The following is a 72,089-nucleotide window of genomic DNA, read 5'->3' as shown; positions in this document are numbered from 1 at the left end:
GTGTCCCCTGCATCGGCAGGCGGACTCTCAACCACTGCGCCACCAGGGATGCCCAACATCCATCATCTTATACAGATACAACATTAAAGAAATAGAAAAAAGATATTTTGATGAGAACTCTTAGGATTTACTCTCTTAACAACTTTCATATATAACATACAGCTGTGTTAATCATATTTATCACGTTCTACGGTACATCCCTAGTACTTATTTATCTTATAACTGGAATTTTGTAACTTTTGACTACCTTCATCCAATGCCTCCTTCCCTCCACACCCCCTGACTATGGTAACCATGTATCTGACCTCTTTTTCTATGAGTTTGTTTGTTTTTGAAGTGTTAGTTGATCTACAACATTATGTTAGTTTCTGGTACATAATATACTGATTCCATATTTCTGTACATTTCAAAATGATCACTGTGTTAAGTCTAGCTGTCATCTGTCACTGTACAAAGATATATAATTATTGACTATATTTCCCATACTCTACGTTTCACATATGTGACTCATTTATTTTGTAGCTGAAAGTTTGTACCTCTTAATCTCCCTCACCTATTTCTCTCCTCTCTCCACCCTCTCCCCTCTGGTAACTACCTGTTTGTTCTCTATATCTATGTCTCTGTTTCTGTTTAGTTATGTTTGTTCATTTGTTTTTAAATGAGGTTTCCTTTATTTATTTTCACAATATATTTCTTCAAGGATAATCATATCTTAAAAATTGATCTATTATGTGTAATTTAGTACGATTCTAGCCCAGTATAACATTTCCATTTATAGAGATGTTATATGTGTTCAAAAATGCCTTTTGTTTTTGTTGTAAATCTGAAGCTCGAAAGTTGGAATGAACTCTGTGTTCCCTTTATGCATGGCTATTTGGTTTATATCAAGAGACAACTTGAGTAGTTTCTTAATGTTTTGCTTTTTCTTCTATATTACCACTCTAAGTGGAGCTTATGCATGATGGTGAATACACACATTCCCTTGCTCACATATTCAAGACAAGACAGTTTCTAATCCTCAATCTTGGTGCACAATGCCACAGATAAAGGATTATTTGCACAGTGCATCTTTTTCTGTCTTAGCATGTTATTTAATTACTTTTTCTACATTTTTGATTTTTAAAAATTATTTTCAGTGAAATTCTTAAGTTGTTTTGGACGAGTAATTCATTGCCAACAGAACTGATCCTGAGATTGAGCAAGAAAATAGAAAGAACAGAGGCAATATATTTTTAAATTAAAAAAGGAAAAATTTCATGTAAAATAAAACTGATTGGAAGAAAGTCTCTACTGAAGAACCATTACAGTCACTGACCCAGCCTCCTTCTCTTACAGTCACTGCCAAATCTAGCATCTCATTTATTCCTCTTTATTCTCATTGCTGATGAAATGCAGAAAGTCTCCAGAGACAAGAACAGGAAAACACATTGTCCCCGGTAAAAGAGTTGCATCAATGAAAGAAATGCTTTGTATCAAAGAGGGATGCTATACTTTTCCCCTCTCTCTATCTCTAAAATGTTAAAAAATATGTCAGAGAATTATCTTAACTTTTGATTATTTGGTTATCTTATATTGAGAAACTCTAAGAGCTGTAAAATTCAGCTAGCCATTTAGATGCTTCGATTTATTCCAGATTTTGATGTTCAGTAACTGTTTGTTTTATTTCTGTTAGAATTCTGGCCTTTTGTAGAGACTGTTTATTTTTATGATGCATGATAAGATTTACCTTGCAGTTAGTTATGGTGATCAGTTTATTAGCATCTATACACTCATACAAACATACCCATTTTAAACACATAGGTATACTACCAAAGGGGTTCAGTATGCATTTATTCATTCACTCATTCATTTAGTCAACAAAGTATTCCTTCATATGTGTTACATGCCAATTACAATAAATATAACGATTCTTAAGATCTTGAGACCTTAGATTGTTTTTCACAGTTGAACTTTTTTCCTTTTGAAATTGAAATTTTACATATAATCTTTCTATTCAGGGATGAAGACAATTGCATTCCCTAAGGTAGGGTACTGGAGAATTTCTGGGGAATCATGGAGAAATTGTAGCTCTAGGGCATTTGGAAATGTGTCCATAGGAAAGGTCAAAGCTTTGATCTTTCTTCATGTTTAACAGTGGAAGAGGCACAGACCATAAATATGGTTTAACATATTCCTATATACTCTTACCCACAACACCACAAACATTTTCTCTAAGTTGCAAACACCATTTGGTGTTATGTATTTTAGGATCTATGTAAAACATATAATTCTAGTTTTCTCTGCTATCCTAGTCTAATTTCAGCTTCTCATGGTAAAATATGAAGCTTTTGTGTTTAGTACATGTTTGTCTCAGTGAAGTAAGAAAATACACTTTAATAAAATTCTCTGTGCTCTTACATTAAACTTGGGTATAGATAGAATCTACAGAAATTTATGCTACCATTACTTAGGTATTCTCTAGTCATACCCAAGTTAATTAACTTGTATTCAAAGACCATCTTAAGTGAAGACCGCTGAAACTCTAATATAGCAGGGATGTAAGTTATGTTAAAAGTATCCTCACTATACCTTCACGTCATTCCTTTTGCTTACCAGATTTACTCTCCTGGTTAATACAGAAGCTGACTGACTCGATTGGAATCCCAGCCCTACCTATGTGAATTTGCACAAGTGAATGTCTATGTGCTTCACTCATTTATAGAATGAAGGATTTCCTCGAGGATTACAGGGGTTGACACATGTACAGAACTTAGAACCGTGCTTGTTATGTAGTAAGAGCTTTCAATATGTGTTGACTATTATGATGATGAAGACTGATTGCACTGAAGGAAATTGCTATCACCATTCAACAAGTCATTCTGTATTCTCTACACTAGTATCACGTTTTCTTGAAAGTCATTACAATGATAGAATATAGGTTTATTTGGAAATGTTGAACTGAATGTCCAAAAGCATAAGTTTGAGCAAAGCCAGGAGTTAAACTCCTTTGTATTTATATGTCCTGAAAACGAGTTATAATAAAGTGCCCTCCAACCAGGGTTGGTCTCCCACTACCCACTACTCTGGCTTTCTGAGCCTGTGAAATCACACACCCAACATTCTTGAATCTTTATTCAGACTACTTTTTCCTAGCACTTATTCACAGGTTATGGTTTCTTATTCTTGACCATTCTGCCTAATGAATATTATATACAAGCTACCTAAGATGGACTGAATGTATTTTGTGTTATTAACCATAGTCACCCAAAAATGGAAGTAACAACACAAAGCATGAATACAAGTGACAAGAATAATACAGCCAGGGAGCTTGAGTTCTGAAGTAGAAAGGGGAATGTAATAATAAGGATAATCAGGGGTCTCCTCTTATAACTCAGAGAGTAACTGAACATGTACTATCTTTTTGCAACACCAGCCTCCTACTGGGATACCTGGATACTATGTATTTCTGCTCTTAAATGTTCTACTCTCCATCCTGCTTTCCTTTCAGAAGTACCAGAGGAAGTGGGGTTTCAACTCACTTGCCCCTTTACTTGTAAATTTGTGTAATACATTTTGGAGGTCTTACTGTATCATTACTTAGATAGTCTAACAAAGGACATTGCCTAAATAAACCTAGACTTCCTTTCTAAAATTCTAATGGTTACCATATGAATAAATATATTATAAGACAGCTGACAGATCCGTGGTTACAAATTAAGGTGTCTCTTGGAACGCTTTACAAGAGCGGAAATTTTTCTCCTTCAAGGTTAAAATGGACTAAACAATAAAAGAACAAATGAGTACTGCCAAGAAGTTGATTTGCATCAGAAACCTTACCTTGTTTTCTCATTTAAAGTTACTAGGAGCCATGGAATATCCCATTAGGAAACAAACAAATTTGGTCAGACAGCATGTGATGAGATATTACCAAAATGACCATGTGTGGAAAGTAACTATTGTATGAGTCATTTAGATCCATAAAAATAAGAATTTATTAAGTCTTAGAAAATTGACTTTAATGGGGTTTATCATAGAGATATGGTTGCCTTTTCACTTAAATAATGAGGACAAAAGTGATTTTTTTCTCAGCAAATACTAATGAAACTAGCAATGGCATTAGCAAGGTGTACTATTGATTTAATAAATCTATTATTAAAAGTTGGTGATACTAAAATTTTTATGAATTGACATGGTTTTTTCATTGATTAGATTAAATTTGGAGCTGTTTCAAACCACAAAAAATCTTACTCTTAAGCTTTATTGGAACTCAGTAATGCTTGTGATATATTTGGCTAGGTAGAGAGAAATAGATATATATAGCTGGAAAATAAGATATTAAAATAAACTTGTAAAAGGATGTAGAAAAATACCCTATACTGTACCTCTTCCTAGGTATACTTCTTAAGTTATTAATGTAAGTAATGATATATAGTTTATTTTATTTAGAGCATGAATGCAGCCATAATTCCATCAAGTTTTTAAAATTATGAAGTCAGGAGTTTCAACATTTAGGTCAAAACTTTAACATTTTGGAAACCAATAATACAATCATAGCTGTCATCTGCCTTCTACTCAACCCAACAGATTCCAGACTGGCTATGTGTTTTTCTTCTAAAGAGGCTTCCATTAATTCCCTTTCAGTCTTCAGATTAGAAGGTATACATGCTGAGGAACTTTTGCATTTTGTTCTCCTGAGACTTGTATTTAATGTTTGGAAACATTCGCCTTTCCTACAGAGAGATTAAGGAGATTATTCAGATTCTGAAGGGGTGTTTTCTTCTGAAGGGATAATGTGAGGAGGGATCATAGCATCTCTTGACCAGAGCACAGTTTAACCACCAACATTGGCCTGGTGGGGTGGGGTTTAGGATAAATAGATAAAACAAGAGAGCAAAACAAAACAAAGACATTTGGTTACTTCACATTTTAATCAGAGTATAGAAGATCTATCACTGTCTTGCACAGACCTTCAATATTGTTTTGGGCTTAGAGTTCAAAGTCTGTAGATTCAATTTAGGTTCCTAAATTATTTCTTTTTTGTCTGATCTTTCTAGACTCACATTCTTCTGCTCCTCCGCATAAAACTGTCGCTCAATAATACTACACATCTTGCTTACTAACATTTCTATTCCTTCTCTTTCTTGATCCAGGAACACCTTTCCCTCCTTCAGTGATCTGGACTTTGATTCAAGTGAACCTTCCCTGTCCTCCTGAGTTAGGCCTCTTTCTGTGCTTCTATAGGCACACGGTGTTTCTCAAACACACTTATACCTTTACAATAAGTATTATTTTACCCATCTCACTTGTTTAGCACTTCAGTCTCTTTGAGGTAGAGAATATATCATATACATCTTTGTGGTATCAGTATCTCATATCTAATGTTTGCAAAAATGTAGGTCTATAATTAATGTTTATGAAATGAATAAGAGCTGAGCGAGGCTCAGTTCTTAGACCAGGCGGATACTTTTGAACTTGAAAGTGGTCTCCAAGATCATATCCAAATCCTGAGTTACACACAGGACCCAAGAGGTCAGGACTTCAGTGACAGACTGAGACCAAAACTCTAAATGAGGCTGAAACTAAAAGTGTTAATGCAGTTATTGCCTTGAGGCAACTTGATTTGATGTTAATTTCCAGAAGGGCAAGGAAAGCAGAACTGGTGAAGTAGTAGCAACTTCATAAAGATTTGGGTATCAGAGAGAGCATTCTAGAGAGAGAAACCAGGCTATGTATGACTCTCCCCTCTTCCCCTCCTCCCTGTCGTTGGCCTCAAATCTGTCTGTGGGACCGCTCTACACTTTCTACCCTGGAAGCTGGCCACTGATGAGTTTTGCAGAATTTCAACAGTGACTTTACGCAAATGGCAAAAGGAACATCCGTGAGCCAGCTTTGGTTAGCCTCCCTTTCCCAGCTTGCTGATTCCCTACTTAATTTCTCTTATAACTAATAAAGTAACAGATTTTCTTTTTTATTTAAATAGATTCTTATGACAATCCTAAAACCAAACCACTATCTTCAACTCTAAATCTATTTTTCTGTTGGCTGTTATTTTTTATGAGCCACCTTTCCTCTCAAAATGCTTACAATTTCAATAGGCAGACAAAAAATAAAAGTGCTACTATATGTGAAATTGACGTAGGGAAAAGTCACTTGTCCAGAATGTTTAGGAAGAACTACAATACAAAATGGCAACTTTAATTAGGTTAAGTACCTCTAGTTTTATTTGGATTTATTGAGTTAAAGATCATCAGTTGAGAGGCATAGCAACATCTTAAGGATGATTACTACCTAGATCTAGGTAGCCTGTAAATTTATATGATCTCTGGAATTTTAAATCATTTCCATGGTTTATTTAATAGAGGCATTCGAAAGTCATCTATTTCTGTATTTATGGAATTTTGTATTCTTCCTTCTCTAAAGAGATATCTTAGTTGTATATAGTTTATATGAATGATTCACAGTCTCCTAAATTTAGGTGCAGCATTTCTAATTGTGCATTAAGCAAAGAAACAAACAAAATACTCAAAGTAAGATCATTTGTACCTACTTGAAACTAATGTAATATTACATGTATAGAGGGAAAAAAAAAAAAGAAATGAGCCTGGACTCAAGCAGGTTAGATCAGACTTGTTTTTCTTCAACATAAACGTCATTTTTGTAATGAGGGATGTATTTCTATTCCTTTGAATGGGCACCATTCTGCCCACATCAGTAGAAACTGTCTTATCGAAAGATCCTAAATCCCCTAATAGTCTACAAGTTATATTTATTTGACAGTTTTGACAGATTTGTGTTTTAAAATCATGTCAGATCAAAGCCATTTCAAGATCTTTGGTTCAAAACCCTTTACTGAAATAGCATTAAAGGTCTGATTGAAACTGACAAGCAAAAGAAAATTGCAAGTTAAAGTTGTCATTCCCAGGCATCCAGCAAGTTCCAGAGAAATTTTTGTGTTCTATAAAAGAGTTCCTGAAATGCTAATCATAAAATGACCTTTTGTATATAGGACTTACTTGATTTTTCTATTGGTTTTCCCTTTTAAATATCCTGATGTTTCATACCTTTGGGTTTCCCAGATGTTATCCATTTTTAAAACTTCAGCTATGTGGGGAGATTAAGCATCTTAACGGATACACTTAATAGGACTTCCTGAAGGACCTCAAGAAGGATCTTCTTGAAGGATATATTTCTGAAGTATTTTTTTGTAATTATAGAAGAATAAATTTCTTTCCTTTTTACCATTATTTGGTTTTATTTCCATAAATATCAGTTTGAATCATCTATGTTGAATCTATTTACCAGTGATTAGCATAATTTTAAACCTTAATTGAATCAAATTAGATATCACATTGTCTTGCCACAGTGCCCACAAATGTCAAGGTCACTTTAATTCTTCTCCCTTTTGATGACATGATGTCTAGTAACAGCTATGAACAGTTAGGTAACAGGGGCATCAACAGAAAGACAAAGAGAGCAATATGCAACTTCACAACCAGCTCCATGACATATTAATTCTATATCAGCTATGTTACATATATCAAGTTGACATTATTTTAAGGAATACCCCTACTGAGCTTTCATTTGAAAGAGATTTATATAAACAAAATCTCTGTATCTGGCATTCTGTTAACCAGCACCTTAGCTAACTCTCACTTGGATAGAGGGTTAATTGTTTTCATGATGACAGCCCTGAGGAATTATCAATAGAGTATTCTTAAGTGTCTGCTGAAGGACAAAAGAGGTTTATCTGGTGGAGTACACTTTTAGTAGGAAGCATAGTTCATTGTTTTCTAATTCTTTGAGGCACATATGTGCATGAGGCACATAGGATAACTTCCAATAAGAATAAGTTATGAACCTAACCATTTAAGATAACAAAGAATGTGTTGGGTTTCCTTTTGAAGTGTTTATATTAAAAACATAAATTTTTAAAAAGTGTACCAATATTTTTAGCATACTTCTTTATTCATAAACCTGGTGTGTCTAAGAAGAAGAGGGGAATGAAACATAATATTTATTAAGTACCTCCTTAGTAAATGTTAAGGACTCTGATTTAGGTTTTGCAGGTTGTGCTGCATGTAATGGCTCCTGTCATGGGGTATAAGTGGGGATCTGAAATCCCTTCTCTCAGTTCCTTAAACCATGAGACTTTGGTGAAGCACGGAAGCATTTTTAGAAATTAGTCTGCCCAGAGCCAATGTTTATTTAAATTGCTTTCAAGACATCTTATGCTAGCAGAGACCCTGGCATTATGCAGTGCCTTTTACATAGATCAGATTATTTTGAAGCTCAAATAGTAACTATATAAAGAGTTTATTATCTCTCTTCTTCAAGTGGGACACTAATGGCCAGATTTACACAGATAGTAAATGGTGAAGATATGATTCTACTCCAGTCCTATAAAATTTATTTTCTATTATACCATGAAAGTGTGGTTAGGTACAGGAAAACCATGAGAAAGATGAAAATAAAGAACTTAGCAAAATAAATATAAGAATTAATTTGAAAAATACATCTGTTGCTAATAAAATAGACTATTAATTTTAAAGCTTGTATTTTTAAAATTTAATTTTCTCCCTACATTTTTATGTCCTATGAGTACATTTTAGCACCTTAGTCTGAAAAATAAGTTTTTCAGAATACTTGTACTCTCTATTTATTTCCCACAAATGCTGTTTTAATCAGTATTTATAATTTATAAAGTCATTTTCTTTTTTTGTTTTCTTTTTTTTTTTGCGGTACGCGGGTCTCTCACTGTTGTGGCCTCTCCCATTGCGGAGCACAGGCTCCGGACGCGCAGGCTCAGCGGCCATGGCTCACGGGCCCAGCCGCTCTGCGGCATGTGGGATCTTCCCGGACCGGGGCACGAACCCGTGTCCCCTGCATCGACAGGTGGACTGTCAACCACTGCGCCACCAGGGAAGCCCTCATTTTCTTTTAAACTAAATTAATACACAGACATCTTATAAAGGGTACATATAAATTAAATGTATTATAAATGCATTTACACATTTGTATATTATCATTTTATAATTCTGTATTTAAGAATATGTAAAGGATTTTTTTAAGTCCTATTTGTGAATATCACCTTGAGGATTGAGATAAAATGGCAATGTAGGTATCAGACTGTGTGGGAATTTTTCTCTGAAAATATTTAATTCTCCTTGAAAGAATTTGCCTTTGCAATTTTTAATATTATGCAAGTTAAAGAGTGACTGTTCTTTGTCTAAAAATGTATCATAAAATATTTCTTATACTAGGAAGAAGAATAATCTTATTTATTAATATTCTTTTATTGATTAAGTGCATTTTCTTAAGTTAGCTCATAGAGCTTAGCTAATGATTGTTAACAACCACATTTCTATACATGAATAAAGGAGCCAGAGAGAGAAGTCTCCCACTCGTGAAATTTGTTGCAGAGGAGTCACTTAGATCCTGTTTATTGTTTTCTTGATGTATAGTGGGGGCTACTGAAGTTGACTTTACAGCCTCAAAAATTGATCCTCTGAGGCCCACCTGTACTCTTCTGGGTCTCCCTGAAATAGGAAAGATGCAGACAGTTTAGTTGAGGCATAGAGAAGATAACTGCTTATGGTCTTGAAGCTTCATTTAACCCCTAGGTCTGCAAGAAGCTTCTACCCAGAGGCTGAAGGTGGAAAGGAATGCTTTCCTTTTCTTGTTATACCCAATAAAGGGACTTCCTTTCCTCTTTTTCAGTATTTGGTAATAAAGAATGGTTAATTAAGCCCAGTTATGATCAGATTGGAAGAACAGAAATAAGATGTTTGTAAACCACTGAAATTTGTCCACAGTAGTCATTGTGCAACAGCCATATTGTATAGTGAAATTTTGGCCCACTGGAATCATTCAACAGCAACAGTACACTAAGGCTGAGATGAAAATTGTTTTGATTTTCAGATTATATAAAAGTGAAGCTATGTTTTAGTTCTTTTGACATGTTTCAATGGTCCTTTATTTTAATTCTTGAAGATATTTTTACAGAGAAGTGTGCTTACTCCTGTATATTCAAGCTCTTCCTTTCCACTGATTTCTTTCTTTCTGCCTGTTTTAAGTATTCATACTCAAAATGTCTTCTAAAAGAAGAGCAAAAACCAAGCAAAGACAAACAGACCTTGCTTTAACTCTTCCTCCCCTTCAGCGTTTTGCTTTCCTGTTATGGTGAGTTTTGTGAAGAAGAGTTAGCCCTTCTTTCTTCTATGCCAGTCTTTCCTAAACCTAGTTTGCTTCTGGGCCCAATACTCCCTTGAAAAGATTCCCATTCTGGTCACTGATTACCTCCCATTGGGGAAGTCCAAAGACCCATCTTAAGTTTTCTTTTATTTCTCCCTGATATTTGTAACTGTTAATAACACTCTACTCCTCAAATTTTGTTCCTCCTTTGGGTTTTTGAAAATTAAACTTATCAGTACAAATATAATCATTCTGTCAGTAGACAATTCCCATAGGAGTAAAGCACACTTAATTTGTCTGGATAGCTTCACCTCTTATAATTTCTAACTTCTGCTTTCTACAAATTGACCTCATTAAATAATTCCTAACAAAATATATCTGTACATTTTGTTTGTTTCACCTCAGAAATATATCTTGAACCTATTTACTTACTCCATCCTGATGGCTGCTGCCATGGCTTTAACCCATGCCCTTGTCTTCTCTTGCTTAGTTGTTTAGAATATGCTCTATTTAGTTTTTTTTCTCCAAATTCCTTCCTTCTTATTAATTAAAATTTATTAAAAAATAAAGATTGAATATGTCACTACCGTGCTTAAAACTTTCCTTGGATACCTGTGGTGAACAGAAAAACACACAATGTTTATTATGGCATCTAAGACCATTCCCTATTTAGATCCAACTCATCACCCATCATTTACTTCACAAGTAACATGCCCCCACTTTCCATACCATGGTTTACCCCTCCAAGTATGCATAATTGACTAAACTCTACCTCAGACTTAGTAGAGTCTTTTAAAACTCTGTACCTCTTCCACTTTTTTTCCTTCCCTGGGAAGTCATTTTCCAGCTTCTTTGCTTAAGAGGTAAACACTGTGATCATCCCATTAGACCCAGTTTACTTTAGTTTAACAGAAGTTTTGTAGGGGCTCTCTATGTGCATAAGACTGAGAATATAAAGAAAAAATGATTTTCTCTGCTCCGAAAGAGTTCACAGTCTGTAAGGAGAATGTGAGAGATATTGACTAATTGATAGAATATCATGGAAACCCAGGAAGGGAGTAGCTAATCAATGACACAGGGAGTTACAGTGATAGTAGCTACTACTTTTGAATATATTCTCCATAGTGATGCTTTTTCAGATCTTTATATATTTAGAGCAGGTAGCTAAAGATTAGAATCTATTTTCAGTGCTGCCATAGGATTTGGGGTATGATTCTTCTTCTAACACAACTAGCCATGCAGAAGAGAGTCAGGGAAAGCTTTTTAAAGGAGTAGGTGGAGTCTAATATTTTCTCCACAGTGAAGCCTTTCCATATTCCCCCAGGAAGAATTCACCTTTTCTGTCTCTCCATTCCCATAGAACTCCATTTATATCTGTCATGTTATATCATGTTATATCTGATCATGTTATATCTGATCTATCATGGGTCTTACCTATTGTAGGTGTTCAACAAGTGTTGGTTAAATGCACATATAATGAATTTCTCAAATAGGACATAATATACTACATTGTTTTAGAATTTATCTGTTTACTTGTGTGTAAAATTTTAAAAATAACTGTATGTAAATACCTTGGTGAGTTAGAGACTTTGCCATAAACTATCTAGGTGACTCTGGACATGAGACCTAACTTCTTAGGCTTTTTTCATCCATAAATTGAAGAGGTTAGACAAAAAGCTTTTAAAGTTTTTTTAAAGTCTAAAATTTCCTTTTCTATCAATTTGTAACAGATAAAAACTAATTGGAATATATTTCCTTGGTATATTTAAGGTAACAATATCACTTTTAAACCACATCTTGTTAAATTTGGAAATCTTTATTTTCAATTAACTAGTAAGAACAAGAATACATAGGCCAATTCCAGGTCCCAAATATGTTAGATTTATTGAAATTAATATTTTAAGCTTATTTATTAAATGGTGAACGATTACTTAAGGAGAAAGAACACATGGCTTAAAATCAGGTCCATTTAATATAACTACATCATTCAAGTAGTAACAGAGTGCTGTTTATTTCAGTAACATTAATTGAAGTTAAGTGAGTTATTTGATTTGGATATTATCCAAATCTTTCATTTTTATATGCAAATGAATTATTTCAACTGAGTAGCATTATAGTCCATAGGCTTAAATTATCTAGGAAATTTTAATTTAGACAAAGGTTGTGGCATTCGTATAATCCAACTTATAAGTGATCTTGCTCTGTTGGAAAAAAAAAATTACTATTTCTTCCAATGGTGTGAGGAGCACATTATAGTTTAAGCTTTGTCTTGTAGGAAAATATTAATCTTTACTGTATTAGACATCATATAAAAACAAAATTTATAACATAACCTAAGGTAAACTATACATTTTATTGTGACACATTAGACATTGGCTAACTATAAAAAATAGTGCCAAATAAATGGTAAAGAAATCAAAAAGTGATAAAGATGGCTGAAAAGAAAATATTACTATAAAGTTAGGTCTTCTTGAATTATTCTTATATTTCTATAAAAGAGAATAATGTCTTATTTTTAATAGATATTTGATATTGTGTTTTAAGATAAGATTTTGATAATATATTTCACATTTTTAAAAAATTGGTGCAAATGGGATCAATAGCAAATTGAAAACATGAATATGATTTTACTTAAGAAAGTCACGAGAAGCCTGATCAAATGCTGTTTTTGAGCAGTTATAAAAATAAAATTTAGAGAAAATGAATAACTGGCAATATCATACATATTTATAATATTATAAAATTTATAAAAACTATAAATAATTAAATTTAAGTAAAATCACATGGTTATCAATTTCTAAAAAGTTAGAATTAGGTCAAACTGGGGCTTCACCTGAGGCATACCAACACACTGAATGACTACGTTTGCACTGCTGTTGGGGTCCTTTGAAGAAACTGAGCCAAAAAATATTGATTGTTACTGTTTGCATCCCTACTAGGGATTCTTTGAATACCAGTGATTCAGTCTTGCGTTACCACTGAAATCCATTTTTCAAGTACTGATAATTATATTTAATTTTGTATTTTATAATGTAAATGCTAGCTAATAAGAAAATCAAATTAGTGAATAAAGATTATTAGATGTTCAGATGGTGAAGAAATTCACTGATATTAGTTTCTCTTTTCCACCTATCTAGTTGCCTATGTTATTTGGGGAAATATACACACAATTTCATAAGTTTTATATAACTTTTGTATGATATTTGTTGGTCCTATGCTACACACACATGTATATATAATGGAGTGTATACACTCACAATCTAAATAATGCATACCAAAAAGTTTTGCCTGGTGTAAAAGTTGTAAATGGCATACTTCAATGGAGGGTTAAGTCTGCAAAATTCAAGCATGCAACTTCAAAATTTAAGACAAGAGAACATTTTCTGATTGGTTAAATTCAAAGTTAAAAGGCTATACACCCTGTCATAAGAAACAAACTTGGAAATGACATTTTTGAGCATAATTTCTATTGTCATTTCTAAGTCCACTTTTCAAAACATCTACCTTATTGAAAAACAATTGCCACTGCTGACAACAGCGAGCAAAAATTCAATGGAAAGAAATTGTAATCTAATAACCACAGTAACAAAAAATTAGGCATCATTTCTTTATCTTCTCTATAATGCATACAATTTAGAGAAATATTTATTGTCTTCCTAATACAATTATGTGAAACACTTAATATATACTTCTTGATCAGAAGAATTTAGTGTACTCAAGTTTTTTTCCAGGAAATGAAAAGTTATAATTATTTCAGGAAAAATTGGGACACCTTATTAAAATAGTCACAGCCATAACATGGAGCTGCATCGTGAAAGATAAAGGTGTTATGGGGAGGTGATATTGCTTATCTAATGTGGCTTTTTTGGCTTTACAATCTTTTAGAATCCAAAAAGAGACATTGCATATAGCACCTTAGAGTAGTAACGTAATGGAATAAAGGAACAAAGGAGCTACTGAAATTATTCCAAAATGGAATTTAAGAGAGATTAAGGGACATACATATCAATTTTTGCTTCTCAGTATTTATCTATCTTGGAATCAGTCTAGTTTTAATAATTTAATAAAAGTTTCAAACATGATGGGAAGATTTTTTATTATATCCCCATGTTAGGAATTTATAATCAGGAAATCACTTTTATAACACCAAGAAAGTGAAAATTATGTAATTTTTGTTGTAGTGTTTCAAAGTTCATCCAAATTATTATGAATCATTTGTTGGGAAAAATAATAATTGACTGTGAAAATTAATACATTGGCAAGCTAAGGAAGTGTAGACATACTTGATTAGTCTTGCCTCTGCATCTAATTTTTCTCATCCAGCTTCTCACATGCCTGAACATGTTTATCATAAATTGTGAAAGGATTTGTCCTGTCTCTGGTCCATATGCATGTTCTGCCAAAATGTATAAAAAGAAACTTAAGGATCTCAAACATTTTCTTGAATTTACCACCAGTGATTCAATGATTGTTTATTGAATGAAGTATTTGAGGTGATTTAGTTCATGACATGACAAGTTACGGCTTATTCAGCTCTGCTCGCCCTTCCACCCTCAACCTGTTGCTAACACACTCCTATCAAGTTCCTCCTTCTTTCATTCTGGGTTTTGAAAATCATTTTTGTGTGCAGAATAATCGCCCTTCCAGGATCAGAGAAGGCAGGTGGGTGCTCTGAGAAGGCTAATAATTTGGCACCAATTCAAGCCAAATTTCTAATATATAAATTGAACATTGAATAACTTCTAATTTCCAACTTCTCATAATACTCACTTAATACGGAGTTTTCTCCATCTCATTGTACTGCCTGCAATTTTATCTTGCTTCGAGACCAACACCCCACTATTCCTCAGTTACCCCCCACTCCTGAATCTGACTCTGCGTCCCTGCTTTCAGATCTCCTTCCCCATTGTGTGTTTCCACCTTCTTAACATCTATTCTGACTCCTTCCTGTGCCTACAGCAACCTGGACCATGATGTTCTTCTCTTCTTTCACCTGGTCCCAAGAAACCCACAGTCCATTTTGAGTATGAATTAACTAATTCAGTATTACGGACTGAATTGTGTCTCTTGCTCACCCTGCAAATTCATATGTTGAAGTCCTAACTGTCAATGTGACTGTATTTGGTGACGCAGCCTTTAATGGAGTAATTAAGGTTAAATGAGGCCATAAGGGTGGGGCCCTAGTCCAATAAGACTGATACCTTATTATAAGAAGAGGAAGAGATACCAGGAATGAGCACACGTAAAAGAAAGACCACGTAAGGACACAGGGAGAAGGTAGCTATCTACAAGCCAGGAAGAGTGATCTTACCAGAAACAACCTGCCTTAATCTTGGACTTCTAGCCTCCAGAACTGCAAGGAAATAAATTTCTGTTATTTTATTTAAGTCAGTGGTCCCCAGCCTTTTTGGCACCAGGGACCGGTTTCGTGGAAGACAATTTTTCCAGGGACTGGGTCGGGGGATGGGGGGGGTGGGACGCTTCAGGCGGTAATGAGAACGATGTAGGGGATGGTTCAGGTAGTAATGTGAGCAATGGGGAGCAGCAGAAGAAGCTTTGCTTGTTGGCCTGCTGCTCACCTCCTGCTGTGTGGCCCGGTTCTTAACAGGCTGCTGAGTGGTACCGGTCTGCAGCCCGTGGGTTGGGGGCCCCTGGTTTAAGTTACCTAGCCTGTGGTATTCTGTTATGGCAGCTAGACCAGACTAATAAACCCAGATTATAGTTCATTTTCCTGTCATTCTTCCACCTCCTTGCCTAAGTGAAACCTAACTTTTCCTGAGATTGCTTTTAATTAGCAGTGCCTGCTTTTGCCATGCCTTGAGAAGAAGTACTTTTCACTTTCCTCCCTGCTGCCAAGTTCATACCATGTTTTGAAGCTTTCCTCATTTGAAGTAAAGTTGGCCCCTGTAGTTTATGCATTTAGGCCATCCCTTTTCACTGAAATTACCCACAGAATTTTTGAACCTCTTCCAATCCCTCTTGTCAACATTAGACTTTTTCACCTAGATTTCTTTTAGTAAATGCTATTCTCTGAATCAATATATGCAGAAACTCACAGTTCTTGAATTAATCATTTTCAGAACCCTTTAATTCCACTCTCCATATGTTATTTGATGGCCTTGGAGCTGTTTTATGTAAAGGCCCTGCACTCTGGGCAAAGGAAGGCTGTGGTACTTTTAAAATATTCCCCTAATTCTTGATATTTCTCCCTTCAAAAAGCAGTGTTTGATTTCTCCCTTTTGAATGTGGGCTGGATTTAGTGAGTTGTTTCTGACAAATAGAATGTGGAGAAAGTGATGGTACATAAAGTAACTTCTGAGACTAGGTCATAAAAGACATCACCTTTCCTTCCTTGTCCTTTCTGTCTCTTGGATTCCTCACTCTGGTGTGGGCAGCTGACATGTTGTGATGTTATGAAGGCACTCAAGGAGCCCTATGGAAAGGCCCACACGGTAAGAAACTGGGGCCTTCTCTCAACAGACAGTAGGAACTTAGGTCTTCTACCAACAGACTGAGTGTGCTACCTTAGAAATAGATCTGCCAGCCCCAGTTAAACCTTAGGTGACCACAGCTGCTGGCTGAAATCTTGACTACAACCTCATGAGAGGCTCTGAGCCAGAACCCACCCAGACCCACCCTGACTGATATGAAATTGGGATAATAAATATCTGTTGTTTTAAGTTGCTGAGTTTTGGGGTAATATTCGCATAGCAGTAGATAATTACAACTTTCATGTCTGGAAGCATGGGAGCAAGGAGATTAATTAGAAGACTGTAGTGATTTCTCAAAGAGATGATTGTCACTTGGATTTCAGTGAGTTAGTGAATTAGACTCTGAAGTGAGGAGGAAAGGGAGGCGCCAAGATGACCTCTCAGTTTTGACTTGTGTTCCATCTACTGAGATAAAGAAGAAGAAGGGAAGAACAGATTTGAGGGGAAAGAAATTTAAAAATTTGGTGAACCTACTTGACACCATGTCCAGTGACAATGACAAGAAAGCAACTGAGCAAGAATGCAGTCTAGAGCTCACCGAGGTCAGGGCTGGGGATATAAATTTGGAATCAGAAGCAAATGGATGTAGGTTTTAATCATTGGACCATATCAGGTCGCCTAAATATAGAAAGGGATCTGGAGCCAAGTTGTATGTTGTTCCATCATTTGGAGATCAAGTGGAAGAGAGGAAGTAGCAAAGAAAACTGAGAGTATTGTCCAGAGAAGTAGGGTGAAAATCAGAAGAATGTGGAAAATCATTTAGTGAGAGTGTCTCAAAGGGAGAGGACCTTTAGCGTTTACTGCTTCCGAGAGGAAAACATAAAAATATCCGTTGGAATTGGCCACTGACTTGCAACTGATGACCTCTACAAGAGCCGGCTGCTCTAATTGGAGAAATATGAATGGAAGACAGACTGAAGTGAGTGGATGGCTGACTTTTAAACATTTTGTCTCTTTCTTATTGAATGAACAATTTCTACCTTTATTTGAGGGATTTGTTTCTTTTTATGTTTCCCCCCAAATAGATTACATGCTTTTTGTACATAAGAACTTGTCGTGGTTTCTCAAGAATCTTAGGGCAGAGAGCCTTCAACTTAATAGTTGAACAAGAAATATTTATTGAATTGAATTAGACTCTTGCACAACCAACAAAATTATAGAACAGAGAAGAAAGAAAACTGTAGGTCATTAAAAACATCCCATGAAGGATTACTATAACCATTTGAGAAGGACTTTTAGGTGCGGGGGTTCCTTCTCCAGTCCTAGTTCTTTCAAAAGCTTACCCTGTCCTAAAGAAATTTTCACATTTGCAAAATCAAAATCAACAAAGCCTGTTGGATATGCAAAAACTGTTAAATGGCATTAGGTGGCTGATTTGCTTAGTACTCCTAAAATGTGTCCCTGATGCAAACAAAACAAAACAAAAATGACAAAGCAGAACAAAATAAAACAAAACCTAGATAAAATTTGGGCTGTTGCCAAATGGTTGAAGTTCTAAAAAGAAGAAATAAGGTAATAAAAAATGAGATGTTAACGAAAACCTAAAGCACAGTCACAGTTCTCTTTTCCTGATTGACTAAAACTTTTAGCACATATTTTAAAAGAAATGTTTTACCTTTAAGAGTGAAAGCAATTCAAGTTGTGAGTGTCATTTTAGAGCTTACAGCATTTTTAAGATTCTACAGTGTGGAAAAGAGATACTTTGGGTTTCTTTCTAAGTCAGCATTGTGCAAGCTCAAGAGAATATTAACTGTAGGATTTTCTAGCTCTATTAAATATTCAGAAGCTTCCCTTCTGTTGTCTCTGTATCAAGGGCAAATCCCGTAAACCTTGCTTTGGAAGCTCTGAAATGAGCTAAATAATCTGTGAAAACCACCATTTCTTTCTCTAGCTAGAAGATATATTTTTAAAAAGTATGTAAAGGAGGGCTTCCCTGGTGGCGCAGTGGTTGAGAGTCCGCCTGCCGATGCAGGGGACGTGGGTTCGTAACCCGGTCTGGGAAGATCCCACATGCCGTGGAGCAGCTGGGCCTGTGAGCCACGGCCACTGAGCCTGCGCGTCTGGAGTCTTTGCTTCGCAGCAGGAGAGGCCACAACAGTGAGAGTCCCTCGTACCGCAAAAAAAAAAGTATGTAAAGGAGGAGAACCCAGCTCATACATGTCCATTCATGCAAGTTTCAGACTTTTTCAGATACTTTAGGAACAAAATGTATAGCTGACTTTGTCCAAGTAATGAACACACAATTGCTTTCTATCCTGACACCTGTTTGGTTAGTTATTTTTGCTTATGTAGAGTCAGCATTTGGTTATTATATCAGTTATTTTATAAGGACCTTGAAAAAGTACTATATATAAAGATCCATAAGATAAATCAGGAATAAAGCTTAGGAATTTCATTTTCCTGGCTTTGCTGCTTTTGTACTATTGTTGAAAAAAGTTTAGCATGTGTGCGTGCATGAGTGTTTGCATGCATATATGTGTATAAAATGCTATTTATTGGAATACTGTAATATTTATTTTCTAAATATTTGTGTTCAGTAGGGTTTAAGATTCTTGTGTTGAAAAAAAGGTGAATTCAGAGAAGCAATATATGTTACAAAACAGAGAGCTTTGACCTTAGTCTCTACACCTCGGTTCACTTTTCTTTAAAATGGAATAGTGGAATCTACTGTGCAATATGTTTGCAGGATCAGAAGAGATGCAAATTATTTTTTTAGGACAGATGCCCTCACTGAATTTTACCTGTTAAAATTATTATAGCTCTTGGTTTTAGATTGTTATTTTTATTATTTTTTGGTTGCTATTTTTAAATGACAAAGGCAGTGTTGCTCTTGGCATCTTAAAACTATCCCTAGTTTTTTAAAGTATCACTTATTAATCATATAAACTGTCATTGGTGGCATAGCCTGGAATTTCTTAGTTTTCTGATGTCTCTGAGGACAATGGACACTGAATTAGATTTGGGAGGTAGAATTAGTTAAAAACAGTATAAAACAATTGTGTAGTTACCATATTTTGCTGATTAGTTATGGATAGAAAACATCTATGATTTAGACAGTTTTATAGTACTTGGGAATGTTTGGTATTAGCTTTCATTACTAAGCTCTTATCTTCACAATTTCAGAATTATGGTCTGGTGCTGTATTAGCTGAATAACTTTTTATATTTTCTAGAATTGGCCCATTTTGTTTATTCTTATAGCAAGTAGAGCCAAAAAATTAAAAATTGGTAATGATCTCTATGAATAAAACTGGCTTACCCTTGTGAATGCAGTAATGCGTGTGTGTGTGTGTGTGTGTGTGACTCGTACTTTTCAGCACCCACTAGTCTGTTAATCCCTTGCAATCTGGATTCTCTCCTATTTCTTCACTAAAAGTGCTTAATCGAGGGAAACTAAGGATGGCCTAATTATCTCATTCAAAAGTCCTTTCTCCATTTTTATCTTCTTTGAACTCTGCAGAAATTGGCATTGTTAATCCCTCTTCCTTGAAGCATTATCTTTCTTTTCTTATCTCTGACATTGTCCTGCTCTTGTCACTCAAACTGACAATCTGTTCCCTTATTAGTTCCCTTATTAGTCCCTTATTAGTCTTAGTTTATACTTTTCTTCCTAATCTATTATGTTTGTTGTTTTCATAAGCCTTCTTAAACATCCATTTGGGGGGAGTGGTTGGTTGTAAATAAGTGAACCAAAGTTGTGTTAAACTTTAAGTTTGGCGTGGCCATAGTCTTTGCTATTGTCAATATTTATTAAGCACTACTCAGTACCATTGACATAAAATAGGAATAAAAATTCCTGCTGTCACAAGCTTGTGTTCAACCAAAGGAGAAAAAATAAAACATTACAGAAATGAGGGAAGTGCTATAGTAGAGATATGAATAGGAACCTAACAAGAAAGTGCTTCATTTTGCCTTAGATTTTAGGGATTACTTTCAAAGACTAAGTGATCCCTGAGTTGAGTCTTGAATATTAAGTAGTTCTTTGCCAGTCACACAAAGCAAAGAGGTGTATTTCAGACAGAAGAACTGCATGTACAAAGGCATCATACATCATAGAATATGGTGAGGTTCACAGCAGAAAGGTGTGTAAGGTCCACATAAAGAAATTTCTTGAATGACATATTAAGAACATTGTGTGTTATCCTGTAATTGGAAGCGATTAAACTATTTTAAGCAGATGGGTGACATAATCACATTTGTTCCCTTAAAGGAGTGCTTATTCCTAGTAATCCAAGACAAGCTAATTAAAGGAAAATTAAAAGATAAGCCACTGACTTTGGGAATGGAGAGAAGGGAGAAGAATACTATCTAGAGGTATTTGAAGTCTGAGAATCTACACAATTCATTGATTCAACAGCCAAAGGTGTTGGGAAAATAAATAAGGAATCTAGGTACCAAGCTGGTTAATGGGTAAATGATGGTCAAAATAACAGAAAATAGGGCTTCCCTGGTGGTGCAGTGGTTGAGAGTCCGCCTGCCAATGCAGGGGACGCGGGTTCATGCCCCGGTCCGGGAAGATCCCACATGCTGCGAAGCCATGGCCACTGAGCCTGCGCGTCCGGAGCCTGTGCTCTGCAACGGGAGAGGCCACAACAGTGAGAGGCCCGCGTACCGCAAAAAAAAAAAAATAACAGGAAATATAATGGAACAGGAAGATCAGATTTGAGCAGTATATTAGGCAGGTAGAGTTTGAAGTTCCTTTAAAATCTTCAATAATAAAAGGTATAATAGTGTGATGGTTAATTTCATGTGTCAGTTTGACTGGGCTAGGGATGCCCTGATAACTGGTAAAACATTATTTCTGGATGTGTCTATGAGGGTTTCTGGAAGAGATTAGCATTTGAGTCCGTCCACTTGAGTAAAGAAGATCCCCTCACCAGTGTGGGTGGGCATCGTCCACTCTGCTGAGGGCCAAAAAAACAGAAGGGTGAATTAGTTCTCTCTGCTTGAGCAGGGGCATTTATCTTCTCCTGCCCCCGAACATTGGCACTCCTGGTTCTTGGACCATCAGACTCAGACTGGGACTTACATCATTGGCTGCCCTGGTTCTGAGGCCATCAAGCTTGGACTGGGACTACACCACTGGCTTTTCTAAGCCTTCAGGAGGCAGACAGCAGATCATGGGACTTCTCAACCTCTGTAATCTTGTGAGCCAATCCCTCATAATAAATCCCTTTTTATATACTATAAATATCCTATTGATTCTGTTTCTCTGGAGAACCTGGACTAATAGAGCCATTGTTTTGATTACCTCCATATTATTTGTTAATTTACTGAGACTGAAGAACTGTATGGATTTGGAGATTATGATTATAAATCACAAAGAAAAGGTATAACCTGAAGATTGACATTTCATGCATTGATGGCAGTTGGAATTGTGGAAGTAGATGAGATTACTAGATTTCCAGAGATTTCAATATTTAAACTGGACGCAGATATTTCTGATTATTCCAGATTTCTGTAAATACCGAGAATTCCTTTGGTTAGAGTTCAGTTCATTCATGACAGCTTTAAAAGTGTCAATATGACAAATGCATGGTTTTTTATCTAGTAAAGCAGCTAATTGTATTGAAAATCACATTGGAGACCTTGTGATCTTGTATAGAGTCACTGTTGGGTCCTATTAGCTATATATAGAAGGGCCAGGAGATACCTATTTTCCTGGATTAGGATGTAACTCAGTGATGTGAGCAAATGTATTTTTAATAAAAAATAAATTTTTAAAAAGAATAGCATCTCTGAAAGAGAAAAAATAAAGTGAGAAGAGTGGCATTGTTTTACATTTTTGCAAATCTCTTTCATGTCTGACTTAATAGAAGATGGCTGGATTCTCATATCTCCTTGTGCATTCAGTCTGTTGTAATACTACATGTCATGTAGCTTCTGGAAAACTTCCCTGTAAACTGGTGTGACAATGAGAAAGGCAAAAATCATTTTAATATCATTACAAAGCTAATTTTGATTTTGTAGACCCAAACAAGGTTCTGAGGACAACTAGAAGTCCCCAGGCCACACTTTGATAGCTGTTGATATAGTTAAATCGCTAAGGCAAGCAGCATTAAGGTCGACCCTACTGGGTTTCCAATTACACAGCCAATCAATCCCCTCCCGATTTTAAATATGGCTTTTCTGCGTCTCCTAACGAAATTACAAGTTACACACAGGCTTTTGTTTTGTGGAATATAGAAAATTTGCCTCTGCCCTCTGGGAAGAATTTGAACTATTTGCAAGATGCCCAAGATCTTCAGGTAGGGGAGGAATTGAAACTCTAGTTTCCTCTATCCACATAAGGATACCTGTGGAGGTAGACTAGAGTGGACTGGAAGGTCCTGACACAGGCTTTGTAGCAAGGAAGAGCAGATGTCCACTAAAAAAAATCATCTTGAGGAGGAGGGAATACTAAAGCCCTAACAAATATGTTAATCTGTTTGGGGAAGGGCCAGATCCATTGGAGCTATGCCTGGGCTTGGAGGACTCTCAGGACCCAGTTACCTTGGCACAGGTCCTCTTTATAGAAAGGATTACTGAGCAAGCATATATGGCAAAAAGAGAACAATATATTTGAGACCGAAGCTTGGGACACTCTGTGGTGTACAGCAGAGGTGACACTGCAGGGTAGACAGCCATTCATGTCACTGGGTAGAGTGTGTTTTAACCACAGCACCATAGTGTTGAAAGAAACAGATTTATGAGTCAGTGAATCTTTGGCAGGTGTTTGAAAGCTAGTCACCTCCCTTCACCTTCAACTAATCCTCCCTTAATCTCTCTCACTTTCAACTGAGTAAAATCAAGGATCCTTAAATAATTCATTTTGGAAAGTAATTGTTAGTCTAAAGAAAGATATACTGGGGTACATAGGGCTTAAAATGTGCCCCCCTATGTAAAATCCTAGATCATGGTGGTGTACATAATATCATTTCAAGACAAACTGAATCATTTAAAAAATAAATTTAAGACAAATTATTATATGCTAACGTTGGAAAATTTGGCTTGGGGAGAGTTTTCAATAATTGGAATTTAGGGTATACAATTCATGTTTATGTTGTGAAATGACTATATATAATCTGTTATTCTTATGACTCAAAAGGTATAGAATTTTTCTTCAGTCTAATGAAACAGTTATAAAAATTATTTTCATGAAGTATGTTAATTGTACACTTTACATTTCATTGTGAGACTTAGAGAAGTAAAATGATATTGTATATTCATATTTGATGACTTTTAATTCTAGTTCCCTAACTTTGAATACAACAATCCATTATGATAAAACTAATATTATGTACAGGACTCTCTTGCCTGTATCCTGCAAAATTATACTTGGGTGTGAGTGGATAGGCCTTGACTGTAAACAAACAACTAAAATTTCAATGAAATCAGTCTGTGGCATAGAAAAAAAAATGTAGAGAGAATGGTATATATATTGGATAAAGGTACCAAAAAACATGATTGAAGATATTTATTAGGGGCCACATAAGTCTCAGTAGCCAAAAGAAATATTGGGGTATATTTTCTTGATTTACAGAATCTAAATCTTATATTGTTCTATGTCTTTTGGGCTTTTTGTCTGTTTCTATGCCTATCTATATAATATATTTGTGTCTATATTTAATCTATACCTACTGTGTATAATACACATATATCCATACATATAACACATTTTATATGTAGATATAGACATAAAACATATAACTTGTTATAAACACACACATGATTATATACAGTTACCTGTAGCTTAATCTTCTTCACTGATTTCTGAGTTTAGTAACCATGTATGTGATCAGCTTTCTTCAATCTAATTCAGTACGATAAATGCAGTTAAGTTTGTGGAACTGCTTTTAAATGGTGAAACTTGGATGAAGAGAAGTTGATTTTACCAGCTTCAGAAGAAGTCAAAGTAATTGTCAATTCTGCATGGAACCAGCAGACACTGGTCTCTAGTTTTCCCTGTTTGGTTGGCCTTTGAGGATAGACTTACTAATGAAAGAGACTTTTTCTCTCTCTAGAGACCACATTTCTGTAAACACCACCACACTTGTTAATTATGGCAAAAGTAGTACAAGGGACTTGAATACGTACATAATTAAGAGCATCTGCTGAGTTTCAGGTGCTGTAGAAAAGAAGAAAATTTGCAAATGTATAATTTCTATGGACAAATAAAATCAGCTTAATGGTCATTGAGAATGAAGATCCAGGTTTAATCCTCTCTTGGTCATTACTTTCTTTGAATTTTGTTTTAAAATTAAACTTAAAATACATGATAAAAATTTTGTGAAAAATGGAAACTTTGCAGGCATTTATAAAATCAGTTATGATCCTCCATTAGCAACACACTCACCTGAGGCCACTCTTATACCCAGACATCACCACTGCTGAGAATATAGTGTTTCTATTTATTTGCATACACTAGTTGTACATAAAGAAAGAAATGGGATTGGACTCTGTGTATTGTTGTGCCACAGCCATTTAGAATAGAATCAGATACTTAGTATTTACTATGAGTCACTTGTTGTTGTTTAATATGTTTCAGTAGTGATCATTCTGTGTCAGTATGTATTGAACTACATCATTCTTTGTGATGCGATTTTATGACAATACCATGACTATGAATATTTACATTTTTCTGGGTCTTTTCGGGTACAAGTAATGCTTAAATTAATGCCCTACATATATCCTTGTACTTTTATATACATATTTTACCCGAGTAAATTTCTAAAAGTGGAGGTTTTGGATCAGGAGGCACTATGCGCTCTGATACTTCATCATTGGAAGTCCTTGCTCTTCTCGTGTATTGATTTCATTTAAGCTCTCGAAATACAAACTAAAAACAGGTGTACCTCATGTGGGATTGTGAAAACAAATTCCTTAGCATATATTTAAGTAACTTGTCTTAAAAATCTTCTCATAGTTTATTTCCAAGTGTTAAATTATCTCATTGACTTTCATTAAAAAATAGAGGTGAATTTAATTTTTCTTCAGATTTTTTCTCCCTTTAAGTTTTACAATGAAGGTCCATATTTCTGACTGTGAATTAATAAGAAGTGACTTTTAAAGACAGATTCTGTGTTGTGGCCAACAGAATTTTTACGTAACAAATAAATATTTTTAAAAGTGCTGCTTTACTAATTTCATAAGAACTGAGCACCTACTTCTTGTCATGGGTTAGGCCTTGTCCTTGGCTCTAAGGATAGATATTAAATCCTTCTCTTTGAAGAACTTGTGGGCATGTAGAATCAGTAACAAAAGTGTGTGAAAATTGCTACAATATCATCAGTGATCCTGGGCTAGGGAAGCATGGAGAAGGGTCACTTAATGAGTCTTGTTCTCATTATGTTTGTAAGCTCTGGAGCTTTTGAATTAGTTATTGAGTTCAATTTTATTTATTTATTTATTTAGCTAGCTAGCTATTTATTATCGAAGTATAGTTGCTGTACAATATTATATAAGTTACAGGTGTACAATATAGTGATTCACACTTTTTTAAGTTTATACCCATTTACAATTATTATAAAATATTGCCTATATTCCCTGTATTATACAGTATATCTTTGTTGCTTATTTTATACCTAATAGTTTGTAGTTCTTGATCCCTACCCCTATATATTGCCCCTCCCCCCTTCCTCTCCCCACTGGTAACCACTAGTCTGTTCTTTATATCTGTGAGTCTGCTTCTGTTTTTTTATATTCACTAGTTGCATTTTTTAGATTTGACATATAAGTGGTATCATATAGTATTTGTCTTTCTCTATTTTACTTATTTCACTTAGCATAATGCCCTATAAGACCATCCATGTTGTTGCAAATGGCAAAATTTTATTCTTTTTTATGGCTGAGTAGTATTCTACTGTGTGTGTGTGTGTGTGTGTGTGTGTGTGTGTGTATCTCTACACCACATCTTCTTTATCCATTCACCTGTTGATGGACACTTAGGTTGCTTCCATATCTTGGCAATGGTAAATAATGCTGCTATGAACATTGGGGTGCATGTATCTTTTTGAATTAATGTTTTGGGTTTTCTTTTTTTTGGATATATATCCAGGAATGGAATTGCTGAGGCATATGATAGTCCTATTTTTAGTGTCTTGAGACACCTCCACTGTTTTCCACTGCAGCTGCACCCATTTACATTCCCACCAACAATATACAAGGGTTCCCTTTTCTCTACATCCTTGCCAACACTTGTTATTTGTGGTTTGATGGTAGCCATTCTGACAGGTGTGAGGTGATATTTCATGTGGTTTTGATTTGCATTTCCCTGATGATTAGTGATGTTGATCATCTTTTCATGTGCCTGTTACCCATCTGCATTTCCTCTTTGGAAAAATGTCTCTTCGGTTTTTCTGCCCATTTTTTAATTGAGTTGTTTGTTTTTTCTATGTTGAGTTGTAGGAGTTGTTTATATATGTAAGATATTAATCCTTTATTGTTCATATCATTTGTAAGTACTTTCTCCCATTCATTAGGTCATCTTTTCGTTTTGTCAATGGTTTCCTTTGCTGTGCAAAAGCTTTTAAGTTTAATTAGGTCCCATTTGTTTATTTATGCTTTTATTTCCTTTACATTAGCATATGGATCCAAAAAAATATTGCAGTGATTTATGTCAAAGAGTGTTCTTCAATTATATCTCAATAAAACTAGAAGAAAAAAAGAATAGTTCTAATAAAAAAATAAAATGTTCTGCCTATGTTTTCCTCTAGGAGTTTCATAGTATCTGGCCTTACATTTAGGTTTTTAATCCATTTTGAGTTTATTTTTGTGTATGGTGTTAGAGAATGTTAGTTGTTGAGTTCAGTTACATATATTTTAATGCTAACCTGAAAGAGAAAATGATGAAACATAAAAATATACCACACTTTCCCCCTGTTTCTCTCAGCCTATTATATATACCTGGAGATTCTACTTGAATGTTTGCTTCGAGGTTGATTGACCTAATACCTTCTATGTAGAATCTGGACTCTGAGGACTTCTACTCCATAATTGCTAATTGGAAAAAAAAAGGGAGAGAGAGAGAGTCTGGGGCACTCTATGTTGCTAAGCATGGGCACTGAGCTTATGGAGAAAAAGTAACTACTCACTGGACGCACAAGCCAATATTTTAGTAGGATATTCCCAGCCTGAAACTGCCTTGGGTGAAATATCAGTTCTGTGAATTCAGTCAACATGCTACATTTTGTCTGGAAAGCTTTCTAACATTTTAATTAGTATTTAACATGCCTCTTTTTATTTTCATTTAATGCTTGTAGGAGTCTGTGGTCTTATCACAGGGGAAAAGGAAGAGAAAGATGGCAGTATAAGTTTCTTCCCCAACTCCCTGGTAAGATACAAACTTCATTAACAGAATGAATGGAAGCTAACATTGGCAACATTTGGACCTGTGAGCCAATTCAGTTTGCTTCAGCTGTAAATTTGGCTTTTTTGCTTCAATATGCGGACTTTCATTTTTCATTTCTGTTATTTCCTTTTTTCACATCATTTTTATCCTCACTAGAATATAGTCTACCTTATTTTGTTAATTTATTCATTCTTTTATTAATTTTTCCATCCTTCTATTCATCCATCCAGCCATACTAAATACTAACTACTGTGACAGAAGCAGGAGGTACAGAAATGAATATGACATCATTCCAGTCCTTAAACAGTTCCCAGTTCAGTGAAGAGGAAAAACAAATAAAACCTTCTTTTTCCCCATTTATTTCCTTTTTAATTTTTTAAAAATATTATTCAATCTAACCTCATATTTACCCATCTCGGCTTAACTCAGTGAATCAGGAACAAAAGAAGACATTTTCTATATCCAAGACTCTTAGATTTAAGTTCAGGTAAAGTGCACAAGTTCCTTGCTAAAGGAATCCAAATGTGGCCTCTGGATAATTCTAGATCTTCAAGGTTTCTGGAGTCACCCTTTCATTTGATACTCAAACTAAGTTCCTAATAAACTGAGACCCTATTCTTCATTCCATGGGAAGCTCTGTCTCCCAATATCTCCAAGGACTTTATTGGGAGCTGCATTTCTCCTTATTACATTTTACTTTTATTTGTTACTCTCTTATGGTTTCGAATCTCAGTACGTATTTTGCCTCTCGTGGTTGACTGATGTCCCCTTTTTGTTCTCCCATGGTCCAATGCCTTCATTACTCAAAGCACCTTCAACACCAAGCTGTTTTGTACAACCACCTTTTGCTGAAGGCCTAACAGAGCAAGCATCATCTTAGAATTTAATATTCTCCATTGGTCGCCCAAAGTTCTGCTGCTGTACCTGTGGGGGGATTTCTCAATTGTTTGTGCTCATATTATGGGCCTCTCCTCCTTCACTTTAGAGACATTTTCCACTTCCTTCTCTTCAGAATTCAACTTCCTTCCAAGGTCCTCACTTGCAGGCTGATAGAGGCCAACTTCCAATTTCCTACCATGTTATTATGAAGCATACTTTGGTTCTCAGTTACAACTCTTGTTCTAGACCATACCTAGTGTCCTTAGCCTTTATAAATAAAAAATGACCTATCTAGCTGATTTTTAAGCAAAATAATGAGGTACTTCTAAGATGAATGTTGTATATTTCCAGGAGTATCAAAGTTTGTTTCCATTCTTTATACTCTTTTTAGTTTCCGATTATAGTACTATCACACTCCAGCAGATTTACAAAGTCTTTAAAAGCTAAAGATATACTGAGTTATAAAGATTACAATGAAGAATAATACAAATACAAAAATCATCATGTAGTTCTTTAAATTATGCTAATAAAAATATTTATAGATGCAAGTTCCAATGACATAAAAACAGACAATTTTTGGTTTCTAAAGTTTTGTGTCTTAGAATTGTGTATATTTAGAAACTATTCCGTTGCTTTGTTTATTCACAGGTATTTGTGTAGTTCTTTAAAGCAGATAATCTCAGGCCAAAGTTTTTTTTTTTTTTAGTCTTTTTGTGTATCTCTTATGTATTTGGCGAGATCTGTATATCTCATCCATTGAAGATCAACCAGGGGCCAAAAAAGAGGTGGTTTCAATCTCTTCTTGAAACTTAGATCTTTTCAGTGTCATGGTTGAGATGCAGGATATTAGGGAAGAGCTTTGGGTTTGGGATATACCCTATTATTTCTAAATAATGGCCTCCCTCCACTTGACTGATGACCTCCTCCTGCTGAATAATTCATTTGTTTAGACATTCAAGGAATAGTCTCTTGGTATTCATTAAGCATGCTCAATCTAAGAGCGTTATCAGAGAGCACCAGAAATCTGCCAGCTTCTTTGAAAGCCTCTGGTGCTGACAGATGGCAACAGTGCCATTTACTAAAACAACTGGGTTTCAAGTTTTCAGATCTTTAATATTAAGAAGTATGTGATCCCAAGATAAATAAAGGTTTCAACATATTTGTATTCTACATTTGAGAGTTTGGTAGTTATGGGAACAGAATCGGGGGCAAAACTTACCAAGTTAGTGTCTCAGGTCTATCACTTTGTAATCTTATGACTTTGGAGAAGTGACAAACTCTGTGACTGTAAAAGGTGATGGTGTAGTGTTGTTATGAGTGTTGACGTGAGTTAATTACGTAAATTGCTTTGAAGAGTGTCTGGCGCTAGTAAGAACTATATAAGTGAGAGCTTTTATTATTATTCTGTATTAGTAGGTGTGTATTCATATATTATTGACCAAAGAAATGTTGAATTTAAAAAAAATCCTGCAACTTTATAACATATTACTTTAACATTTGGAGTTCTTTTTCAGGACAGGAAGAAGACTGCCTTTTAATTTGTTCCTTAACTCTTTCTCTCTCTTCAGTCTTGATGCCTCCTCTTCCTAGATTTGCTTTTTTGGACAAGACTCTGCCTTAAGTTGATATAATATAAATGGTAACATAGCTCAAAAATTTTTTTTTTCATGTTCATACCTCATGACAATCTGAACATTATAGAAGAAACCTACAGTTAAATATGGGTGGCTACCAAATTTCTGTCAGTGTGGACTGCACCTTTTATTTATGGTTGTAAATCTTGATCTAATATGTGAAGATCTCTAGGATGGTAAAAAATATCTGGAGCCATTGTCTACATTTATTTTTTTTTCAGCCTGTTGCCCTTTAACATTCTTTTGCAAGGATTTTTATGCTCTTTTCACAGGTATAGTGTCTTACATAAAAGAGTCAAATTATTTTCCAACATAAATCAAAACTTTTTACCTATATAAGCTGAAAACAGAACTTGAAACATATCATCAGTGCAACTCTAATGAATGTTCCCTACACATGTCTTCTTACACTTGAGAAACATGCCAAGTGAAATCTTCAAATATATGTTTATACTTTTTCTACTACAGGGATTGATACATTTAGATTTGGATTGAAATATATTATGTTTAGATCACTCTGTGTTTCTTCTTTTATTTCTTTTTTTTTTTCTCTACAGTTTATTGCTTTTGCTTCTTTATTCTTCATCCTGGTTTCAATCACAACTTTTTGCCTGGAGACACATGAAGCTTTCAATATTGTTAAAAACAAGACAGAACCAGTCATCAATGGCACAAGTGTCGTTCTACAGTATGAAATCGAAACAGATCCTGCCTTGACGTATGTAGAAGGAGTGTGCGTGGTATGGTTTACTTTTGAATTTTTAGTCCGTATTGTTTTTTCCCCCAATAAACTTGAATTCATCAAAAACCTCTTGAATATCATTGACTTTGTGGCCATCCTACCCTTCTACTTAGAGGTGGGACTCAGTGGGCTGTCATCCAAAGCTGCTAAAGATGTACTTGGCTTCCTCAGGGTGGTCAGGTTTGTCAGGATCCTGAGAATCTTCAAGCTCACCCGCCATTTTGTAGGTCTGAGGGTGCTTGGACACACGCTTCGAGCAAGTACTAATGAATTTTTGCTGCTGATCATCTTCCTGGCTCTAGGAGTTTTGATATTTGCTACTATGATCTACTATGCGGAGAGAGTAGGAGCTCAACCCAATGACCCTTCAGCTAGTGAGCACACGCAGTTCAAAAACATTCCTATTGGGTTCTGGTGGGCTGTAGTGACAATGACTACCTTGGGCTATGGAGATATGTACCCCCAAACGTGGTCAGGGATGCTTGTGGGAGCCCTGTGTGCTCTGGCTGGAGTACTGACAATAGCCATGCCGGTGCCTGTCATTGTCAACAATTTTGGAATGTACTACTCCTTGGCAATGGCGAAGCAGAAACTTCCAAGAAAAAGAAAGAAGCACATCCCTCCTGCCCCTCAGGCAACCTCGCCTACATTTTGCAAGACAGAATTAAATATGGCCTGTAATAGCACACAGGGTGACACATGTCTGGGCAAAGACAATCGGCTTCCGGAACATAACAGATCAGGTAAGGCACGATTTCAAATGCATGCCATTAAATACTTTATAGACCAGTATGTCCCTGAAATAGAAGGCAAGCATTCTCATTTTCCGCAAATTTTCATGAGTTTTCCGTTCTACCCCTTCACAAAAAATTTGTTTGTGTCAGCCTTGTAGATAGCTAGATTATAGCTTTTCTAAATGAATCCTAAGTAGAAGTCTGCACAGCTGGCTATAGAGCTCTCCTGCTTTAGTGGGAATGCCCTTTGCTGATGGTACCAATATTTTCTTTTGCCTGTTTGTTGCTTTTGTGCCAATGTTTCTTTGTTTCCCTGCACGATGTGATGGTACGATACTGGACATTTTCCATCCTTCATTCTCAAAATGTTGATCTCCATATCATTTGGCTTGGCGTGTTTGTCTCAGTTTTATCTCTGCCACATGGGGCCATGCATTTTAACCTAATTCACAAGAAGAAGATATGTAAGAAGAATGGACGTTTACATTTCAAAGGCCTAAACACCAAAGAGGTGATATGTAAGATGTCCCTTTTCAAAGTAAATAGCTTCCTCAGTAATATTACGGAGGGTTCATTAAGTTTTCATTATTCTTAAATTAGGATATTTCAATATAATCCCTTTGGATTGGGTAAGGTGCTATGTAATATAATCAGCCCAACATTATTCAGGGGCTAGATGATCTGCTTTGGCTAATCAATGGCAAGGTTGAATTTCTCTGTGGATTTCCTTTTTTATGCACTCTGCATTGGGCTTTGTTCCCTCCCAGAACTCAGTTTTGGATGATTTACTGCTTGAATTGCTACTCCTCTCTATTGTCATAAATAATCTAGGGTTGATTGTAAGCTGACATGCAGTTTGCCAAAGTGATAGTCAATAGTGTCATCTCTAGTCTATTATGTCTACTACAGATGAAATATTTTGTAGTTTACACAATTTAGATTTTGTCCGCTATGAAAAGTTAAGGTATATGCATTCCCTATAACTTAGATAGGTTTGATCTTTTTCTTGTAGAAAAATGACTTACTAGAATCCCATGTGAATAATTTTGCATTATTTAGAAATAACACCAATTAAACAAAGCAAGCAAGCAAACAAACAAACAGAAAAGGCAAGTGACATTTTCACAGATTCCCTCCTTAGCTTCCAAAAGTTATTACGGGGTACATGGGGAAAAAAAAAAAAACTGGCTGGAACTGAACTGCTTTTTCAAAGATTTTATTCGCAGTCCTTATGTTTATTTAGTAGATTGTTTTGCAAATTCTGTCAACATGTATCTGAGAATTGTTATGCCAGGAATGTCTTTATGAAAGGTGAAATTTAGTTGGTGTTATTGCTCTCATTAGACTGCTCTCACGTACTTGCGCAGAGCCCATATGAAGGGCATGGAAATGAGGACACACTCTCAGCCTGGGCAAACATTGTTATAAGTTAGTATCTAGGCTGATAGGATGTGAAAGTCTTTGGCAAAAGCATATAGAAGTAAACAGTTGTTTCAAGGGCATTTGAGAAGTTGAACTTTTTCCACTGGTATGCTCAAAAATATTATGTCACCTCAAAATAGAGAACCTGGACATGAAGTTTGTGAACTTCAGGATTATTTTCATTACAATTTATTGGGGAAAATTACTTTCAGAAAATAATAAAAGCATGCGTCTTAAAGCACTGCAAAGACAAATATTTACTTAGGAGTTTTTCCTTCAGTAGGCTCCACTTTCAAAGATGTCTATTTGCATTAACTAGATAACATGTCAAAAATGGAAAGATATTAACTTGTGTGCTACTTCATTATCACACTTATTTTGAATTCACATTAATTTTGTAAAAGTTATTGTCCTATTAGATAAAATCCAAAATGAAGTTAAAATTTCCCAAACAACATTTCTCTCCTTTTCAGTACATTTCCATTTTGCTCCACATAAATTTTTGTAATGAGTGATGAAAATTCTTTTTCTTATCATGATGTGATTATTGTGTTTTGTATATCGAGTGACTGTACTATGGACATTCGGCGTAAACTCTTTGTACTGTCTCATTTCCTCATCCATCACTGTCTGTCAATGGGCATGGTGCTGTGACCAGTGCTATCAGGTGACGACAGTACAGGAAGTGAGCCGCCATTATCACCCCCAGAAAGGCTCCCCATCAGACGCTCTAGTACCAGAGACAAACACAGAAGAGGGGAAACATGTTTCCTACTGACGACAGGTGATTACACGTGTGCTTCTGATGGAGGGATCAGGAAAGGTAGGCATGCATTTAATCAGATCCTAACAGGTGACTTAGCAATTAAATGCTGCAAATATATGGAGTGCTGTAAAATGCTCTTTCATCATTTTCTAGGAGCAACTGTGCAATCATGGTGCTCTTTTCCTCATCATATCTTCTCTCTTTATAAACATTTAAAAATACATATCATAACAGCCGACTTGATTGTCATATCTAAAAGGCATTTCACCCTTCTTTTTTTTTTTTTTACATTTTGGTTTTTCATTTGTCTATGGGCAGAATTGTAATGAAGTATTTAAAAATTAAGTCACTCGTCTAATTACTTTAATACAATGGATTCAGCAGCCTTTAAAAGTTATCTTTTTTCCTACAATGAATTAAACTCACTAATTGACACTATGCATATATTTGATAAGTAATTAATAATTTAAAACAATAATAAAGCTTTTTTCAAAGTAAAACATTAAACGTACTCTAGTTGTCTCTTATCCAGTATTTGGGCAACTTTTCCTAGTGGTTTACCTGAATGTCAGAAGGTTGCTAAGGTACAAGATCCTCAGCCATATAGAACAATATACCCAATCACTGGAAAGGCTACTTGTGTACTTACAAAATGTATTGATGGAATTTTTCTTCAGGGCAGTAATAATTCTAAGTTTATTATTTTTTTCATTGACACTGAACAGTGCGTGGCACATAGAAGATACTTAATAAATATTTGTTGAATGAATACATTGTATCGGACAGACATCTTTGTTAAGGAATATAACAGGATACTGAAGCTCCACTCCAGCACAGTTTCATTTCCCTAGATTGTGCCAGGTGTCTATGACTATTCCTTAGGTGCTAGTTTTTGTCTTTGTTTTTGTTTTAGTAAATTTTACAAACCAACAGTTGGACCCTTTTCTTCTCCTTAAGAAATAGTTTTGTGACAATTATAACCCACCATTGTCAAAGTGCTGGTATGCTCTTAGATTACCTCCTACTTTGAGAATTCCAGTGGCTTTAGTGTCATGGTTATTTTTCTCTGTTTATTGACAGAATAGAGAAAGAACTATTAATTTCTTATGAAGAAATAATAATTTCTTATGCAGTTGACTGAATTTGAATGAAAAGCCACTCCAAAACTTTCACGTTAGTGCAAGTGCATTTTTAAAATATTGTGCTTATTTGCTATTCATTGCAGTTTCTTCCTATTGAATACTTTACCATTTTAAGCCTAAAATATTTATTTTGTGATGACTACTTTCTTTGAAATAGCTCATTACCCATGTTGTGCTTCTCCTTCATTTCTTCTGAGCACTTTACATTGTTCTTTCTGTCTCCACACCTGTGAGTCGCGAAAGAGAAGACAAAGGACTCTTCTTTTGTTTCTTTAATATGTAATATTTTAAATATTTTAAATCCTTCTTTCAATCTCTACATCTATCCCTTGCACCAAAATGTATTTCAATCATCTTAAGAGATTTATTTGATTTTTTTGCTATTTTACATTTAAATATCATGTTACAACAATTTTTAAATATTTTATAAAGATAGTTAATATTCTGTCATAGTATTTGAGCAAAATATATGTACATATATTAAATAATAATATCTAACTAATAATATAGAACATAGTATTTTAAGTGCATTGTAATCTTAAATCACTATACATGTATATACATATATACTTATACATGTATATATGTATTTTTATGTAATATGTGGTTAGATTTATGTGCATTTTGAGCATCATTCAATAGAGGATCACATGCAATATTTATACTAGGGTTACATGTTTAAGGATCTAGATAGAATTTTTTTTTCTAGGTTAGAAAATATTTTGAATTTTAAATTGTCAAAGGGGATCACATTTGAAAAAAGACTACAAATTATAAAGCACTATATAAATATAGTTTTTCCATAAAATAGCAAACTTTCATGAGCAAAGCAATTCATAAGATATTCAGTTTATATGAGAAAACTATACATTCAATCTTATTTCACAAATACAAATTCTATCAGTGAGAACATCTTTGAAAACTCATCTATGAGCTTTTTATTCTTTGTCATTTCTCACCATAATCAACTTCGTTTTCATTCTTGCCCAATTCTTTTGCAGATTTGTGTTCTTTTCCTAGGTCTGATAACATTTCTGGCTAATTTCACTTAATCTTCTCAGTGTCTTATTTTGTCATGTCTATTAGAAATCCATTCATTTCTTCTCCTTTTTCCTTTATGTAGATTAGAGATGTCTCCTATTACTCCTACTCAGATATTTATTTCCTATATGATTTCTTCCTTGCCTTTCAAATTGGTTTCTACCTTAACCTGATTTTAGAGTTATGAAAATTCTCCCCTATGTACATGAGATAAATGACTGGATTCCCACTGTATTATTTTTCTATCAACAAATGTAAATGTAGTTGGGCATACATTAAGAAAACATGTGGATTCCCTAAAAGAGTAAACTCCCAAAACTTAGAACCTGTGTTTTCATTTATATAGTAGTTTTATGAAATCATTTTACATGAACACAAACATACCCACTGATAGTACATGAATAGGAAGTTTCAATACTGTCCCAAACTAATATGTGCTCTTAAAAGCTGTATAAAGTGTATACCATGTATTGGGTTCAACATTGTTTATTCTCATGAATTATATTTTTAGTCATTCCATTCAGTAGCAGTTTGATAAGGCAAAATTTTATCAAATTTTCTGTTCATAAATGAACCTCCAGAATAAAGGAACAATATATTTATATGAATAACTTATAATTTTAGTAATTAAATACTTGTTACTAAATTTTAAGGGAAGCCTTCTCAAATGGACATTGAAATCATAGTTATTAAAAATAAAAGACCTATAAATAGAATAAATAATATTTATGTTAATAACTATAATTCAGAAAAGTAAACATTGAGAATGGCAACCAAGATTTACATGTAACTAGCATGATTAATGTAAATTGTCAAACAGATTTTTTACCTTTTTGGAAGTCTTATAGAGAACATGGTGACAGTGAGGACAAAAGGTACATTTTTATAAGGATGAATTTTAGTTATTAACAACCTCTTTGTTTCATACATATTCACTAGTTTGCTTTTAATCAAAACCAATCAATGTTTATAGTCTAGTTTACATTTTTCGGTTACACTAAAAATCCAAGTCAACTTGTATAAATTATTCTTTCTACAATTTCCAGTGATATTTCCAATCGCATTACAGAAGAGTAGTGATAACTAGCCCTCCAGGCACGTGAAGATCCCTATGTAAGAAAAAATGACTTGCAATTCCTTTTTAATTATTTAAGACATTCTCCCATTAACTACTCCATTAGCTACCAAAGGAGAATGAAATATATACCACCTCCCATGCTTTATAGCTCAAAATACTAACAAAATATATAGGCAGGTAATTTTCTCATTAGCAGAAATTATGTCCTAGAGAACTTCATTGTAGTTAATGGAGGACATAAATTTCCATCTACAAAATATCAAAGAAGACATCTAATCTGCTGAAAGTTTGTGGGTGTATATGTAGGGAGAGGTTCCTATTATTCCAATCTTACCCCACAGTAGAGCTATTTAGTTTTCCTATCTACAACACTTTTTTCAGTGGAGCTGTCAGAACATTTATTTGCTAAGCTGTATAATATAACGACTTTTTCAGTTAATAGTTGCCCGGCTTTTAAGACAATTTTACTTCTAACTTTATACTAGGTACTCCTTTCCTCATTTACCTGCCTCTAATCTTTTCTAATAAAAAATACTGCAATATATGAATCCTTCCAAAGGTGACCTTGATGGGGTGTTGCTTGAGTAGCTAAGGCAAATCAATAGGTTAGAGCTTGTGGGAAGTATCTTTCATTCTGTAAATTCATGATGATCATGAACAAAAGATTAGAATGCACGATAATAGAAAGAAAAGGTGGATTAAGATCAAATTGTTCTCAATTCCTGGCAGGGGAGAGTCAGCTGAAAATATATAATCAAAATCAGACTTTAATTTGCTAAAATTATGACTCAATTTATATTCATTTCTTTTCTTTTTTTTTTTACTTTTTTTTTTAAATACAAGGGATTAGAAATGGGCATTCATTCTACATCATCTAGATAATGGCGTTAAAAACCATTATTTAGGAATCATCCTTTTAACCCCATAAGGCTGGAAGATTAAATATGCTGGAAAAGAGTTGTCCACTTAAAGTTAAGCATGCTTTATTAGCTTAGTAATAATAAAAAGTGAAAAGAGAAAAAGTAGCTCATTTTTTTTAAGGAACATATTCTGAAATTTAAAAATATTTGCCAAATTTATATCTTACTTAAGTTGCTTTGCCTAATTCTTAAAAGCTTTCTGATATTGTGTATGCCAAAATTACATCAATACAGACTGTAATCTGCGAACGAATAGATTTTGAAGTATTGCAACAGTAATTTGTGATAGCTGGTTTAATCTTTTGGAAGTGACAACTGCAGTGAGCTTCATTTTTTTTTTTTTTTTAGAGTTGTAAATTGTCTCAATATTGAATTCTTTGTAAACAAATTCTTTGAGCTCAAAAATAGCACTTTTGATTACCCTGCATGATATTGTTTGTCTTTGTCTATTTTCTGGTTGAATTCAACTGATGTCTGTGCATTTTTTCATAAAAGGATATGAAAAATCCCGAAGCTTAAACAACATAGCGGGCTTGGCAGGCAATGCTCTGAGGCTCTCTCCAGTAACATCACCCTACAACTCTCCTTGTCCTCTGAGGCGCTCTCGATCTCCCATCCCATCTATCTTGTAAACCAAACTGCATCAGTCGGCTTAATTGTCTTAATTCAAGTACTGTTTACCCCATAATGGAAATAATTAAACATAGACTTACTCCAAGCTCCATTAATACAGTACCAATCCTGCATGATACTACTATCTGAAGTCAGAAATGCCATTTGGGTAGCCAACAAATCTTATCCTGGCTTTAAATGAATCTTATCCTGGTAGTGCTACTACTTCTCCATATTAATTGCCCTGATCTCCTTTTGCAATAAAATGACAGATAGCATCAGATACTGGCCAGTACCCTAATACATAAACATATCTTCAGGGAGATATATTTAAACCAGTGTGCTTCCAAATGCCAACCACTTCATGGGAACTTCATTTCTTGTGACTCTCTAAACCATTCTGAAGATGTCTGGGATTCTATTTTGATTGCTCACAACATGACTTTGGTCAGCTCATTTGCATGGACCATCTTGTCTCTATCACCTGAAAGCAATGTCACAAAGTTCGGGGACCATGGATGGCTCGGGATATGTGTACTTGCATCGAACCATCCTGCTGATGCGAAAGCACTGGTCGACTGTTCTGCATGTTGAATTGTGGGGCATGGAGGGCGAGTTTCTCCCTGACATTTTTTTTTTTTCTTATTCTTTGAAAAAAATATTTGTCTTAAAAGATTTAATTTCTTGATTGATTTACTTTTGTTCCAAAATGCTGTATTGGAGTTCTGAATATCTCTGGTTGTTTGCACACAGATAACTGCAAAGAGGTTGTCATTACTGGTTACACGCAAGCTGAGGCCAGATCTCTTACTTAATGGCTTGGGGAAGGCACAAAACATGAGAGAAAGGTAACTGCCAGCCAGGCTTGCATTGTTTAGATAGGAATTGCTGCTTGGTACTAGAGTCATATATTTTTTTTAAATCCCAGAATTTGTCATCATTTTCGGAGGCAGAGTGCCAAATATCATTCAAAGCTCTTGTCATTTTTACCCCCTTCCTTTATTTTAATTATTAATTTTTTTGCAAACAACAAGGAGCATTGTTGTTCACAGGAAGCTTTCTTGACCAGCCTTAAATTTCTGACTCACAGGATTAATCAGATTTTCAGGCAGTATTTAATCAGGTGCTTTGTCCTGTATGTTGTTCTGTCCGTTTGTCTTAGCTCCCTGTCTTAAGTGTATATGCCATCTGTCTCCATGAAGCACAGAAATGCCTTGATAAGGTGTTCATGATTTTAGTACTGGGTCTTCTCCCCTGCCCCTTGCCTTCTTTGGTTACTTGGAACAAGCCTCTCTGCTTGTTCACTCCAATGAAACCCCCAGGGTGTCTTATTCAGTCCAAGTGGAAGAAATTCTGTTTACACATCCCTACAAATGCAATAGCAGTAGTGTGTCTGGTGTACTGGGCATGAGAGGGAGGAAAAATGTCATACTATAAATTGAGAGATAAACAATATTTCAGAGGCATTTAGGATCCTAGAGACTGCTAATTCCTAATGCTCATGTTTATTTTCAGTTAGGAAGATAATTGTCACTTTTATGATTGGCCACATAACAAGTACTACTTTATATTCCTAAGTCCTAGAGCATGACCTGCATGTCAAAGACCTTGTACAGCAATGTATTTACTCAGACATAAACATCTGATATTTAGAGATCCAGTGATGCTTTTGATAACACCACACATAGAAAGTTATAATTACACACAGCTTTATGGTAAAGAAATTAATATACTGTCTGGTGCTGCTGTTATTGACTGCAGTGTTGTACAGAATTTATCATGGATTTTTGACTGCTGAAAAAGGGACTGTGGAATTTAGCCATACCAAGGACTGTACTGGAAACAGATTTCTGCTGCTGAATGTGCCCTGATGTGACCAGGTTGCACTTGGAAGAGATCCTCCCGTCTTCATGAGGCACTAAAAGTTCGTAAAAGAACTGTGGATGGAACTCATTTGGTGCTCCCCATATGAGTGGTCTGCTTGTGGACTGGCCAGCGTCCATGAAACAACTGTAAATACCAGCGTGTGTGCATGGATCAACAGCTTTGGCCATCTCACGTCAAAGGAAGCCAAATTCATGATCAACATCTCTGGAGCTTCAAGTAAGGCCCATACCTCTGTGAATTACCACCTCATGGAGTTGCAGTAGATTGTGCTGTGAATCATAAAAGCAGTGATATTGGTGTAGTATAGGTCTGTCTTAATTTCCCTTATTTCTCCTTTGTTGGTTGGATCCACAAACACTAACTGTATCATTTTTTTAATAAACCACTTATATGATCAGCTTGTCAGATTACGTTGTGAAATTTTCAGTGCCTATTTATCAAAACTGACCTATTTTGAATCCCACATTTGTTTAAGTTCTGAAAAATTGTTTGACTTAAAAAACTCACTAATATTACTTATAGTTTAAGTGTTTTGTCATTGTTACCTCAATTATTAATATTACAAAAAATAAAATTCTGGCAATGAGATTATTTTTTTATTAAATGATCAAGGAACAATGTCAGTATATAGTAGAATATTAATTGAATTATATCCTAAAGTGTATATTTTGCATAAAAGAGATATTCTTCAATCAATTACTTTTTTGTGTTTTGTGGCAAATTAAGCTTGTACTTGTCTTTAAAACTGTTGTAGTTGAAACTGTATAAGAATTCTTCACCTTGCTTAATCAGTATTTCCAGAATCTATTAGTTCCCCTGGGATTCTGAATATAACATATAACCTAATTATGAACCTCTGTATCGTGGACCTTTTGTGAACATCTCAAGGTGCATGCACATCCTTGTTGATAATTGATGGAAATGTAAATAACTGAAATGAAGAATAAAAGGCAAATAAGCTGGGGATAAACTTGAATCCTATCTGATTAAATTCTTCATATTCTTTTCTTGGCTCTTCTCTTTGTTTTGGAGTTTTCAACAGGCTTTACTATTTTTATGCATCATGATACCAAACCTAATACTCATACATTATAAAAAATTTGAGATGAAAGGATTTATAAACATACATAGCTCACATTTTCATTTAAGTCTTAGGCATGTAGCCAGTGTCTTCCTTTTCTAAGTGCTTTTTTCTCTTATGATTCAGAAGTGGTAAAATTATGAATTATTATGGTATTTGATTTTTATATGGCATTTTATGACTAATACTGAATTTTCACTTGCACTTTCCAACTTAATTATCACAGAGATTCTGGAGGTAAATATTTTTTGTTTTCATTTTATTGGTGGTGAAGTGAAGGATCACAGAGGCAAAACTGTGTCACAGATAATTTCCCCTGTCATAGTTTCTTATGGTTTAAATATTTACTGAGCCTCTTGTTGTAAATACTTATCTTCCAAAGATGGCTTCTGTCTCACTTTTGGGTAATGGACCACTGTTTCAGCAGCGCACCACACGTAGCTGACATTCCATTTGTATTGGGGGGTTATGTGTAAATTTATCCTGTAAATTCTATGATGCCAACAGGATTAGAGGAAAGGTAAAATGGAAAAGAGAAATAAGGTTGGGTAATCCAACACTTTCCCATAATGCATCAACAGAATCTTTTCTAGGTCTAAAAGTGCTCAGTGTTGATTATTAAGAGACTATTAAGAAACTGAGATTCAGAAAAGGAAATCTGTCTAAATATAATTACTGATAAAAAGTTTTTAATGATTGTGTCAGGATGTAGGACTCACTGTAAAAAGGGAAAATATGTAGGATGCGGAAAGAATACATTTTAATAGATAATTGACATCAAATTTTGATTAAAAAATCAAGGTTAAATAGCCATGAATGAAAAGTGAAGATATTCATTTTATCTTTGAAATAAATCACAAGACAGATGAATTGAATAGCAACAGTGAACTTAACTTGGAAAGAGACAATGAATATATTAAAAGGCTATAGTACCAAGCAGGGACTTTGGAGGATTTATAACATGCTTGAAGACATTTAGAGCTAAATGAATCTGTTAAAAAATTGAAATCCTTAGCAGTTTATGATGATTAAAATATGTGGTTTAAAATTCTCCTTACTGAAAAAAATTGTCATCCTTCCTTCCAATTTCCCCTGCCAAAATTTAATGAATTGTTTAAATACTTGGACACTATTAAACTATAGATTTATACAAATTTTCCCTAACATGGTTGCTGTGTCATTAATATTCATCTTAAATTTTGTTATTTCCTGTTCTCCCCTAAAATAATTGTTTTCATTATTGTCTAAAAATTAAATAATTTAATTGAATTAGTATTACATGATTTCTTTTTTTACTTATCAAACCGTCATGTCAAAGTGACAGATCACTGAATATGCATTTTGAACATTAAAATGTTCAAAGACTATGGATCTTCCATTGAGGATCCCAGGTACCTAGCACTCAATTTTTAAGAAATGAACTATATTTTAGAGCAGTTTTAGATTCACAGCAAAATTAAGCAAAAAGTACAGAGTTCCCATTTATCCCCTGCCCCCCACCACGCACAACATCCCCGACTATCTGCATCCTACACCAGTGATATTTGTTACAAGTGATGAACCTGCATTGATGCATCATTATCCAAAGTCCATAGTTTACATTAGAGTTCATTCTTTTTTTTTTTTTCGGTACGCAGGCCTCTCACTGTCGTGGCCTCTCCCGTTGCGGAGCACAGGCTCCGGACGCGCAGGCTCAGCGGCCATGGCTCACGGGCCCAGCCGCTCTGCGGCATGTGGGATCTACCCAGACCGGGGCACGAACCCATATCCCCTGTGTCAGCAGGCGGACTCTCAACCACTGCGCCACCAGGGAAGCCCAAGAGTTCATTCTTGGTGTTGTACAGTCTATGGAACTTGATAAATGTCTAATGACAGGAATCAATTATTGAAGAATAATTTCACTGCCCTAGAAATCCTCTGTGCTCTAACTATTTACCCCTCCCCTCATCTTGGCAACCACTAATCTTTTTATTGTCTTCCTGGTTTTGTCTTTTCTAGATGTCATACAGTTATAATCATATAGGATGTAGTCTTAGATTGGCTTCTTTCTCTCAGTGGTACGCACTTAAGGTTGCTCCATGTTTTTTCATGGCCTGATAGCTTATTTCTTTTTAGTGCTGAATAATATTCCATTGTCTGGATGTACCATAGTTTATCCAGTCACCTACTGAAGTTGCTGGGTTGCTTCCAAGTTTTGGCAATTATGAATAAAGCTGTTACAAACATTTGTGTTCAGGTTTTGTGTGGGCATATGTTTTCAATTCATCTGGGTAAATACCAAGGTGCACAGCTGCTGGTATTTACACTCATTTTTTTTTTTTATTTGGTCCCCTGACATATTTATCAGAACTACTTTTCTCCTAATTCATCTTCTTACTGTCAATCATGTGAACCACACAGGAGTTATTTATAAATCTGTCACTTCACTTCAAGCTGTAAATATGTTGATTGATTATCCACCAACAGATTTTTCTCTGTAAAAGTAATTTTTTTTACAAAAAATAGTAAAAGCTCTTATAGAAATCAAAAAAGTTTAAAAAATTAACTATAATTCCATAATTTTCCACTCCACAAATCAAATGTTTTTGTTTTATCAATTTGCCTTTTTTCCCTTTTGTTATTTTCACTTTATAATACTAATGTGTGTGTGTGTGTGTGTGTGTGTGTATCTAACCTATCATTCAAGTCATGCTGCAATTTGGCCTACTACCTTTCTAGCCTCTGTTCATTCTCTCTCATGTACGGTGTTCTAACTATGTGCGTGTTCATGGAAACATCCCAGGGCAACACAGATGAGTCAGACCTCCTTCCTAGCATTGAAAACTTCATCTACTATGTTGATCTCTAATTCTGGCTCTGCATCAGAAAAACTGTTGGTGTCCTTTGAAAAAACTAATGCCAGCGCTCAACTCTAAACTTTTGAAATTATATCTGGAGATGAGTCCTAGACATACACTGTTTTTAAAAAAGACTTAGCATATATATTATTAACAAATGTAACAGAACAAACAAAAAATTAGCATGAATTAAGCTATTATAGATTTTAGAAATATCATGCCCCTATTTACTATATAGCTAGTCTTTTACTAGCAGACCAACCAAGTACTTCATTAGGAAATTCTTTTTTTTTTTCATAGTCCTTAAATGTGATTCCAAATTTGAGGAGCCATTTAAAAAAATTTTTGTGCATGTATTATAAATCCATAGAGTTTAAATCTTCATTTCTCAGTATATTTCTTATAATGAAAAATGATATAAGGACATACCATGTAACTCAAGATCAAGTAACTTATTTCTGAGGGAAACTCAATTTTTTTGATTTTTGTTATAAATTTGATAAACACTTAGACTTTTGTCTATGAGCCAGGAAGTGTTGTCGTCACACCACAATGATTAAAATTTCTTTGGCATTAGTGAAAAATTCACATTTATCTTAGGAGTGGTGAATAGTGACATGAAACAGCTAGCATATGAAAGGATTCTTAATGTAATTTGAAGGTGGTAGTTTCTGAAACCTTTGATTAAACCTTTCTTTAACCAATGGGCTCAGTGTTTTTATTTCCTTTTGAGATCTGTTAGCAATGAACTGAACTCTTATTTAAAACCAATTCTTTCTTAATGGCCAAGAGAAAGTATATTACTTAAAGATATGCCTAATTTTCTGATCAAAAATAAAACAAAACAAAACCTGTAATTTTATTGCAAAGGATTAAGCATGAAGGCAGTACCTAAGGACTGAATGTATATTTCTTTATTTTTTTCTTTTTTTCCCTGAGAGCTCACATTTTACCAGTAATTTGGTCTCTCTGGAAACAAAGGGCGCCAGTTTAAACACTCTACAGTGATGTTTACTCCTGTTGCAGTAGCTGTTCCTTATCACACTGGGTGCTGGCAGGAAGATTAAAAAAATCATGGGAATTCTGGACAGATGGCTGATAGAGAGCATCAGAATCTAAGATAGTAATGATTAAAACACACACGTATATACCGCTGGATATTCAGAGACAAAGAAAAGCCAAAGATAGAGCAGCAAACGCTGAATATTGCCTGAAGCAAGGTCATTTAGTGGGAAATAAACAAAAGGACAAGTCAAAGGTAAAGGAATAATTATATAATTCTGCTTCATAAGCCATGTTAGAATAAATTCTGCACAAAAGGACCAGACATTCTTTTCACTGGAGACCTTGAAAGGTTTGCATTACATCACAGGGGGCTAGAGAAGAGACCATCAATTTTCACATTCCCTAACGAAGAATGAATTTAGACAGTTTTCTCTTAGATGCTCTGTTTTTATTTGCTTCTTTCAGTTTTGACAAAGAAATATCCTTTCTTTACTTTTACATTAATGTTAAGGTTAAATGTTTTCAGAACCAACTGATGACTGTCAAAATATAAAATACCACTAGCTTTATATTTGTTTTGATCTGTGTAAAATGTATTTGTACAAGTTTTTAAAACTTTATTATAAGAGCACCACATGACAGAGTACTACTGAGAACACACTGCCTTTTAATGTGAAACTCCTTAATGACACAAATGAGATTCCTAGGAAAAATATCATTATAAGGTTTATTTTCCAAAATTAAATTTCTTCAGGCTCAGATCTACCTACTTGTTTTTTAGAACTGATAATGCATAACAACCATAACATTGAGTGTCAAAATATTAAGGGGAAATAAGATTATTTGCCTTTAATATCATCTTTTCTTGGCACCAAATGTTCTTGTATTGACATGCGGTGTGTTGGACCTGTGGAAAAAGGACACACAGAATTACTCCTTAGAAAGCATCTTCTGACCTAAGTGGTTCACTTGAGATCCATAGGCAGTAACTTCTACAGCCTCACACCATTGAATAATCCTTCATCCAACTAAACTAGGTTTAACTATGAGACTTTCATGACACGAATGTTATCTTTTGAATTGCCAACTGATGGTTATGAACAAGATGCCTTAACATTCCCCTCAAGTCCACAAAACATGTTTCTTCCTGGCCATCGGCCCCTGACAACCCTTTTCTTAGAGCATTTACTTTTGAAAACTTGCTAGTGTAAATTCTTTCTCTGCCCCTTGGAAGTGTAAGTCTTCTCCTAGCTCTTGCCAGTTCTACAACCCAGGAATATCTTTCTCAAGGGCCCGGGAGCCATTTCTCTGAAATGTAATAATCATGAAAGATAGCACCTCTAACTCCTAGTCTCTGTGGGAAGGTAGGAGCCTAACTTTCTTAAGCGCCAATTAGCAAACACAGATGGCCGAATCACATTAACCAAACTCCCCTCTAATGTCCTCTGGTACTTTTCACTAGCTCACCCCCGGGCTTAAAATCTCTACCACTTTTGTTTCAGTGTAGTTGAGTTCCATCTCTTTCCTTTATTGCGGTAGTCTTAAATAAAATCTTCCCTGCCTAACTAGTACCACGCAATTTGTCTTTAACAGTTCCTTCGTAGATATTATAAGTTGTGGTGAATCACAGAAAAAAAAAAGAAAAACTTTGAGGACTTAAATGGGTTGGGTAGGAGTGGGGAGGAATTCCAACCACGCTGTTAGTCACTTTAATTTTGAAATAAATCTTTAGAAGATTTTAATAATTTCATAAATATAATTTGAAAATGAATAAAAATCAGCTCCTTTTTTTTTTTGAAACAGTTAAGTTTCCTTTTTTGAAAGGATTAAATTGAAAGGCAGCTGTAAGTAAACTGATAAGTTGCTGCCATTCATGTCTTTTCATTTTACTGCCAAAATATGATAAAATGATCTAATTAGATCTGCTCTTTTTCTGGACACTGTCCCTTGGAGTCTCCCAGCAGGCATTCATCACTCTATCTCTACTGCTTGGCACACTACCAGGCTCACTGAAGAATCTCAATACATATTTATTAAATTGAACTGTTATGGGTTTCCCTGGTGGTGCAGTGTTTGAGAGTCCGCCTGCCGATGCAGGGTACACGGGTTCGTGCCCCGGTCCGGGAAGATCCCACATGCCGCGGAGCGGCTGGGCCCGTGAGCCATGGCCGCTGAGCCTGCGCGTCCGGAGCCTGTGCTCCGCAACGGGAGAGGCCACAACAGTGAGAGGCCCGCGTACTGCAAAAAAACAAACAAACAAAAAAAATTGAACTGTTACTAAGACTCATTTTTCTGAAATTTGTATCTCACTATGTTCTTTCCTAGTTGTACATCTATCAACATCAGAGTAAAATGCAAACTTTTAAGCTTGCCATTCAAGACATTTTATCATTTGGCTTCTTTTTACCTCTCTATAGTCAACAATTTATTCTTTTCTTTGGTTCCTTTGTTCAGTATCTCCAGGGCCTCACAGAGTCTCTAGGATATCGTAGACACAGTGTTCACCATTGTCCCTGGACCTCTTGCAGCACTGCCTCACCTATTGGTCTGGACCTTCTTGGACACTAATAACTATCTGGATTAAACTTCAATTTGCCACAGATTCTACGGTTACTCTATTTTAAATCTCTTTTATATTTATCTAAACTTTTTCAACAGCAATGCCAGAATTAACTCCCAGGATCAGAAATTCACTTTACAGATCTCCTCTGGTGCCCTCTCCCCTTAATTAGCACAAGTAATTAAGTCCTATTGTGCTTTGTAGATAAACCTACTTAACCTATGGTAAATCAAATGGTATTTAGAGTCAAAGTAAATTTGAGTTGGAATCTTGTTCTCATCCTTTACTAGCTATATGATTTAGGACAAGTAATTTAAACTATAAATTTCATAGAAACTTGTAAACTTCTGAGAATAATATCTACAACATAATTTTGTCATGAATTTTGAATGAGAAAATGCATGTAATATGCTTAGCACAGTATTGTATCCAGAGATTCTGCTCAGTAAATGTGAACTGCAATTATGATTATAATTATTATTACTTTTTTTTTTTTACAAAGAATTTTTATAGTGTAGTAACTTGTAATTTTTTCTCTAGTGTTGATGTTTTTGTGTGTGATAGACATGGGACAAAATTTTGACAACAGTTTCTAAACCCATTTCCAGTTGCCTTTAAAGATAATGAAATCTTCCTTTCAAATTCATCCTGGCATCAACATGAATATACTTTCAATGGTTTTTAAAAAATTGTTTACAGACTAAATCTCAGAGATGGAGGTATTTACATTTTATAACAGCAAATAGAAGTCGGCAGAATCTCTTTGGTAATTTAAAGTTTCAATATGATTGGAAAGTCTTAGCATATTTCCTGAATAATATAAAAATATTATATGTATATATAATTTCTATTTAATTCTGCAAAGTAGGCTTAAGAGATTCCAAGATTACCCCCAGGTCACACTAAGACCACCCAAAATTAGACATGACCTTTGGGTGGTGTTGGTACTTCCCTAGTCTATTAAGAATTCTTTAGAAAATACCAAATCCACAAAAGTGGAATTGTCTGTTTATTTTTCACATTAGGAGGAAGTTTTATTCTGAACTGGTTCAAGTAATGGTTTTAATAACATGGTTATTCTCTTAGTCATTTCTCACAATACTGTGAAAATGGAAAACAATGCCCCATTTAGCTTGGGAAGGGGGGAAGCAGTGGCCAATGTTGTTAACAACAGCAGTAACACAAGACTTTGGGTTTGTTCTTTTCTGAGATAATATCAGAATGGTGATCATGTCCTACTTAACAAAGAAACGACATACTAGATAAGTGAACTCTTCCAATATTTGTGACTGAATAAACCTACATGAAATACATTTCTTTAGCATTTTCCCAACACATTCATATATATAAACTATAAAAACAACCCTCAACACTATAAAAATGAAATTTGTTGCTAATGGAGGAATGAAATATTCTAAGGAATGGAATAATTTAATTATGCAACTTCTCTCTTTACATTACCACATTACTAATAAAACATGCACTCACTCTCTTTTACCTAGGATTATGTTATATATATTCATATGAATAAACTCTGGGCTTACAAAGCAGTATCTAGAGTTTCTGTATTAAATATCAATGATAAAAAGGGTATAATTTTTAGGCATGCATTTTTTAAAGGACCGTTTTAGTTTTCAATTTGCAGTTTATTCTCAAGTCTTGATATCTTTATTCTGAAACAAAACAAAAGACATGACAGAACCAGATGCCTTAGCTTGTGTCATTTTCTTTGAGAAAGCAATATTCACTAAAGAATCAGAGCTATCATTTTCTTGACATGGGCAAGGATGGGGGTGGGGTGGGAATGGCAGGTGTAAACCTAAGCCAGAAGCAAAATCCCTCCTATATCCAAAGTGTGCTACATAAAACGTTCAAGTACATTGTTTTTATAAACGGAAGTACCCTCAAAGGCAAAATTTAAAGACCTTTATCTTTTGAGATTTCAACTTTAGAAAACTGTCTCTCTTGATGTGAATTGCTGAGATAATTATAAATCTATTGCTCTTTAAGATGCATAGCTTGAACTTAAAATAAAATTGAGAAGTAATTTGAATGTAATATTGAACGTATATTGTAATATTATATTTTGAATTTCTGATATCTGACACCAAAAAGAAAAAAGTTAGAAAAAAAAATTATTCCCAAATGTTCATTATATTCTTATTAAATAAAATACACTTTATTTACATAAAACTGAATATAATAAACAAACATTGGTAGGTTAATGTCCAAAGATCAGAGAGATGACTATTTTCTGCAAATTCTGTTGAGTATGTGGTGACTTTAGTTCAGGGTATGGTAAAAATATTTACTGATTGCTTACCATTTTACAGGTACTCTCCTAAGTGCTTTGGTGTCAGTGAACAAAACAGATTAAAGACTGTTTCCTTCGTGAAGCTGATGCTCTAGAACACAACTATTTAAAAACATTAATCACTTTAATAAAATTTAAATAAAACCTTAATATTTAAAAAATTTTAAAAACTCTCAAATTGGCTGTTAAAAATAGCAACACAAATCAACAGCTCCTTGGTCTTCTCCCAAAGCACTGATTTTTGTATTACAATTAATTGACAGAACAACCCAAAATAACTGCTAATGTTCTCACCTGTTCATGAAAAGAATATAACATAGAGCCAACATGAAATATTTAAAGATCATATTCTAGGCCTTTTTTTGATTTTAAGTAGATTTATACTGTTGGAGCATAATTGAATAAAAGTTGGATCTTTTTTATGCCATGATTTAACGATGCAATTTTTAGATCCAAATTAGTCTTATTTTTCCTAATGTTCCTTAAATCCTTCTCTGGTTTGGAGGCTACAGAAGTGTATGGTAGTAGCCAAAAGGGAAATTTCCCCAAATTTGTAGTTGATTATGTAACCCAGAAGCAAATTTGTTTCATAATCCTGTGGGCAATATATCAATACCATATTTGGCATTAGTGGTCTTTCCCTTCAAGAGTATGAGTTCTCAAAAATGAAATTAATATTCTAGCTATTGAAGTTATTTAAATTTCAAAGGATTTAGGGCCATTCAATTCTGTAAGTGAAAACGTAAGAAGCTACATTTACCCCTAAGGTGGACACAAATAATTTTATTTCCAAATTGCAATAGGAAACTTTGAGTAATAATGAAACATTGCTTACATTGTGTGGCATATATGAAGCTTCATAAAAAAATGAAGGAATCTTGACTACTGAAATAATATGGTATAAAGACAGATAATATGCTTATTTTCTAAAAACTCTTTATCTCAAGTGTTGTGGACTGTTTAATGACTCAGAATAGCAAAATTGTGAGCTTATATGAGCTCCATTTTTACAAACAGAATATAAAGGATATTGGTTTACGTGGCAGTTCAGATGAGGTCATTGGGCATCAAATATTCCTCTTGAAAAGTTTATTTAGGCACAATGGGTATCTATACATAGGTAAAAAGACCTGACTTTTGGACATTTTTATTTAAACCATCAAACTGCCACAACCCAGTTCCATACAGGCACAGTATTCACCTGTGTTTCTCTCTCTCTCCCTCCCTCCCTCTCTCTCTCTGTCTTTCTCTCTCTCATGTTTGGCCATAGGGGTAAGGCTATCAGTAAAACAGTACAATGTTTACTTAAAATAATGAAAAACAAGTCATTTTATTTTTCAATATTTTTCAATGTGTAACTATTGTAAGTGGATAGCTGTTTTCCACAAATAGAATAAAGCTAATATTATTTGCTTGAAGTTTCCAGAAGAAAGGGTAATAAGAGAAGATTCAGAATATTTTTGCTAGGCTTTGTTGTTTTTCCATTTGATCCGGGTTTATTTCATCCTGACTTGACAACCTGATGGATTCTTTCAAAGGCTACCAGCCCAGAAGAAAATATCTCTTAAAATATTGCGAAATTGTGTTTCTCAGAAAGACCTTTTTAAAAATGTTAAAAAAAAAGTTAACCTTTTAAAAAGGTTCATCATCAATCTGAGGAGTATAGCCCATATTTGGTGGCAAGAATTGCTTGCTTGCTTATTTATTTATTTTGGTGTTGGTTTCATTATCCCTCATGTTTCCTGTAAACTATGGCATGGCATTTCCTTTTCACCAAAAGGACATTCCAAAACCATGCATTTTCTAATTGGATCATCAATATATTAATTCTTCCAAATAGATTTTGAAAGTATACTCTGAGGTACACAATCAGGGTAATGGTTTTCATGATAGTCCTTCAAGGTAATCTGTTTATTTTATCCTTGTTTTCTAATTAAAACATTCTGCCTGTGAATTTGGGGCTTTTGAGTTGAAAGGTGAAAAAATTGATTACTATGTTTATTTTTACTGCTAATTTTTAAAGAATGCATCTCTCAAACCCCTATCCATGTTCCATAATGCAGCGCTTTTGCCTACAGATGCTAGAGCATAGTAGTAAAACTGTCACTCTTTGCAGATGACATGATATTATATATAGAAAATCCTAAAGATGTCACCAATAACTACTAAAGCTCATCAATGAAATTGGTAAGGTTGCAGGATACAAAATGAATGCACAGAAATCTCTTGCATTCCTATACCCTAATGATGAAAAATCTGAAAGAGAAATTAAGGAAACAATCACATTTACCATTGTAACAAAAAGAATAAAATACCTAGGAATAAACCTATGTAAGGAGGTGAAACACTTGCATTCAGAAAACTATAAAATACTACTGAAAGAAATAAAAGATGACATAAACAGATGGAGAAACATACCATGTTCTTGGATTGGAAGAATCAATATTGTGAAAATGACTATACTACCCAAAGCAATCTGCAGATTCAATGCAATCCCTATTGAACTACCAATGGCATTCTTCACAGAATTAGAACAAAATATTTTACAATTCATATGGAAACACAAAAGACCCTAAATATTCAAAGCAATCTTGAGAAATAAAAATGGAGCTGGATGAATGAGGCTCCCTGACTTCAAACTATACTGCAAAGCTATAGTAATCAAGACAGTATGGTACTGGCACAAAAACAGAAATATAGATAATTGGTACAGGATAGAAAGCCCAGAGGTAAACCCATGCACATATGGTGACCTAACTTATGACAAAAGAGGCAAGAACATACAATGGAGGAAAGACAGCTTCTTCAATAAGTGGTGCTGGGAAAACTGGACAGCTACATGTAAAAGAATGAAATTAAAACAGTACCTAATACCATACACAAAAATAAACTCCAAATGGATTAAAGACCTAAATGTAAGACTGGACACTATAAAACTCTTAGAGGAAAATATAGGAAAAACACTCTTTGACATAAACCACAGCAAGATCTTTTTTGACCCACCTTCTAGAGAAATGGAAATAAAAACAAAAATAAACAAATGGGACTTAATGAAACTTAAAAGCCTTTGCCCAGCAAAAGAAACCATAAACAAGATGAAAAGACAACCCTCAGAATGGGAGAAAATATTTGCAACTGAAACAACAGACAAAGGATTAATCTCCAAAATATGCAAACAGCACATGGAGCTCAATATCAAAAAAAATACAATCCAATTAAAAAATGGGTGGAAGACCTAAATAGACATTTCACCAAAGAAGACATGCAGATGGTCAAGAGGCACATGAAAAGATGCTAAACATCACTAATTATTAGAGAAATACAAATCAAAACTACAATGAGTTATCACCTCACACCTGTCAGAATGGCCATCATCAAAAAATCTACAAACAATAAATGTTGGAGAGGGTGTGGAGGAAAGGGAGCCCTCCTGCACTGTTGGTGAGAATGTAAATTGATACAACCACTATGGAGAACAGTATGGAGGTTGCTTAAAAAACTAGAAATAGAACTACCATATGACCCAACAATCCCACTACTGGGCATATACCCTGAGAAAACCATAATTCAAAAAGAGTCATGTACCACAATGTTCATTGCAGCTCTATTTACAATAGCCAGGACATGGAAGCAGCCTAAATGTCCATCGACAGATGAATGGATAAAGAAGATGTGGCACATACGTACAATGCAATATTACTCAGCCCTAAAAAGAAATGAAATTGAGTTATTCTTAGTGAGGTGGATGGACCTAGAGTCTGTCATACAGAGTGAAGTAAGTCAGAAAGAGAAAAACAAATACCATATGGTAACACATATATATGGAATCTAAAAAAAAAAATGATACTGATGAACATAGTGGCAGGACAGGAATAATGAAGTAGACATAAAGAATGGACTTGAGGACATGGGGTGGGAGGGCGAAGCTGGGGTGAAGTGAGAGTAGCATCGACATATATACACTACCAAATGTAAAATAATTAACTAGTAGGAAACAGCAGCATAGCACAGGTAGATCAGCTCGGTGCTTTGCAACGACATAGAGAGTGGGATAGGGAGGGTGGGAGGGAGGCGCAAGAGGGAGGGAATTAAAAAAAAACCCAAAAAACAAAAATCTACAGATGTAGACAAGTATGTTTACTATGTACTACATACATCAGTTTCATAAATAAAAACCCAACCAATTGGTTGTTCATTAACTTAGAAATTGCCATCTCTGGGCACACAAACTTAATTTTCTACTTTCTCAGAAAGAAAAAAAACGATGAGAAAATGAGTAACATTCCAGAAGGATATTCAACTTTTTCTTTTTTTTAGGAGGACAAGCTATTTTTTTCACACTAGAAGCATCTATAAGCATAGAAACATTGATAGGTTGCTCATAACCTTGACATCATTTTAAGAAAAATAGTTCAGTACTTGAGAGCTGCAACATAATTAGGTCAATGATACAAATTTAAAACTTTATCCTTTAGAAATATCATATCATTCAGATTTTCTCATCTTCAGACTAGTCTTTTCCATCTTTTTAACACTCAGGACTAGTCAGGACCAATAATTCAGATTATTATTAGAAATAATTGGAAGTTATATGCCTTTGGGAAATTGTTTAGACAAATTAGTTAGATGACCAATGTATCTCCTCCAATTAGTTGTGAACTACCTAGGAGGAAGAGATACTTCACGAGCTGTTTTAATTAGCAACAACAATAAGGGATATTACAGTCCTAGGATGAATCCTAGATACAGACTTTGGGGCACACATATAGGTACATTCAAATGGGTTTGACTCTGGATCTGGTAAGCACTAAGAGAAGAGAATCTGGGAATATGGGAAAAACAGCCCTGTAGATGAGAAAGCCTGGTGAGTGATATGAGCAGAGGTTAAGCAAAGTGATCCTTCACTGCAGCTTTACTGGAAGCTCTGTCATCTTTAATGCTGGGTTTTCCAATGTTTCCTTTATGGGAGTGCTTTTATTTCAGGATATTGCCACTGAGTAATGGAAAACCCTAACTACTGTGCAGTAAACTAACTGGTGCGGATTTGATAACAATGCCAGTCACTGATGTGGGTGGAGAATCTGTGCAAGTTGTTAATGAAGGTGAGAATTCAGAAGCTGAAAATTGCTGATAGACACATAAGTAAAAGCTTGTGTAGTAGTTTACCTTTACACTGTAACAAAATTTCACAAATGCAGTGATTTAAAAAACACAAACTTATATTACAGTTCTGGAGATCAGAAGTTTAAAGTGGGACTTTCGGGGCTACAGTCAAGGTGCTGGCAGGGCTGTGTTCCTTCTAAGGTGTCTAGAAGGAAATTTGTTTCTTTGCCTTTTATAGCTTCTAGAGGCCACCTGTATTCCTTGGCTCAAAGCCCCTTCCTGCATCCTCAAATCAAGCAGTGTGGCATCACTAAATATCTCTGACTGTGACACTCTTCTGCCTCCTTTACTTCGAAGGACCTTCGCAATTACATTGGGATAATCTAGAATAATCTCTCTACTTTAAAATCAGCTGATTAGTAAATGTAATTCCATTTATAACTTTAATTCCCTTTGCCATGTATTATAACATAACATATTCATAGGCTCCTGGAATTATCACATATGTATCTATGGGGGGACATTATTCTGCTACAGCTTGAAAAACAATGGTGGAATGAGATCAATCATTGTATCTTCCCTTTGGGGCAGGAAAGCATTTGCAAAATTAAAGAGTCATTTTGGGAAATATCATAAAGTAAAGACTGCATGGAAACAATGATATAGCCAGGAGACCGATAGAGACAAATTTCAGGATGCAAATTGGGAGTGAATGAGGATTATGTTTTAAAGTCAGAAACAAAGGTAAAAGTGTGTGCACAGTGTTAGGTAAAAATGATAGAATTTGGTAAATAAAGGTAAAAATGATAGAATTTGGTAAATAAATTCAGTAGAATAACATTAAAAACAAATTGAAATTTAATTAATAGAACTCTTCAAATTAGAGTTTTGAGTATTAAAATTTTGCTTCCTGCTTACTTTGTAGTTACACTATTTTAGATGCTGCCTATGGTTCATTTTACAATGATAGGGTCTTTATTAGAGATTCTTACCTAGATCATACTGTGCATCTAACCAGCACCTTAATCTGGGACCTGAAAATTCAGCACTGAAATTTTCTTAGGGAAAGTCTGGATAACCAGTGCCTTTAAAAAACAAACAAAAAGCAACTATTACATTATTCTTAAGGCTTTCCCTTGGCCTGCCCTCCATAATTCTTGAAAGCAGTTGACAGCAGCTGTAGTTCTTTCAAGTGAGCTTCAGGTAGAGGGAAAAGCCCTAGCTTCCATTTTAAAGCTGGATCTCTGAGAATGATTAAGGTTTCAAGTGAATATCACAACTCATGAAAAAATCGCTGGCTGGAAAATAGGATCTGGAAACAGCAACCACAGTAAAAGTAGGTATGCTCTAGAGAGTATACCATTAAATTATTAGTACATCATTAAATTATTCAACATCTTAATTACATTTCCTTTCTCTATCCAAGAGCCTACTAGGAAATATCTTGTGACTGTTGTCACTGCTTCTTAATGATCAAAACTGTCAAAATAGATATTTTTCGGTGCTATATTTTCTGGGCTTTTTTGTGTGTGTGATAATGAGAGACAAGGATGTAATATCAGCTAAAATGTGAAATATCCAAAAGCACTAGGTTCTTATGTACAAATATTTGGCACTGAAATCAAAAACTGAGACACCCCAAAGTGTTTATTGTGATAATGTTTTTAAAGTTCCTGGAACAGAATACGCTCTAGTTTCTTTGATATTCTTAAGCAAGGAAATAGTATGCAAGTCAAGTCTTTGTGTTTTTATTTGCATAACAATTCATTCTTTCTCTTCATCATTGCTTTGAGGGCATGGAATGTTCAACATGCAGCTCCCCAGCTCTTTGACCTCACTACCAAAGAGTTTCCTTTCCGCTCCACCACCTCATTCATTCTGAGGGGGCATCTTGCTGCCACCTGTAACTATTTCATTTTCAGTCAGAATTAAAGCGCATCACACTCTGATCTCAAAACTTCTCCCATTCTAGCTGCTTTGATCTATGACTTCATCGGTCTCTCAAGGCCACTGATCCCCTGTACTTCTTCCCTGACTTCAAATATCTCCAATTTCATTAGAGTCTACTATCCATATTTCAACACACTCTTGATAATACTCTCAATTCCTTGGCCTCTTCGGCTGTTTTGTCACATGCATCAAACAAACCGCCAACTGAGAATAAGTTCAACCACTTGCTTTCTCAGTAAATGCACTTCACCAGTCACATACTGTTGAGACTAGTGTTGCAGCAAAAATAGAAATGAGGTTTTTCCTCTCCTGATAACCAGGAAAATAAAGGGAACCGTGAACAGGCTAGAGAAGAAACATAAACTGGCCTGAGTTAATCAGTCCTAGTTTTATTTTAACTGTTACAAATCTGTTGTGTCTGTAGTTAGATTTGTCCTTCACAAAGCTAATCTGTCACCCCTAACCCTGTGTAATTTAAATAATTTACATCCTGTACCTGGTATTTACTCTTTACTCTCCCTATAAACTCTTGTAGCAAATCACCCATGTAGCTGTTTACATTTCAGAGGGGAGGTCGTACCCGATAACCCAGAGGCTAAGGGACCCAATTACCGGGTTGCCTGACTCCAGCGATGACTATTTTGAAATAATGCAAGAAGAAGAATGCAAGACCTTCACCATTTTGATCCTTATCAGTCACTTTGGACTGCAAATTCCCCATTAAGAGTCCCTGTAATTCCCCAGGAAGGTGGGGCACAGTTCTTGAGGCTCTAGCCTACTGTGTCTTCCCTTTGCCTGGCAAAGAAAATAAAAAGCCTCTCTATTTCTTATCTTCCAATTCTCTGTCTCCGTATTTTGATTCGGCATTGGTGCACAGGGAGCCAGATTTGGCAACACTAGCCACATTGTAGTACAACACAGCAAAGTGATCACCAAATTAAAATAGGTCTGAATGCAATTCAACCATTCTACTATCGAACATATGCAAATCACTGAGAAATTTATATCATCCTGAAATTTCTGAACTCCAGAAATATATTTCCAACCAGGGTTCCAATATCCTTAATTGGATGCCTCAAAGGCACCTGTAAGTCAACATCTATGAACTCACTATTGTCCCCCTAAGTTGGATCTCTTCCACTGTTTCCAACATAAATTTCCATTGCCCTCTCCTTTCCTCCAATGTAGAAGTCAGCACTGTGAATAGATTTTACGTCCTAAATATTTCTCAAATCGGTCTTCTCTCCATCTCCACTGCCATTGCCCTAGTCAACACAGTATTGTCTCCTTCCTACTGCAATTGTCCCCAAAACCAGTGTTGCATCATTAAATTTCTTCTTCACACTGAAGCCACATGCTGTATGGTATGTAAATTTAGACATATGATCTCTTGTTTTAAAACTTCAAATGTTCCAACATATTTGGCAGGGCCCATAAACAAGGCCTTCCAGACCTGACCTTACCTTCACAGCTTCATTTTTCTCCATTTTTCACTTTGCTATCAGAACTCTAGCCTTACTTAACATTTTTTTTGATTATTTCTTTGTTGGTTTGAAGTATAGTTGACTTTAATATATTAATATCAGTAGTATAACATAGTGATTTGACATTTTTACAGATTACACACCATTCAAAGTTATTATAGATTATCATACTGAGTAAGCGAGACAGAGAAAGACAAATATCATATGATATCGCTTATATGTGGAATCTAAAAAAAAGATACAAATGAACTTATACAACAGAAATAGACCCACAGACATAGAAAGCAAACTTATGGTTACCAAAGAGAAAAAGTGGGGGGACGGATAAATTAGGAGTTTGGGATTAACATATGCACACTACTATATATAAAATAGATAACCAACAAGGACCTACAGTATAGCACAGGGAACTATACTCAATATTTTATAATAACCTGTAAGGTAAAAGAATATGAAAAATAACATATATATATATACACATAACTAAATCACGTTGCTGTATATCTAAAACAACATTGTAAATAAACTATACTTCAATAATATAAATATATTAAATACATAAAATAAATAAAGTGCAAGGATATAGCATACAAAAAAACCCAAAGTTATTAGAATATTGTTGACTATATTCCCTGTGCTGTACCTTACATATCTGTGACTTATATATTTTATAACTGGTTTGTACCTTTTAATCCTCTTCACATATTTTGCTCATCACCGACATGCCCCTCCCCTCTGGCAACCACTAATTTCTTATCTCTATTTGTGAGTTTGTTTCTATTTTTTTTAACATCTTTGTTGGAGTATAATTGCTTTACAATGGTGTGTTAATTTCTGCTTCATAACAAAGTGAATCAGTTATACATATACATATGTCCCCATATCTCTTCCCTCTTGCATCTCCCTCCGTCCCACCCTCCCTGTCCCACCCCTCTAGGTGGTCACAAAGCACTGAGCTGATCTCCCTGTGCTATGTGGCTGCTTCCCACTATCTATCTATTTTACGTTTGGTAGTGTATACATGTCCATGCCACTCTCTCACTTTGTCCCAGCTTACCCTTCCCCCTCCCCGTATCCTCAAGTCCATGCTTTAGTAGGTATGCATCTTTATTCCCGTCTTGCCCCTAGGTTATTCATGACCATTTTTTAAAAAAAAATTCCATATATATGTGTTAGCATATGGTATTTGCTTTTCTCTTTCTGACTTACTTCACTCTGTATGACAGTCGCTAGGTCCATCCACCACACTACAAATAACTCAGTTTCGTTCCTTTTTATGGCTGAGTAATATTCCATTGTATATATGTGCCACATCTTCTTTATCCATTCTCTGTTGATGGACACTTTGGTTGCTTCCATGTCCTGGCTATTGTAAATAGAGCTGCAATGAACATTCTGGTACATGACTCTTTTTGAATTATGGTTTTTCTCAGGGTATATGCCCAGTAGTGGGATTGCTGGGTCGTATGGTAGTTCTATTTTTAGTTTTTTAAAGAATGTCCCTACTGTTCTCCATAGTTGTTGTATCAATTTATATTCCCACCAACAGTGCAAGAGGGTTCCCTTTTCTCCTCAACCTTTCCAACATTTATTGTTTGTAGATAGTCTGATGATGGCCATTCTGACTGGTGTGAGATGATATCTCATTGTAGTTTTGATTTGTATTTCTCTAATGATTAATGATGTTGAGCATTCTTTCATGTGTCTGTTGGCAATCTGCATATCTTCTTTGGAGAAATGTCTGTATAGGTCTTCTGCCCATTTTTGGTTTGGGTTGTTTGTTTTTTTAATATTGAGCTGCATGAGCTGCTTGTAAATTTTGGAGATTAATCCTGTGTCAGTTGCTTCATTTGCAAATATTTTCTCCCATTCTGAGGGCTGTCTTTTCATCTTGTTTATGGTTTCCTTTGCTGTGCAAAAGCTTTTAAGTTTCATTAGGTCCATTTGTTTATTTTTGTGTTTATTTCCATTTCTCCAGGAGGTGGGTCAAAAAGGATCTTGCTGTGATTTATGTTATAGCGTGTTCTGCCTATGTTTTCCTCTAAGAGTTTGATGGTGTCTGGCCTTATATTTAGTTCTTTAATCCATTTTGAGTTTATTTTTGTGTATGGTGTTAGGGTGTGTTCTAATTTCATTTTTTTACATGTAGCTGTCCAGTTTTCCCAACACCACTTATTGAAGAGGCTATGTTTTCTCCACTGTATATTCTTGCCTCCTTTATCAAAGATAAGGTGACCATATGTGCGTGGGTTTATCTCTGGGCTTTCTATCCTTTTCCTTGATGTATATTTCTGTTTCTGTGCCAGTACTGTGCTGTCTTGATTACTGTAGCTTTGTAGTGTAGTCTGAAGTCAGGGAGCCTGATTCCGCCAGCTCCGGTTTTCTTTCTCAAGGTTGCTTTGGCTATTCGGGTTCTTTTGTGTTTCCATACACACTGTGAAATTTTTTGTTCTAGTTCTGTGAAAAATGCCAGTGGTAGTTTGATAGGGATTGCATTGAATCTGTAGATTGCTTTGGGTAGTATAGTCATTTTCAAAACGTTGATTCTTCCAATCCAAGAACATGGTATATCTCTCCAACTATTTGTATCATCTTTAATTTCTTTCATCAGTGTCGTACAATTTCCTGCATACAGGTGTTTTGTCTCCTTAGGTAGGTTTATTCCTAGATATTTTATTCTTTTTGTTGCAGTGGTAAATGGGAGTGTTTTCTTAATTTCACTTTCAGATTTTTCATCATTATTGTAAAGGAATACAAGAGATTTCTGTGCATTAATTTTGTATCCTGCTACTTTACCAAATTCATTGATTAGCTCTAGTTTTCTGGTAGCATCTTTAGGATTCTCTATGTATAGTATCATGTCATCTGCAAACAGTGACAGCTTTACTTCTTCTTTTCCAATTTGGATTCCTTTTATTTCTTTTTCTTCTCTGATTGCTGTAGCTAAAACTTCCAAAACTATATTGAATAATAGTGGTGAGAGTGGGCACCTTGTCTTGTTCCTGATCTTTTTTTTTTTTAATATATTTATTTGTTTTTGGCTGTGTTGGGTCTTCGTTTCTGTGTGAGGGCTTTCTCTAGTTGTGGCAAGCAGGGGCTACTCTTCATCACGGTGCACGGGCCTCTCACTGTCGCAGCCTCTCCTGTTGTGGAGCACAGGCTCCAGACGCGCAGGCTCAGTAGTTGTGGCTCACGGGCCCAGTTGCGCCGCGACATGTGGGATCTTCCCTGACCAGGGCTCGAACCTATGTCCCCTGCATTGGGAGGCAGATTCTCAACCACTGCGCCATCAGGGCAACCCGTTCAACATTTCTTATATTTTCTCCATTCTATTTCCAAGATTTTGGATCATCTTTACTGTCATTATTCTCAATTCTTTTTCAGGTAGACTGCCTATTTCCTCTTCATTTGTTAGGTCTGGTGGATTTTTGCCTTGCTTCTTCATCCGCTGTGTGTTTCTTTGTCTTCTCATTTTGCTTAACTTACTGTGTTTGGGGTCTCCTTTTCGCAGGCTGCAGGTTCGTAGTTCCCGTTGTTTTTGGTGTCTGTCCCCAGTGGCTAAGGTTGGTTCAGTGGGTTGTGTAGGCTTCCCGGTGGAGGGGACTAGTGCCTGTGTTCTGGTTGATGAGGCTGGATCTTGTCTTTCTGGTGGGCAGGTCTACATCTGGTGTTGTGGTTTGGGGTGTCTGTGGCCTTATTATGATTTTAGTCACCCTCTGTGCTAATGGGTGGGGCTGTGTTCCTATCTTGCTAGTTGTTTTGCATAGGGTGTCCAGCACTGTAGCTTGCTCGTTGTTGAGTGGAGCTGGGTCTTGGCGTTGAGATGGAGATCTCTGGGAGTTTTTTGCCGCTTAGTATTACGTGGAGCTGCGAGGTCTTTTGTGGACCAGTGTCCTGAACGTGGCTTTCCCACCTCAGTGGCACTGCCCTGATGCCTGGCTGTAGTACAAAGAGCCTGTCCTCCACATGGCTCAGAATAAAAGGGAGGAAAAAAAGAAAGAAAGAAGAAGGTACAATAAAATAAAGTAAAATAAAATAGTTATTAAAATAAAAAATAATTATAAAGAAAAAAATTTTTAATAAAAAAAATAAAAAACAGGCCGACAGAACCCTAGGACAAATGGTAAAGGCAAAGCTATACAGACAAAATCACACACAGAAGCAAACACATATACACTCACAAAAAGAGAAAAAGGGAAAAAAAAAATATCGTTGCTCCCAAGTCCACCTCCTCAATTTGGGATGATTCGTTGTCTATTCAGGTATTCCACAGATGCAGGGTACATCAAGTTGATTGTGGAGATTTAATCCGCTGCTTCTGAGGCTGCTGGGAGAGATCTCCCTTTCTCTTCTTTGTTCACACAGTTCCCGGGTTTCAGCTTTGGATACGGCCCCGCCTCTGCGTGTAGGTCGCCCGAAGGCGTCTGTTCTTCGCTCAGACAGGACGGGGTTAAAGGAGCAGCTGCTTCAGGAGCTCTGGCTCACTCAGGCCGCGAGGAGGGAGGGGAACGGATGCGGGGCGGGCCTCCGGCGGCAGAGGCCGGCATGACGTTGCACCAGCCTGAGGCACGCCGTGCGTTCGCCGGCGGAAGTGGTCCCTGGATCACATGACCCTGGCAGTGGCGGGCTGCACAGGCTTCCGGGCGGGGAGTTGTGGATAGTGACCTGTGCTTGCACACAGGCTTCTTGGTGGCGGCAGCAGCAGCTTTAGCGTCTCATGACCGTCTCTGGGGTCCGCGCTGATAGCTGCGGCTCGCGCCCGTCTCTGGAGCTCCTTTAAGCAGCGTTCTTAATCCCCTCTCCTCGCGCACCAGGAAACAAAGAGGTAAGAAAAAGTCTCTTGCTTCTTCGGCAGCTCTAGACCTTTACCCGGACTCCCTCCCGGCTAGCCGTGGCGCACTAATCCCCTGCAGGCTGTGTTCACGCCGCCAACCCCAGTCCTTTCCCGGCTCCCGGCATCCGACCTCCAAAGCCCCGAGCCTCAGCTCCCAGCCCCCGCCCGCCCCGGCGGGTGAGCAGACAAGCCTCTCGGGCTGGTGAGTGCTGGTCGGCACCGATCTTCTGTGTGGGAATCTCCCTGCTTTGCCCCCCCTACCCCTGTTGCTGCGCTCTCCTCCGTGGCTCTGGAGCTTTCCTCCTCCGTGGCTCTGGAGCTTTCCCCCTCCGCCACCCGCAGTCTCCGTCCGCGAAGGGGCTTCCTAGTGTGTGGAAACATTTCCTCCTTCACGGCTCCCTCCCCCTGGTGCGGGTCCCATCCCTATTCTTTGTGTCTGTTTTTTCTTTTGCCCTACCCAGGTACGTGGGGAGTTTCTTGCCTTTTGGGACGTCTGAGGTCTTCTGCCAGTGTTCAGTAGGTGTTCTGTAGGAGTTGTTCCACATGTAGATGTATTTCTGATGTATTTGTGGGGAGGAAGGTGATCTCCGCGTCTTACTCCTCCGCCATCTTGAAGCTCCTTTCCTCCTGTTTCTATTATTTTATCCCTTGTTTTGTTTTTTAGATTTCACATATAAGTGAAAAAATGTAGTATTTGTCTTTCCCTGTTTAACTTATTTCACTAGGTGTACTATCCTCCAGGTTCATTCATGTTCTTGCAAATGGAGAGATTTCATTTTTTTTTTATGGTTGAGTAATATCTATTTACCACATCTTCTTAATCCATTAATCTGTCACTGAACACTTAGATTGCCTCCATATCTTGGCTGTTGTCAATAATGCCGCAATGAACACTGGGGTGCATATATCATTTCAAATTAATGTTTTCATTTTTTTGGATAAATACCCGAGTGAAATTGCAGGATCATATGGTAGCTCTTTTTTAGGTTTTTGAGGAACCTCCATACTGCTTCCCATAGTGGCACCAGTTTATATTCCCCCCAGCAGTGTTCTAGAGTTCCCTCTTCTCCACACCCTCCCCCACACTTGTAATTTCCTGCCTCTGATGACAGCCATTCTGACAGGTGTGAGGTGATATCTCATTATGGTTTTGAGCTGCGTTTCCTTGATGATTAGTGATGTTGAGCATCGTGTCATGTGCCTGTTGGCCATCAGTATATCTTCTTTGGAAAAATGTCTATTCAAGTCCACTGCCCATTTTTTATCACAGTGTTTGTTTTTTCGATATTGAGTTGTACGAGTTCTTTATTGGCTATTAACCTCTTATCAGACATATCATTTGCAAATAAGGTAACTATCAACAAAACACAAAGGCTGCCTATACTGAATGGGAGAAGATATTTACCTTTGAAGAGGTTATACTGTTCCTCTGTTTGAATGCTTCCTGCCGATTTCATCTTCCCCACCACTTAATTTCTTTTTTCTTCATATTTTAATTCGGTTATTACTTGCTTAGGGAAATTTCCCTGGCATATACAAGCAAGTAAATGCCCAATTTAGAAGTTTAATAGTATCACCAGCTTTTTGACATAGCATTTATCACAGGTTTAATTTTACAGCCTTGTATGCTGCTTAGATTGATTTCTCATTGAATACAAGGTGAGCTCTCTAAAGATACAAAATACAATGGAGTTGCATGAAACTCCTCTAATACTAGTAGATTAGCCTATTAATGCCATCCTTGGTCTCATCCTGAAATATATGCAAGTACCAGCCTAAATTTTGAGAGTGTGGCTGGTAAGAAGTAAAGAGATTCTTTTGGCCATTGCTACATGACCAAAAGTCAAATCTGCCTTGTGGTTTGTCCAACAGAGATTTTAGCTATATTCTTTAACCACTGCAATATACTACTTTAAACAACCCAAACAAACAAAACTCCTTTTCCATTTTCTTTCTTGTTGATTAACCAATCATTCTAATAATTGGACCTTTTCCAATCAACTTTAATGTTATCATGACTAGATTGAAATTTTATTGTGAGATTACATGAATGCCAGCTGCTTATCTGCTTGCCTTGACTGCTACCAAATGCATAGCTCTTGGCTATTTGTTGATTATTTGCTCCATTTCTACTTGGAGAGATTACCTGAATCTTGTATACTGATTGAAAATTTAGGTTAGAATCACAACCACCACCACTGTATTATTTATTTGTTCATGTACTGTCTGCTGCTTTCTCACATGGAATTTCCTGGTTTTGAACTTATTCTCAAAATTACTTTGTTCTGATTATTCACCACTCAAATATCTAACTCTGGCCTCTTTCTCATGTATTCAAAACTGTATTTTGACTCTGCATAATTCCACAGGTCAGTCAGTACACTCAACTCCCATACTGTGTGGTGATGGAAGGAATTTTCTGCTATTGACGTATAGGGAAGTCATTATGAATTATACATGCTTTAACTTAAAAGTTTTTGCCAACTAGAACAACCTGTTTTGTAGCCTATTAAACATTCATTGTGTATCTGTTTTAACCATTAAAGAAAAGAATGCATTTAAAAATCAAAATGGAGTAACTTGTTCAGGCATTCAGAATGGAGCTGGGTGGCCATTGTGGGTATGGTTTCAGACATGTTCCTGCATCGCTGAGAACATGAATTTTCTGAACTGTATCAAACTCAAGGACATGGCAAGGCATTCTTAAAACAATATCTGCTAGCAGCTGCTAGCTGCAAGCTTATGCTCTCAAGTTCACCCCTTGTAACTATGCAACCATTTCGGACCCCAACCAATCCTTGTTTAATAAGCACCCTTACTTCTTGCCAGCTCCAATCCTAATTCTTGAAAAATAGTCTACGTAATTTTGCAGGTTTTGCCTTTTATAAGCCTCCCTCATTTTGTAGTCCAGAGTTTCTTGAATCTGTGTCTTCCTGGCTTATTGTCCTCAGTTTGGTTCAAATAAAACTCTTTCCTATTCCTATTATAGATTGTTTATTGATTATTTCCATCAACAATGGCTTGTCCTGTGGCTATGCAAGGATTAATGGTGCCAAGTATGAGGCTCTAGCAATCATTATTCATGCTTAGCAGTTATACTATGACATTTGTGTAGTGTTTAAAAGCTTGCAAATCTCTTCACTTAAAATATTTTATTTGATCCTCTCAATTACTCTTAATGAGTGGTAGGATTATAATTATCATACTACCTGGATAGGAAAGTTAAATTCAGAAAAGTTAGTCAACCAAAGTTGTATCATTATTAACTAACAAAATTGGAAGCCATTTTTTTTAAATGAATTTATTTATTTATTTTTGGCTGCATTGGGTCTTAGTTACTGCGTGCAGGCTTTCTCTAGTTGCTGCGAGCGGGGGCTGCTCTTCAATGTGGTACGCGGTTTCCTCATTGAGGTGGCTTCTCTTGTTGCAGAGCACAGGCTGTAGGCGTGCAGGCTTCAGTAGTTGTGGCACGTGGGCTCAGTAGTTGTGACTCACGGGCTTAGTTGCTCTGCGGCATGTGGGCTCTTTCCAGACCAGGGCTTGAACCTGTGTCCCCTGCATTGGCAGGCAGATTATTAACCACTGCGCCAACAGGGAAGTCCCTGGAAGCCAAATTTTGATGTTCTCATTTGAAGTTCAATGCTTCTTCAGTAATTTCACTTTCTGCTAATTCTTTTCAATTTATATACAAAGATATCATTCCATTTGGGGGACATTTATAAAAGATCCCAAATCTACATTTTTTCTACTTGGAAATCATTTTGAGAATATCTGACCAGCATGCAGTGAGCCATTAAAGAAAATGAAAGAAAAATGAATGTGTACAAAAAGAGGCCAGTCTTTCACGGCATAAAGCCACAAAGGATAACTGACTTGCCTAAGCATGGTTAAATGTAGTCTTAAAATCTTGCACATCAAAGTAATGTAGTCTCCTAGGAATTACATGGAGACAATTACAGGTTGCAGCGGACTATATAGCTATGTCTCAGGTGAAACTATTAAGATAATAGTCTCTAGGTTTCCATATAGTTTCTCACAACAAGCTTTATTTCCAGAGGCATTAAAGTGTGATTTTATAAGGTAAAGACACTTAGCCTCAGAAAAATAAGTTTATACATAAAATCAAGAGGTTCTCAAGCGCAACAGAAGATAAGGCTAGCCCTCCAGGAAAACTAATGTATAATATAGCACCACAGATAATATTATTATAATTGCTATTGCAGGTAACTATGGAATGAGCATTTGGAGCTTTTTATTTTTTTGGTGGGTGGTTGTGCTTAAGGATGAATAAAGTAGACATACAAGTTACTCTTAGTTGATTCTGTTGCCTCTGAGAATTAAGAGTAATTTTTACTATATATAGTATATAATTTTATATTTCATATAACTGTGCCATGTACATTATTAGACCTATGTATTTGAGGTAACATTTTGAGTTGTGTCATCCTTCACTGCTTATTTGTTAATATACTTCACCAAGATTTCACTAGGAGAAGGCCTGGAAACAAGAGAATGTAACACCCAGTGCCTGTTCTCAAAAAATAAACAAAGCAGTTTTAGAAAGATATGAAGTAGCTAAAGAAATGTTTCCAAATGTGGTTCCATTCCCAAATGACTGGTATAGGCATTAAGAATGCTACAAGAATTCAGAAAAGGGAGCAAATACTAAAGAGTAAACTAGTCTAGTAGTGAAGATTTCACTTTGTTGAGTTTGAGGGAAATACAGGCCTCAGAAGGATGTAACAGAAGCATACCCTGTATGGCAGGGCTATGCTTCAGCAAAACTATAATGAAATACAGCAAATCTAAGAAATATTTAGAGATATGCATGATCCAGAAGAAAGATGGAAAAAAAGCCTTTTGGGGCACATATATAAGAAAGGATGATCTGAATGTTATTCCAACAGCTTGCGTGGGAACATGCATTCTTGAAAGTAGCCTGAGAGTCAAACAACAAAATTAATAAGGCATCTATACTACGGTGCTCATTTGGCTAAGGCAAGGAGTATCATGCCTGTATCACACCTCTATCACATGAACTTTGGGAGGCAAATACATATATTATGTTTGAATAAAGTGGGTTAATGTAAGAAGAAAGGAAGTGGTTGAGCATGTGGCTAACTGGAGAGTATATTAAAGTGTCTTCTAAATCAAAGTTTAAATAAACTGTGCTAACCAACAAAATGTATTGTGGCCCACAGGGAGCTGAGCCTACAACCCTTTCTGCACTATGCCTGTCTTGAAGGTACAGGAGGTGCTTTATGTATCTCAGTATCCTCCACCTTGGTATAATATTTGAAATATATCAGTGTGGCTTGAATGAGTAAATGAATGAATGAATCTCACTTAAAAATCAGCCCCTCTTCTGAGCATGCCAGTAAAGCAATTCACTGCTTATGAGAGACTCTTGGTTTCTACTCATATACACAAGTCATCCCTAGGTAATATAATAGCTAGTTTTTTTACCTTGTTTAATTTACTTTTAATAACCCATGATATAATCAGAATTGGGATTGTTCTTTCCACTTTATAGAAGGAAGAAAATGAAACTCAGAGGAGTTTTGTGAGATGGCTAAGGTTATTTAGCTAAAATGAAAATGTTAAGTAGCAAAGATGAAATTCAAAATTTTGTGTATTTATATGTGTTTGCCAATTTCTTCTGGCAATAAACCAATTACGAATTTTACTGAGACCTAACCTACATGCTTAGTGCCTTATCATATAAAAACATAATGTATATACAGCACCAGAATTTTCAGGAATTACTAGATGTTTTACTGGAATATTTTCCAGTAGCTTCTGAGACAGCGGTCTATGAAGAAAATAGAATGACTTTTGGTTTGAGGCTGCATTGCACTGTTGTATGTCACAGAATTTTTGAGATCTGTGAACATTTTTCTTCAACAAGGTCTATTTTACAGATGGCACAGTTAATACTCAGAGTAACCTGCTTGCTTAGAGTGACTTGCTTAAGGCCTCTGATTCTCATCCAGTCGATACCCCATTGCCTACCGCCTTAGAGACACACTGATCTAAGAGGGTAGTCTGGAAGTCTCAAGAATGCTGAAATCTGCTAAGATTGGAGGTGAGATCATTTTAGGGTAAAGCAACCTCCTTTGTGTCCCATTTATTTCAAGGAGCATTTTAGAGACTTATGCACGATCCATTTGCAGAACTGCATCGCCCTTCTCCTTCAAATTTACGATCTATGTCCTCAAAGAATTCACATCAATATGATGACCAAGTGACTCATCTCCCTATGTCTTACTCACTTATAACTGTCACTTTGAGAAACACTTACCTCATTCCACCTTCCTAATATATCCTGGATCCCCTGTGGTACAAATACTGCTAAAAATTCTTTAAAATACCTTTAAATAGAACAGTAGAAACCGAAAAGCCAGTCTATTAGACTTTCCAAACACCAGGTTGCTTTAATCTACCTAAAAAAATAACAATTTATAACAAGTGAGCAAAGTGAACACAGCTCTAGAAGCTAAAGGAATTTTTTAAAAAATCACTTGTGTGTTTTCTATTATGATTTTTGTGAAAAAGTTCTCTTAAAAGTCACCCCATTTTCAAAATTCATGAACTACAGCTGAAGTTTTAAGGTAGTCTTGGTTTAATTGTCTCAGAAGTTGGGGAGGGAGGAAGAGTCAGAGCAGAGCCAAACTCAATGGAGAATGGCAAAAACATTGGCTTTGCTGTATGTACTTGATCAATGGCCAGCAAAGAAATGATAAAAATGACAACAGCATTCATATGAAAATATTAATGGAAATATTTCAATGAAGATAGATTGCACATTTTATTATAAGTAAAATCATTTAAAAACACTATTTGATTTTTTTTATTCCTATTTTTTTTTTCTTCTTTTTTTAAAAAATTTCACGTGGAGGGAGATGCAAGAGGGAGGAGATATGGGGATATATGTATATGTATAGCTGATTCACTTTGTTATACAGCAGAAACTAACCATTGTAAAGCAATTATATTCCAATAAAGATGTTAAAAAAATAAATAAAATATGTAAAATTTAAAAATTAAAAAAATGAAAACACTATTTGAGAAATTTATAAAGGTCTTGGATAAATGGCATTTATTTTGTTAAGTGTGTTTGGAACAATTTGTTTTAATTCAGCATAAGAGAATCCATGTAACAATTATTCTAAAAACATTCTTTAATTGATAATTTTTCTTATGGATCATGAATATCATATATAAGTACTGCCAAGAAAATCATTACCTTTTTACATTAAGAGGAGTTTTTAAAAAAAACTGAATAGGAAAGTAAGAACAAACACAGTAAACAACTTTATCACCTAGCAGGTGTTATCTAACTTCTCAGGGCCAAAACATCTACATTTTTCTCCTACATATTCATTTTAATACTCATAGTGCAATAGGATGTCCAGTATCTATACTGCACCATCATGGTTTTAATCTCCTTTTCTTTGGGACCACTTTTCAGCTTGTAACATCAGAGAGTCTGTTTTTAAAGATCAGTATAAAACAACCAAGATATTGAGAACTGGAGACAAATTAAGCAGCATCACTTGAAATGTGCCATCAGAAACCTTAAACTGTCTTCCTGTCTGTAGACAGGAAAATGTTTTGAAGCCAATCAAGGAGCTGTGGCATTATGTACATTGATTGTAGCTGGGGAAGATGCCAGATTGAACATCTGCCTCTGACAGAAATTGAAAAGGGCAGTTGGTAAATGAAATGATATCAATAAATCTCAATGATAAGATGATGATAGGGGATGTCTGTGAGGAACTCCAGGAAAGGTAGAAATGGACTCATAAGTAGAAATTTAAGGTGTTAAATTATAAAATTAGGTATCTACATTATTTATTGAATCTCAGTGCCTTTAGGAAGACGATAATACCAGTGCTGGAATTTTTAGCAGTGGGGAGAAAACACTGGAGTAATAAGATTAAGTAATAGGATTAAAGGGAAGCTGGGAACCAGTGGAAAGATTGGATTTGTTCTTAGTAACCTTGGGCTAGCGTTCTGATTCAGTCAGTTACTGAGAGCCTTGTGGTCTTGGTGACCCACGCTATTTCTCTTAT

The 72,089-nt window shown here is 35.6% G+C and overlaps 1 protein-coding gene across 1 annotated transcript; it reads left to right on the top strand.

Moving 5' to 3' along the window:
• The first annotated feature begins 17,143 nt into the window (after positions 1-17,143).
• On the top strand, positions 17,144-38,979 carry LOC111167245 (voltage-gated potassium channel KCNC2). Its single transcript, XM_089921586.1, has 3 exons — positions 17,144-17,203; positions 31,060-31,987; positions 38,843-38,979. Exons 1-3 carry the CDS (start codon positions 17,144-17,146, stop codon positions 38,977-38,979), a joined length of 1,125 nt encoding a protein of 374 aa, XP_089777712.1.
• Positions 38,980-72,089: the final 33,110 nt, after the last annotated feature.

Source organism: Delphinapterus leucas, chromosome 11 (assembly GCF_059928025.1).
Source record: "Delphinapterus leucas isolate spDelLeu-1000000601 "Yukka" chromosome 11, BTC_Dleu_Yukka2, whole genome shotgun sequence".
Classification (NCBI taxonomy): Eukaryota; Metazoa; Chordata; class Mammalia; order Artiodactyla; family Monodontidae; genus Delphinapterus; species Delphinapterus leucas.
This window is presented reverse-complemented; position numbering and strand designations above follow the sequence as displayed.

Excerpts from the sequence above, each read along its gene's own strand:
- LOC111167245 (XM_089921586.1), top strand. The coding sequence starts at position 17,144 with ATGTCCAGTGACAATGACAAGAAAGCAACTGAGCAAGAATGCAGTCTA. Across the intron at positions 17,204-31,059 it reads GCAGTCTAGAGCTCACCGAG|TTTATTGCTTTTGCTTCTTT; the intron begins GTCAGGGCTGGG and ends TTTTCTCTACAG. Across the intron at positions 31,988-38,842 it reads TCCGGAACATAACAGATCAG|GATATGAAAAATCCCGAAGC; the intron begins GTAAGGCACGAT and ends TTTTCATAAAAG.